Source organism: Zea mays, chromosome 6 (genome assembly GCF_902167145.1).
Source record: "Zea mays cultivar B73 chromosome 6, Zm-B73-REFERENCE-NAM-5.0, whole genome shotgun sequence".
Lineage (NCBI taxonomy): Eukaryota > Viridiplantae > Streptophyta > Magnoliopsida > Poales > Poaceae > Zea > Zea mays.
In genome coordinates, this window is record NC_050101.1 from 164,375,432 (window position 1) to 164,445,520 (window position 70,089).

General features: G+C 45.9%; 10 protein-coding genes across 12 annotated transcripts in view; 7 read left to right on the forward strand and 3 right to left on the reverse strand.

Moving 5' to 3' along the window:
- Nucleotides 1–8,209: 8,209 nt before the first annotated feature.
- Nucleotides 8,210–9,490, reverse strand: LOC100502216 (putative protein of unknown function (DUF640) domain family protein). The gene has a single exon (NM_001196693.1). It carries the CDS (start codon nt 9,336–9,338, stop codon nt 8,595–8,597), a length of 744 nt encoding a protein of 247 aa, NP_001183622.1. The 5' UTR covers nt 9,339–9,490; the 3' UTR covers nt 8,210–8,594.
- Nucleotides 9,491–21,482: 11,992 nt separating this feature from the next.
- LOC103631562 (replication protein A 70 kDa DNA-binding subunit B) lies at nt 21,483–34,761 on the forward strand. The gene is made up of 10 exons (XM_020540150.1): nt 21,483–21,503; nt 27,815–27,958; nt 28,117–28,390; nt 28,468–28,570; nt 28,691–28,821; nt 28,887–28,968; nt 29,062–29,185; nt 29,972–30,126; nt 30,385–30,833; nt 34,511–34,761. Exons 2-10 carry the CDS (start codon nt 27,815–27,817, stop codon nt 34,759–34,761), a joined length of 1,713 nt encoding a protein of 570 aa, XP_020395739.1. The 5' UTR covers nt 21,483–21,503.
- A 3,466-nt stretch (nt 34,762–38,227) lies between these two features.
- LOC109940223 (mitogen-activated protein kinase sty1-like) lies at nt 38,228–39,621 on the forward strand. The gene has a single exon (XM_020539587.3). The coding sequence runs from the start codon at nt 38,723–38,725 to the stop codon at nt 39,149–39,151; it is 429 nt and encodes a 142-aa protein (XP_020395176.1). The 5' UTR covers nt 38,228–38,722; the 3' UTR covers nt 39,152–39,621.
- Nucleotides 39,622–40,844: 1,223 nt separating this feature from the next.
- LOC100502152 (uncharacterized) lies at nt 40,845–42,604 on the reverse strand. Its single transcript, NM_001196630.1, has one exon. It carries the CDS (start codon nt 42,454–42,456, stop codon nt 41,161–41,163), a length of 1,296 nt encoding a protein of 431 aa, NP_001183559.1. The 5' UTR covers nt 42,457–42,604; the 3' UTR covers nt 40,845–41,160.
- Nucleotides 42,605–43,547: 943 nt separating this feature from the next.
- LOC103631564 (uncharacterized protein At5g39865) lies at nt 43,548–44,497 on the forward strand (the record flags this gene model as incomplete). The annotated part of the gene is made up of 1 exon (XM_008652446.2): nt 43,548–44,497. A coding segment is annotated over one exon (732 nt), but the record flags the coding sequence as incomplete, so codon positions are not given.
- Nucleotides 44,498–48,705: 4,208 nt separating this feature from the next.
- LOC115066725 (uncharacterized) lies at nt 48,706–49,250 on the forward strand. The gene is made up of 2 exons (NM_001371007.1): nt 48,706–48,811; nt 48,942–49,250. The coding sequence occupies exons 1-2, from the start codon at nt 48,748–48,750 to the stop codon at nt 49,166–49,168; spliced, it is 291 nt and encodes a 96-aa protein (NP_001357936.1). The 5' UTR covers nt 48,706–48,747; the 3' UTR covers nt 49,169–49,250.
- A 356-nt stretch (nt 49,251–49,606) lies between these two features.
- On the forward strand, nt 49,607–52,282 carry LOC103630470 (dehydration-responsive element-binding protein 2D). Its single transcript, XM_008651520.3, has 2 exons — nt 49,607–49,945; nt 51,379–52,282. The coding sequence occupies exons 1-2, from the start codon at nt 49,878–49,880 to the stop codon at nt 51,926–51,928; spliced, it is 618 nt and encodes a 205-aa protein (XP_008649742.1). The 5' UTR covers nt 49,607–49,877; the 3' UTR covers nt 51,929–52,282.
- A 3,174-nt stretch (nt 52,283–55,456) lies between these two features.
- Nucleotides 55,457–58,173, reverse strand: LOC100382298 (uncharacterized). The gene has a single exon (XM_020539588.2). It carries the CDS (start codon nt 57,545–57,547, stop codon nt 55,802–55,804), a length of 1,746 nt encoding a protein of 581 aa, XP_020395177.1. The 5' UTR covers nt 57,548–58,173; the 3' UTR covers nt 55,457–55,801.
- A 258-nt stretch (nt 58,174–58,431) lies between these two features.
- LOC100273220 (uncharacterized) lies at nt 58,432–59,618 on the forward strand. The gene is made up of 2 exons (NM_001147662.1): nt 58,432–59,144; nt 59,251–59,618. Exon 1 carries the CDS (start codon nt 58,470–58,472, stop codon nt 59,121–59,123), a length of 654 nt encoding a protein of 217 aa, NP_001141134.1. The 5' UTR covers nt 58,432–58,469; the 3' UTR covers nt 59,124–59,144; nt 59,251–59,618.
- Nucleotides 59,619–68,126: 8,508 nt separating this feature from the next.
- Nucleotides 68,127–70,089, forward strand: part of LOC100277081 (uncharacterized) — a 3,899-nt gene continuing 1,936 nt past the window's right edge. The window contains exons 1-4 of one of the 3 annotated variants that reach the window (XM_008649448.4): nt 68,127–69,201; nt 69,350–69,559; nt 69,649–69,909; nt 70,088–70,089. The exon at nt 70,088–70,089 is cut by the window's right edge and continues 81 nt beyond it. In XM_008649448.4, the coding sequence (XP_008647670.1) occupies nt 68,311–69,201; nt 69,350–69,559; nt 69,649–69,909; nt 70,088–70,089 (1,364 nt within the window). In that variant the 5' untranslated portion in view covers nt 68,127–68,310. The remainder of the gene's footprint in view (nt 69,202–69,349; nt 69,560–69,648; nt 69,910–70,087) is intronic. The other 2 variants (NR_176296.1, NM_001150747.2) reach the window with 2 other exon arrangements.

The window sequence follows — 70,089 nt, forward strand, 5'->3', positions numbered from 1 at the left end:
AGTAGCAGCTAGCAGAGTGGTTCACAGCCAGCCGGCGGCCGGTCATCCAGCATGCCATGGCCATGCGCGCGCATGGCGCACGCACCTACATCCGACGATGCACGACATGTCGTCCGTTCGTGCACTCCGTACTACGTATGATCACCAGCTGCATGCGCCCCAGCTAGCAGGCAGCAGGTTATTACCGTGGACCGTACTGCGCTTCATCAAGTGTTTCCGAATCGTCCGTCTCATATCGACCGGGCCGGTGGCCGTGTATAGGTTGGCTGGTACTAAGGGCGTGTTTGGCATGACTCTGCTCCACCCCAGAGTAGCTCTATTCCAAAACTCCAGGTGGAGCAGCTCTGCTCCAGAGTTTAGATTGTTTCTTATAACCGGTGGCAGTGGTGCGTAAATAAGTCTAAACTCCATGACTAGGTTTCTTTTTTGGAGTTTTCAGAGCAGCAAAAGAGGTACTCCAAAAAATTGTACTGCAGCTCCAAAAACTCCATAGAGTTTACAACTCTGAAGTTAGGGTGTTTGGCATATGCCCTGGATAGCTCCACCTTAGAGTTTTGCTCTGGAGCCATGCCAAACACACCCTAAATAATCATCCATCTCTCGCGTGCACGGTACGAGCGAGAGCCGACCGACCATAGTGAATAACTAGTAATTTGGGCGCGCCCTGCGCGCATAGTAAACAGTTAGTAATAAGTAATAACGATGGTGGATTCAGAATCTAATACAGTTCCAGGACCGTTTTAACAAAATAAAAATATAATATCAAGCATCAGTTTGTATAAAACCTTTAGAATCACAAAACTTTTGCAATGCATTTGCCAAGAGCTTTTATCTATTTACCAAATTTCAATAGGATTTTATATATGTGTTATCAGCAGGATGAGGATGTAGGAAGCACAATGCAGTGTGTTATATGGAGGAGCTCTTGATTTGTTGAAGGGTCTTGAATGGAGATCCTGGAGAAGTGGCGTGAGAATCGATCGTTTTTGGCATGCAAATATGCAGCAAAATACTCAACTATCTAGATGCAGCCTACAACCAAAGCAATGGCATCACCTTCCGCAAAAGGTGTGAGGAGCACTCGAAAATTCACATTTCTAGCCTCATCCAATTTGCGTTTTGGTTTAAATATCATACGTCAAGTTTAATATTATAGCCAATAGATGCTGCTCATGGAAAGTCTTCGCAAAGCAGTGTCAAACCTTACATTCGATGACCTCAAAGTTGATACCGGGCAATAGCAAAGTCAAAGCAAAGTCATTCTCTTCTTGTGTATTTATGGTTGACATCACCATTTTGATTTTTAGCTTCTTCATAAACCTATAAAATGAAATCGCAGTGCCCAAGTGCAATTTCAATGTAAACTAAGCATGTAACGAAAGAATGTCAAACAAACTATGTGTACTATAGTTACTCAACTATTGGAGTAAATCTAGGATGGCTCAATGAATTTGAGCACCATATAAGATTTGAGTCAGAGACAATATCTTTATAATTAATCTATCAAGATATTTACCTAAAAATTAAATAGCATATATGTACGGTAGACAAAATTATATAATGAACTCATTTTTTTGTTTTTTTCATTGATGTTGTTCACCTTTGTTAAAATTAAAATAATCCAACTGATTTTGTAGAAAAAATAGCACCATATGCACCAGGAAACGCTTCTTCTCAAAGTGAATCAGTTGCAACTGTAGCTGCAGAGTCAAACCTAGCCGCTGCCTCAACCGGCAGCTCGCGGGCGCACGAGGAAGGAAGTATGGTGGGGTTCTAGAAGTCGCTCGTCCTTCGATGGCAGCTGTAGTCCGTTGCCGTTGTCGTCGGATCGAACGGCCAGTGAAAAAGATGATGACGTGGACCTTCCAGGAGCGATCTTTGCTCTCACGGTTAATATATATTAATCGTACGTACGTGTGTCCTTTAATTTAATTAATTCAGAACTGATGGGTACTTATTACTGGATGCACCAGAGAACGAACTATTATACCTGCAAATTAATATATGAACGACACGCATGCATGGTCGTCTTTCACACCATCGTGAAATCGATCTAGAGCATCATGCACATCATCCCAGTATTCTGCGCACTACTGATGAGAGCAGCAAAGTAACACAATAATGTATAACGTTCGGTGCATTACTACATATTCTCTTTGATAAAAGAGCAAAATTCCTCGAACTTAGCAAGCTCTATCACTCGTACTTAGATCGAAACCAGAAAAAAAAACGGTCCTATAACTTGGCCAATCTGTATAAAACCATTCAAAACCGGGTACCGACATGACGTGGTTTTAGATGGACCGCTAAGCTCTAGCACCCTTTTCTAGTTGAGACTTCAAGGACCCAAATAATACATCATGTCGAGTTTAACAAGTGCAAGCAAGTGGGAGAGACACACGTTCTCACACACTCAGCGAAATATATATAAAAAAAGGCGCATCCGCTAGGATTTGAACCATGGTCTTTAGTTAGAAAAGAAAAGAAGCAACATAATCATCTCTAACAATTACAACTTATATTGGTTTATGTTATACAAATAAACTATATGATATAGAAATCGTAGCGATATACGACAACTAACTAGTATATGTTTAATTCGCTAGCTAGCGTCGCTTTTCGTTACAAACGACAAATTCCTTTTCATTTCATGTTTGTTCTTATTATGCAGGGAACAACGCCAAAGCACATAGCCTATATATGTGTCGCGCTAATGCTGACACATATATATATTCTTCTAGAATAGAGAGTTGTTCCTATTTGTATAACATATAACTCATAAAGCGTCCGTACCATGTTATCATACCGCATAATTTCAGAAAAATAATTAGAAATGATCTTGGTGACATGGTCGGACCCCACAATTAAATTCGCCCCTGCTGAAATATTGAGTGCTCGCTGCGCTGGAGAAAGAATCATTCTGCCTCAACCCTGATAAACTTTGGGGCCTATGGCTATTCTGTATCTTATATGTACGTATCTACGTCGGATAGAAACCTATTGGCTATTATACGTGCACAGTACAGTACTTTCAAATATAAAACGAATAAACAATAAAAAAATAGTACACACAACATGCATTATCCCTGTACTACTGTTTCCTACAATTGCAAGAAAAGTGTGTGACAGTACACAAGTCTATTAGTTTGGAAGGACAGTAATGGACGATCAACCAGTACCACTAATAAATTCCTACTCGCCTATAGTTTATTGGATTACACATCTCTGTCAAATCTTAGGGGAAAACAACAGAGCAAATGAACCACTAGACAGATTGAATAAGCAGGAACCAGAAGCCTAATGGAATGAACGCATATAAGCGTTATTATTACTAGTTGGATTTGCACATATTTGTGCGGCGTGGTTTGTTGTAATAATAAAAAAAAGCATTGTTGCTAGAATGGCTTATCTGTCATCAAGAAAAATAGTGGAAAATGTAACTAAATAAACATTTTCTTGATTGATTTTTCCAAGCGGGGAAAGCCATTATTGCACTAACGTCAGAATCCATTTTCTTGATTTATTTTCCATGCATATTCCTTTTTTCTAACACATACTTGATTGATCGGCACCAGCAAATTTTGTTAATGGTAAATAAACATGGTGTTTATGATGAAATCGTTTGTTCTTGTCAAGCGCATATCAAAATACCTATTACATACTCCAAGGCCGCCTTCTTTAATTTGTGTGTGCACATATATACATACATACATATGTATATACATGTATATACGTACGTACATACATTTGAAAGACAAATCATATATTACGTCAGTAGTCATATTTCGGCGGCAAAGACTTTATTTTCGGCGGCAAAGGCCGCCGAAAGTGACTGTACCTGCTGTAGTGCGATAGCACATATTTTAGTTCATTAGAGCAACAATAGATAAAGGAATACTGATATTCTACTCGTACTTAGGGCTGACAATGGGCTGTAAATTTTGCACTGTAAGATTTAAGGATCAAGTCGGATTAGGATCGGGCTTTATTTCTAGTCATTTTTGAACTATAATTTATTTAGGGCCTTGACATTTTGTGAAGAACCATATGGATCACAATCCATTACCACCCTTACTCGTACTATGGTTTGATGGTATCTATAAATCTATCTTATAATAAGGTCTTGTCTTATATGTATTATAATAAGCGTAATATAGCTACGCACCCACCTGCATGGCTGCATCTATGTCCAATGCAAGCAACAGCGCAGAATGAATAAACTAACAAAAAAGCAATAATCTAGCTACCAACAATATCCATTCAGCTAAGGGATCAAGCTAACGGATGCAATATTACCATAGGGCTTCAAATCACAGTTCCTAATACTGCCTGATATGTAGCAAACTATTTCAACTGATCTCAACTCATTTACTGACGAATAAGCATCATATGCATGCATATGACGATATAAAGGATCAGCAGACTGCTGTCAGCCTCGAATTCGTGAAGACCCCCCAGTCATCTAGCATGCACGTACTACAGTGGTTGGGGTATACCTTCGTCTACCATATGCATGTCATGCTAGCTCCAATACACAGTACCTCGATCTGTACTGTTTGAACCACAAGCTGCCCGCAGGTTCTGGAAAAGAAGACGGCTCGAAGCTTTGCGCAGTTCCCAACCCATTCACTATTGCAACGCTCAAACCCAAACCCCGCAAGAGACGGTGCGCAGCAGTTTGGAACCCAACCCATTCACCGTCGCCGCGCCGGTACGTTGCACAAGCGCTCAAGGGGGAAAAGAAGATGGAGGGCAAGAGAGAGATGAAGCCGGCGCGGCGCACAACATCGAACTTGGATTGGAGCATAGGATCAGTCCACTCCCGGCCGGGTTGCTGCGCGTCGATGGAGGCCGAATGCAAAGCGATTCGTGGCACTTCTCCCACTACGCCACAATCGCCTGCGGCCGGTCGGCCGCGGACGCCGCGACAGGACGACCTCGCGTCGCGGCAAGAGGTAAAATGCAGGCTCCCCGGCGGCGGCCTCTCACCTTTCTTGGTCTGCACTGCAGTAGGCTTCAGAGAAGCGGATGCATGTTCGGCGGAGAACGATGAAGATGGTTGGATTGGGTTCCAACCAGACCATGTACATTGTACAGTACAGGGCCGCTGACCGTAGTAGTCTCCCCTCTCCCGCCGCCCGTCGCACAAGAGGAATGAAGAAACCTATATGATACTACTCATATAGTATCTAGCTAGCTGCAACCACGGTCCACGGCTAGCTATAGTGCATACCTACTGATCGATATAATCCAAACACCAGCAGCACCATCCATGGACATTGCACATATATGTATATGACATGGCTAGGCAACCATGCATGAAGATAGCACAAACTATATAAATAGGGCATGTAAAGGCGTCTACTAATATACTATATACAATAGATGGTCAAATAGGACATGCTAGATGGGCCGACACTACGCACGGCATGTGCGCGCGATTCATATAGTGTCAGTGCCGGCAATGATGCGAGTCTAGTGTCGTGCTTTGGTCACCACCCAGGCACGATGGGCTTGCACGAGCATGGCACGATTAAGTGACCGGCACGGTTAGGCACGATTTAGACCAACCGGTGGTATATATACGATGTGATTGTGATATGTGCATGTGATTGTAAATTGTTATTTGTTATGATTTTAAACATAATGAAATCACTTTGTAATGGTATAAATATTCAAGTTTTAAAACTATATATATAATCATAAACATTTTCTATATTTTTTGAGCTTTTAAAATGAAATAGTGTCTGGGGTAGCACGAGCATTGTTAGGTGTTAGTGCCATATAGTGTCGGCACGGCACGATTAGGCACTATAGTGTAGTGTCTGGGCCGCTGGTTAGGCATTAGTGCCGGCATGGCATGACGCGATTACTAATAGTGTCGTGTCTAATAATGCTAGTGTCAGTGCCGTGTCGGACGGCTTGTTTGGCCATCTATACTATATACTAGTATGTTGCTTCATTAAACATGCAACCTTAAAAATTCGACTAGAACTAGTACTTCACTAGATAGCTAGCTAATAATCACTTGGCAAGTAGTAATCAGTTTATGAAAAAAAAATACTATATACGTATATACAAAAGAGATGAAGGACAGGAAAGAACAAAGCGACGAGCTAGTGAGGTGTGTGGCTTGTACATATGTAGAGCGAATTGTACGGGCGCAGATTTTCATGTCACGGCCCCGGCGGGGCCCGGCCCAATCATCACAGATCGAGAATCCAATGATGCCAGCCATCACTGCCTCAGCTCCCTCCGAGAACAATTCCTCTTGCTTAGACAAGGCTCTACTCTAGTGTCCGTACGCTTCCTCCACTGTGCCTTATATATACTAGTAACAAAAAGATCTGCTACTATATATATTCTCAGTCGAACGTTGCTGCCACACGGGCAGGATCGATCAAAGGAAACAAAAGCACACAGGCTACCTAACCTTGTTGCCACTCCTTATATAAGTATATATCCAGCTATACCTATATATATAGGCTATAGCTAGCTGCTTTACACTTTTAATTATTGGGTGGATTAATAATAATATAATAATAATAATAGGTACGCAATGGAAGAATTTAAAACCTTGTCGATCGATGGACGATCAAGCACAGGTCGAGTGTGGTCTACCACGCATGCATTGATTCCCGGACAAGACTCGGCATGCATGCGAGAATTGAGAGCAGTGACACGGGGAGCTGTGCTTCTTCTGTGTTCTGTGTGAGCATATAGCAGCAGGCAATTAAGAGAGATGTTTGTTTCGTGAGAGAGAGAGAGAGAGAGAGAGAGAGAGAGAGAGAGAGAGAGAGAGAGAGAGAGAGAGAGAGAGAATGGGACGGCCGGAGGGAACCAAGTGCAAGCACAGTGCTCAGCCACACAGTGGTGACCATGCGTTTGTGCAAAAGACAACAAGGGGCAACGTTTCATTAGCTTCCCTTTTCCTCGCGTCAGGCAGGGCTAGCATAGCGTGGGGCCCGGCGGCGGTGCTGCTGTGCTGACTGCTAGCACCCCCCGCGCGCGCGTCCCGTCGCGTGAGAAAGTCACAGGGGTCAGGGGGAGTCAGGGACGGAAAAAGGCTAGCTACTGTTCTTCTTCCTCTCGCAGCTTCAGCTAGCTAGCTTTGTCACTCTCTCTTTCTCCTCGAAAAAGAAACATGGCTGTACCAGACTGGGGAGGGGAATAAAAATAATAAGGTTAAGTTTAGGAACCTAATTTTTTGTTAAGGGATTTCCATTTTTTTTCCTTGGGTAAAGTAGTAGTCGAGAAACGGCCAAGCGGAAAAGGAGTAGCAGCAGGGATGGGATAGATCGGGCATGCGATCGGCCTTCAGGTTCAGGGAAGGGAGATAGAAGATGCACATATATACACACACCTTCAGGTCCAGTAGTGGGACGGAGTGAGATCTTGCAGAGAGAGATAGCGGGTGGACGTGCGCACGTGTGGTCAGCGCAGCGACATGGGCCTGACTCGGCAGCTAGCCAACAGTACGTCCAATCTCGGGCGGGCGGGGGACCAGGCAGATCGAGTGAGCGCAGCAGAGATCTTCTTCCTCCGATCCATCATCCGAGCTCGCGCCGTTTTATTTAAGACCACCGCTCCTCTCATGCACGTACAACACCGCCGCCAGGAGCAGACACACTACCCCCCACGGTCCACCCCGGGCGGCCAGCCAGCGTGCAGATAACTACTACTGAACCCTGCGTGCATGGCCACTTGGTAGCGCGCGAGCTCCGTACTTATGGCCATGGCGACGACGTACTCGGCCTTATCCCTACTTACTGACCCAACTGTGTCAAAGCGTCAACTGAGCTGAGCATGTGTTAACATGCATGCAGATGCAGGCTAATGAGAGGCGATCGAGAGGGCCGCACATTTTTGGGATAGAATTAATTGCTGGCAGTTTGGATAGAGTCAGCAGTGTTGGTACCTATAGAGCTATTGCAACTGAGGGCACACGCCATTGATGCAAGCCTTAAATCTGCACCTGCTGTTCGCACAGTGTAAGCACAAAGCGGAGTTAAGTACTAATTAAGATGCATGGGTGAGTACTTTGCACTGCATCTCGACACTGCATAATGCGTGTTTACAGTACATCTGCTCCATAGGTATGTAGCAAAAGTACTATAGACTACTAGTCGATCCAAGAAGCTAGATGGATATCTAGATCCTGTATGCTCAAACATATATATAGTACATGAAGATCTCAAAATTTGCAATTAGCCTCGAATAAGTCTTGCTCTTTTTTTATCTCACCATGGCCCATGGGCAAGCAACAAGCAGTGTACAATAAGACCTATTGATTAACTCACTTCCTCCCATCCTGGATACTACAATTTTTTTGCCAATTGCCATGTAGTATATTATTATTACTGACTGACCTAGTAGCTGGCTAATTCAGCAAACAAAAAGGAAAAACAAAAGATGCAAGAGGAGAGAGAGAGAGAGAGAGAGATCGAGGCGGTTTGTAAAGAGCAAGAACGATGCCGAAACCAAATGGCAGAAGAAATAATATACTAGCTCGAATGTTGCAAATTGAAGCTCGACGTTATATAGCGCGAGACGTGCAGAAGCTAGCAGATAGACATGATTTTCAAAAGTTGGTTCTACTGTACTCGGGACGTGCTGGTCGGTGCAGGAGCGGCTGTAGTAGTGGCGCTTCCCTGGCCGCCGCCGGTGGTCGGTGCAGCTTTCGCCGCCACGCTGCCACTGCTGGACCCGTCCCCGGCGCTCGCGGCGGCAGCGGCCTCCCGCGCTGCCGCGGCCGAGGACGAAGACGACGACGCTTCTCCTGTGGCCGCCGCCGGCGGCTGCTTGCGCTTGCGGCTCTTCTTCTCGTAGGGTATGCCCCGCGCCTTGGCGTGCGCGTCGCGGACGTCGCGGAGGTAGATCCGCACGGCGCGCGCCGCGAAGGGGTTGGACTCCGGCGCGTGGCCGCTCTCCTCGTACGCGGCGCGCAGGCGGCCGATGAGCGCGTCGAGGGACCCCCAGGCCTGGCGCAGCGGGCACGGGCAGGGCGCCGGCGGGTTAGGCTGGCCGAAGTAGGCGCACCCGGCGGCGTGCACCTTGGTCTTGCCGAACTGGTCCAGGTACTTGAGGAACTCGATGACGTGCGCGCCGCTGCACCGCGCCAGCGTGAGCGGCGGCCGGTGGTTCCGCAGGTACTGCAGGAACGTGTTCCAGTCCCGCCGCTTCTGCGATTCGTACCTGCTGAGCTGCGGAGGCGGAGCGGCCTGCTGCGGCTGCGGCTGCGCCTGAGCCAGCGGCTGGACCTGATGCTGCGGCGGCGCGAGCGCGTCGTCGCCGCTCCCCGCCGCCGAGGACGGCCCGGCTGGCCCCGAGGGATCCATGCACGCAGACGCAGCTCCAGCTACTGCTCACCCGGCCGGCCGCCGGGGCCGGGGCGCGGGCGAGCGCGCGATCGTGCGGATCAGTGGAGACGCGCACCGTATCCGGGGCGGGCGCCGGGTTGGGTCGCGATGGGATGCGGGGGAGAGCGACGGGCAGGGGGGAGTGGAGAAAGGGAGGTGAACTGAACGCTACTACCTGCTGCTGCTGGCCTGCTATACGAGTCGATCGAGTGAAGTGAAGGGGGCGGGACGGAGGCGTGATGGCGATAGGCGGAGGCGCGTGGAGGGTGGGGGCCGGTCGCCATTCACGTGGTGGACCCGTGCGGCCCCCCCTGCCAAGAACACAATTCCGTTCCTTCCGCCTCTCTCATCCTCCACGGAGGGAGACCTGGCCACCTGGGTACGTACGCGGACGCGGCGTTAGGTTGACGGATCACTCGCATACGGCCGCACGTATGTATGAGCAGTGCCGGCTATATATAGGCCAAACGGCCCAGCTGGCACCATAGGTCGGTACGGGCCCCGGCCCAAAAAAAAAAGCACAACACTATCATCATTGCTTAGATACGGAGTTCATGGTGGCAGTGCTGGCAAGTGGCAACTGGCATATGGATCATATATTTGGTCAGGCACAGATACACACCATGAAATTATATCGGCACCACGTAGCAGTTTGATCGTTTTCAAGCGTTGGATTGTCCTAGATGAACCATATATAGTCGATGAATCGTAAGGAACAAAATATATAAAGACCAAACTCTAACTTCATATCTCCCTGTTATATATATAGTTATCATTTCTCCTATATTTTTTCTTTCTCCCATGATGGCTGCCATAGACCAGTCCGAGGGTGGCTCATGTAACTCTATTTTTTTCAGCTCAAAATAGTCAAGATAAAAAGCAAAAGAGCGAAATCCAATAGGTTATATAAGACCGATGATACAAGAAGATTCTAGATTCGCTCCTCAAGGCGCACTGCTCGTCTTCCCGTCTTCCATCTCCCTTTTCGTGCTCGTCTTTGTTAGCAAATAATGCAAATATAAATGAAACATGAGACACTAAATTTGACATGAAAGACTCTTGTAGGAAAAAAAAGTATAACATCAACCGGCGATCTTCGCTAGGTGAGAAGAGTTTACGGGACGGAAGTAATGCAATGAGTTATCTGTCTTTTTGTGTGACTTATATATATAGGGCGGATCAACCTCAATCCAATATGGAAATAAATCCATATTATGAGCGACTGTTAGCAACTGTTGCTACTGGCCTTGCCTGATTATGAGCGACATTCGCCTCAATGCCTTTGTCAGTACCGACCACTTAAGCCTACCGCTCGTCGTTGACTTCGTCGAGATCGGTACTTACTGTTGACCGTGCCACGCCTGGTATCGGTACCAACTCCACTAGAACATGTCTTAGATCGATACGACACGACGAGAAGTTGAAGTGTCATGTTTGAATCGAAATTTTATCATAGCGATACGGTATGACCCAACAAAATCTCAAAGTTTTATCGAAACATCAGTACCTAAATGTACTGCGTCTAGGCCTTGGGTGGTAATGTGGTCTAAATTTTATACAATAAAATTTAACAATCAGATTAGATTAGAATTAGGCTATATTTCTATCCATTTTAACTAAAATTTATTAAGTGTTCAAATGAATCGTGAAGAAACATTTGTATTGTGATCTATTACCACTCCTTACAACATATGTGTACCATACCAACGACAGATATGTATCGAGTACCGCTTGTTTGGCCAACTACAATATTAGCTATTTCGTGACTTTTCCACATGTATATAACGCGTGCGATAGCCTCTCCCGAAACGGATCCTCTACTGTCACTGCAGAGACCTTATAACGGCAAGTGGGCTTTGGTACCCACCAGCCCCACCTGACATCCCCAATTTGCCACCCCAAATGGCCGAGGGTTTTTGTTTTGTCACTTGGCAATGAGCTAAATTTCAATAACGATGGTATCATTTCGTAGCGTCGTCAGATGTGGTTAGCATATAGGTGTCGGGCCGGTGTACCATGTCATCCATATGGCTTGTCGGACGAGAAAACTTTGATGATGAGCCTGTACTATTCCTAGCTTCGGCAACATGCGCGGTCTTCTAAAACTTTTTCCTCTTTTATAGACTACAACAAGGACGCTGTTTTGCGTAAATTGAATTTTTCGCCCAAACGACCAACAATTTTTTTTATGTGTGTGTGGGTGTGGGAAGGGGGGTTACAGAGACGTTAGCTGCGCTCACGCACTAATATCCTTTTGTTTTATCTCCCCGATATGATCCATCTAATCTTTTGCGTGTCTCTGTTTATCAAACATCTTCACCTAGACTTCAGGTGTCACTTTCGAACTATGTTTCTCCAATTTGATATGTGAGCACGGATCTATAGCTGTTAAAATATATAAAGGCTCGTGACAGTCACAGAACTATAGTATACCTCTGCACGATACATGTTGATTTCTTTTGATAGGAACTACGACTCAAAAAAGATCAAGATATCAAGAAGGAGATGAATTGGTCTAATCTAAAATTTTCTCAAAAATTAAAATCTACCTCTTAGCCTACTTTACCATTTTATATCTAAGCGTATTTTCTATCCATATAACAAATAAAAGTTTCGCATCCTAAATTTTAACCCTATTAATTCTACCATGTCAATTCTAACAATGTAAAAACAATAATTGAATTGCTTAAATATAATTGTTCAAAATAAATAAAAGTTAAGAACGCGCTGATGTTTTTTTAAAGTATCAAAGATGAGTTGACACTCCTCACGATCTAGTCCCTGTTGGAGCATTAACGCTAGAGTGTCGCTCTCTCCTTTGATCCGCATAAGGATCAAGTGCTCTCGGAGTCTCGGTTAACACTTTTAGCGGAGGCGGTTGCTTTAACGTGACCGCGTCCGTTAATATTTTATCCGAGACGGTTGTGTTACGATATTTACCTTCGAAAATGTTTTGCCACCGTCATACAAAATCATTTGTCCTTTTAAAATTATAGAGACAGCCCTCGGTATAAGTTGACTGCTAACCTTTTTTAAGATAAATTAATAGACGACGTACTCGAGTATACAACCCACTGTAATTCCAGCCATCAATAGCAAATTGTACTGCTCTACGAAGTAGAAGTACTTCGGCTAATTAATCTGGATCTAGTTAATAACCTTGCATTGGAGAACTAACCTCCCTGAGAAAGAAAACGATGTACTAGCTATATTACCAGCTGGGAGAGAAAAAGGTTGCTGAAACACAGACATTTTGTCAAATGCATTCACCGTGTGAGCGTGTGCCGTACCATCTCAGCAGCTTAGCAGCCTCGACCCCAGATTAATTCAGCAGCATGTTCACAAGAAAGCAGAGACGTGCGGTTTTGCTTTGTTTCCATGGCAGCCAACAAACCATGGTTTTAAACAGGGGGGGATGAGAATTTGTTGGCGGCAGATCTGGACACAGTGTGCTGTTCTCTCCCTCCTTTCTCATAGGATGAAAGTGACGACTGCGTTGGATTATTAGTGGAACACTGCCAACTCGATCGGTGGCGTCCTTTCTTCCTGCGTAAAGTAGTCAAACAGTTGAAATATTAGGTGAGACGTCCATATCTGCATGCATTTTAATTCAGTCCGTGACATTCTCGATCCGTGCACTTCCATGAGCTTCAGTTCCCCAGGCGCACACGTACGGACGTGTCTCGCTACTGAAACCTCTTGCTTCGTCACCTTTTGGGGCTAGTTAGACGAGGGACGGACAAGAGCGTAGATGTTGCTCATTCATCACTACGTACTCCAATTAAGAGCAGATCGATCGATTGATCACATGAAAGCTCACGATATCGCGCGCAAGATCCCATCAGCAGCATATGGGTGCGTATGCATGTACATGCATGCATCTCGATCCTAGGCCAATATATAAGTGCCCTTTTACTTTGCGGCGCGCCAACAAATTAAGCGCTTCTGTGTTCGACGAAACGTGAACCATGCGTCGTCGTGCGTGGTCCTAAGGAACAGTACTCAGTGCTTTTGCTTGGCGGAGCCGTCAAATACCTACGACGATTCCCCCTAGCTAGCTAGCTAGGTTAACCTCACCTTAATTTTTTTCCATCCTGAGGCGACGAGGCGGCGGCGCGACCAGCGAGGACGTACGACGACGACGAGTCGTCGACGGCGATGGAAATGGAAAAGGCTAATATGCTGGCTGGCTAGTGCAGTCCGGATTGCGATTTCCGCGTACGTCATATATAGATCCTCCGAGATCAGTAGCTAGCTTTAATAATCTGCTTTCGCTGAGCACTAGCAGCAGCTTGATTTGTGCTTATTTTACTTGGCAAAATCGATGCGGCTTCTTAACCCATCTGGACAAGTGAGGGGCGGCGAAAAACCGGGCAACGCAACGCCGATGGGCAGGTTTGCTTTCTCTCCCCCACCCCCTGATTGCGACCGCGCGCGCGTGGCAGGAGTGCCCGTTTTTGTTCAGGTGCCGTTCGAGAGGCTGGGGGGGGGGGGGGGGGGGGGGGGGTGCGGCGCCGGCGCGGGCGCGACACACCGGCCGCCGCGCGCCGTCGGGTTCAGGAACCGGAAGAGATTTGAATTTGACCGTCAGCAGTGTCAGAGCTAGCTACCTGCGTCCTAGACTCCTAGTAGCTACAGACTACCTGACGGCTAACGCTATGCACATGCACACCGACACCTGACGTCAGTCAGTCATCAGATGCGGAGCGTTGAACGCGCGTCTGGCTGATGTAAAGGCAGCAGCTTATCTTACTCATCCCCACCCCATATTTCAAACAATTGCAAAACACATATGTAGCCATATTGCCTAGCACAAAACACACACACACATATATATATATATGGTAGGTATAACGGGAGCCCTGGGCTTCCAATAGTTAAAGGAAGCCCAGGTCGATCATCCCTGCAACCTGGTTCAACCTAGCGCACCGACTGGACCAGGCTGTCGGTTGCACCACCCGCGCCCACGTCTCTGCGCGCAAAAAAGGAATGCATGCATGCGTCAAACACATCCCTTTGCATGCGCATAAATTTAGGAAAGATACGTGTGACGATTTCTATTTTTAAATGCTTTATTTCCTCCATAAATTTAGGATCTCTGCAACAGCCATGCAACTAGGCTCGTAAGGACCATTTTATGATATGTACTGCTATTAAATATGCTATCTTGTGTAGATAATTATGCAATTCAGTATACTACGTAAAAATCTGTTACCAGCTGCATGCACACGAATTTATGATAAAAATAATGTGCAACGAAAGGAAATAAATTGCACGCATAGAAACAAAAAATCGTATTTAATGTTTTATTTCTTTCATAAATATAGGATCCCTCCAACAGCCATGCAGCTAAACACATTAGATCTAGTTTATGATATATATTGATACAAATTATTCTATTTATGCAATTCGTTACACTGCGTAAAGAATCTGGCATGTTATTCACTGGTGGACGCATCTCCGGGTTGGAGCGTAATAACCTTAAGTTTTGAGCATAAGATCCTTCAATTATAAGCGTAAGTACCGAGCCAATGTGAGAGGTTGATAGCTCTAGTAGGTTGTTATTACGATCCTATTTTTATGGCAGATCCGAAAAATATGGCAGCCGCATGCATGCGGTTATACAGATCCAAAAATTATGGCAAGATGCATGCATGAGTCAAACATGTTCCCTTGCATGGGCGTAAATTTAGGAAAGATATGTGTGGCGGTTTCTACTTTAAATGCTTTATTTCCTCCATAAATTTAGGATCGCTCCAACAGCCATGCAGATAGATCGTAATAATCATTTTATGATATATACTCATACTAAATATGCCACACTGTGTAGGTATTTATGCAATTCGTCACACTGCGTAAAAAATCTGGCATGTTGTTCACTGGTGGACGCATCCCCGGATGGAGCGTAAAAACCTTAAGTTTTGAGCATAAAATCACTAAATTATAAGCGTAAATACCGAATCAATGTGCGAGGTTGATAGCTCTAGTAGGTTGTTATTACTATCCTATTTTTATGACAGATCCGAAAATATGGCAGCCGCATGCATGCGGTTTCTATTTTTATACAGATCCAAAAATTATGCCAAAAATCGTGGGAGTTTCCATTGCATGCGCGCAAATTACGAACAGCATAAATCAAGGAATTGCCTTTCCAATGTGCATGCAGTAAACTGATATACGAACTCTGTGTTTAAGCATAAAATCGTACAGTTTTTGGCGTAAATAATACATGTGATAGGCATAAAACACAATAATCGAAAAGAAAACTGCGCCGGATTAGAGGATGTCACACGCGATCATCGCTGCGCGCATCTCGGGCCTTCCGTGACGCCGCTCGCTCGAAGATCGCGCCTCATGCGTCGCCGTCGCTACTCGCACGTCGACGGGCGTCGCTTGCTCGCCGGCCTTGGAAGTGCCGCCTCCTCGGGACCTCGGGGACGCCGCCGCTTGCCCGCACAAGGGCCCCGCTGTCTCTCGCCCTCTGGATCGGGGAGCCGCCGCCACCGACCTGGGAACTGCCGCCACTACTCCGGATCGAGGAACCTCCACCACCGTGCGTCGAGGTCATAGAGTTGCGGCCACCGGCTGGGGATCCACCGTCGCGCACGCTCTAGGGCAACCGCCGTCGTCGCACGCGGCATCGCTAATGAATCGGGGTGGAGCGTAAAAAACTGAACCCTAGTACTCCGGGTCTTGTTTTATAGACGTCTGGATGTGGTCCGACTCGACCGGATTGCACCGTCCGACCTGGGCTTCCTCTAGTTATTGGAAGCCCAGGGCTCCTAATATATAAACTATATATATATATATATATATATATATATATATATATATGTATATATATGATAAAAATATTACGAACATGCTCCTATAGTTCGAGTTTGTGATAATTGATTGTTAGCGGAGTAATGCCTTGGCTGAGTCGTAGTAGGGTGTACTAATGGGGGCACGATGGATGTGCATGCAACATGTCTTTTAAATTTAGGGTGCACAGGCGTGGATTTCTAAATCGGTGCTCGACAAAAAAAAATGTGAAGGTCGCGAGGGTTCTTGCCGATGGATCGGAAGCGGTAAAGGACAAGTACTAGGATTGAATAAGACAAGTGACTGGTTACGATCGCTGACATATTGTGCCGATGAACCAGAAAGCGATGAAGGATGACTTGACCGAGGGACGGGATAAAACAAGTGACATATATAAGTATCATAGAGGTTGTGTCAAGGCATCATAGAGGTTGTGTCAAAGCAGAGCAAATCTACAAAAAAAAACAGTGTGGTCGTTAGATCTACTGTTTGAGGGTTGGGGTATTATGCCTCTAGCTAAATGTTTTAGCTCTAAAGTATCAAATGGTACGTTGCATTGAGAATGTGTAATAGTCTCTGCAACTAAGAGTGCTGCCCTAACCATATTTTATTCGCAAAGACTAGTTTATAAATCTTTTTTTCTATAAAGATCACTTGCACCGTACTATATAGATAGCAGACAAAAAAAAGGCAATGTAAACTATGTATAAGGGAATGCTTTTAGACACATTGTTGGTGCCCTAATGGCGGTGACCAGATATTCGGAGTCTATATATATTGTTCGTGAATCTTCAACGAAACACTGCACAGCAAGAAGCAAAGTATTGAGGACCATGAATCGTCCGCTCCTGCAGGAGTGATGAAACTGGTGGTCCTCTCTGCACTGCAGTTGTGGCCTGCGGCCGTGAGACCACCAGACGCGAGACGAAACGCGTCTCTCTGCTCAGAAGAGGGCAGAGCCTGGAAGTCGAAGCCGAAGTCGAAACGTGGACGTACGATGGATCGGCGCTGGCGTGGGCCACCGGGCGGCGGACGGGCCTGCCGACCGAACTGACACGAGCTGCTCCTCGAGCCGACGAGCCCTCGCGCGTTTTCTCTCGTTCGACGGGGACGTCCCGGCTACCGTACGTGCCGTCCCAGGTGGGCAGTGCTAGCTACAGGCTAGCTACTGAGCTGCTCACGTCCCGTACGTGTCGTTGTTCGTGCATGCGATTGCGATCGACCTCACCGCCGGCGCCGGGTGCTGGCAGTGGAAGGTTTTCAGTTCTCTGCTCGGCTCGCGCCGCGTGCGTTCGATGTAGAGACAGGCGTTCCTGATGATCAGAGTTGTTGGTGTAAGGCGGCGTGTAGTCGTGCGAGGTTTCGCGCGCTTTTCATGGCAATGCGTAGGCGTTGTATACCTATATATATCGTCGTACAGCTAGATATATAGCGGGGATGCGTCATCATGCGTGCTGTCGGTGCACGCTGATGGTACACCTAGAGACATGCACTTGTGTGACGAACCAAAACATGCTGATGGAGTGATGGTGCGCGTCCGTACAGCCACAAGCTGTGCGTAGTGTTGTCTCTCGTCTCTATGTAGAGACAGAATACGACAGGCTATCTGAAATCTGATGGCGGGCGCGTGACATATTCTGCTCCACTTGACATAGTTATTGCAGCGATTATGCTAAGCTATATTCCTAGATTCCCGGTGCATGCAGCTTGTGTTTGGTCGCTGTCCTACTACATCCATTGTTGGCCGTCTCCAGGCATATAGCCGTGCCCCGTGCAAAATATTATGTTGACTGTGCTGTTTGCAGCGTGTGTAGCTAGCATGAATATTAGGATATATATATATATATATATATATAGATATAGATAAGTTGACGGGGATAGTCTTGTGATTCACAGACAGAAAAGGCTGACGACAGACATTGCCAGGCTATAGCCTATAGGACCTAGTATGTTAGAATCAGCGCTAATTATGCTTGGCTATATAGGATTTTCACAACTTATTAGTTTAACCATTTCTTAGAATGAACTAAAAGCAGGTAATAAGCAGAAGCCGTTTTTCACGAGCTTCTCAGATAAACTACTTTTTCAATAAATTGCAGTAGTTGTGTCAAACAGAGTCGTAGAGAAAAATGAGAAATCTGTCGGCCGTAATTAAGAGCTAAGACCAGGGTTATGGCTCTGGTGTGCCAGCCAGGCCCGTCACTGAAATTAAAGCAAGGGTGACCTTTCTTTTTATTTCTCTAAAAAAATACATTACCAAGTTTTAACTTAGTGCTGGAATTAAAGCACCCTGGGGGCCGGTACGGTACGGCCGCAGCTATATAGCCAATCCTATAACAACAGCGCTAGCTCCATTCTGGTCGTCAATCGCACAGTTGCGAGACAGCTAGCACCACATTCAACACTGACGAGATACAAACAGATAGTACGCGCGTACAACTTAACCATCTGTTGCAGATTTGCAGTCGCATGCATGCTGTCTTGTGTGTGAATGAAAAGCTTCACTCGATGATCGATCGATCGATCGAGATATTATTATTCGTCTAGTGGTCCCTACCCTACCGTTTATTTTCCTTCAGAAAAGGACATACTTGCATATGCATAATTGCATATATATTTACTAAGGATCTGTTTAGAATCAATCTAATTTTTTAAGAAACCAGTTTTTATTTTTTAACCATAAGAGATCAGCTTCTTGGTTTTTTTTAAGAATGTGAGAATCTAATTTCTATAAATCGAGTCATAAATTGGTATGTTTAGAACCAACTCAATTTCTATAAATCGGTTTTTTAAAAAACTGGGTGATTCTAAAAAAACAGGGCCTAACTTCTCTTACAAATAGAAATACATCACCTCAAAAAGGATTGATGAGGAGGTTAACGAAAAAAATAAAGATACGGGAGAGGGAGGCTTTTTAGGCGAATAGGAACTTCGAGCCAAGCTCATCGGCATGCATGCTGGCGGTGGCATTGGGATGGATGATGATGCATGGATGGCTTTGGGCACTGGCCTCATCAAAACATCGTCTCGTCCCAACGCAACGAAGAATCTAGCTAGGTACGACACAAACTGCCACTGCTCTATCGGTCTCGGCTTCAATTCTTCAGCGGCGGAAGCCAAGCTACTCTAGCTAGCTAGCTAGGCGCTTAGGCTGTCTCCAACAAGAACTAGCCAAAACGGGCAGACATTCAGGCCGTTGGCTTGCCACAGTAATTTAGCTGGCTATCCATACGTCCGTCGTATCCAATGGAGCAGCTAAAATAGCTGGTTCCCAGGGCGAGTGGCCAGAAGCCTCAGAAGTGGGTCCGGATTGTCAGAGACGAAGGGGAGAAAATGGCTGCCGGCTCTGAACCAGACAATCTAGCTTTTCTCTCTCATCCTCTCTAAAATAGCTGCTCCTTTTGGCTGTGTTGTTGGAACCTGTTTTAGACGCTACAGTAGCACCACGGCAGCCATATTGGCTTTGGCTGGCCGTTTGGCTGCTCCGTTGGAGTTAGTCTTAGGCCAATCATAACACCTGGGTTTTAGGTTGAGTGATGACGTACAGGTCGATCGTCGTTAACACGTACCCAGTTCCAGTTGGCCCTCGATCTGGCATATATCAGGTTCCTTAAAACTTGAACGCATTTGGGCTCACGCCCGCACTTCGCGCGATGCCGGACGTGGCCAGAGGGTCCCACCGTGACATGGTTTGACGACAGTTTTGTGAAACAGGAAGCGATGCGTCTGCCTGAAACAGGAAGCAGCATGAAACAGGAAGCAGCCGGACGCATCGCTGTTTGCAGTGGATTCTCTATCTCATAGCGCGTGAAACAGGAAGCAGCGAGGACGCAGGCAGGGCAGAGGGTCCCACCGTTACAGTACAGCCAAAAAAAATACGAAGCAGCGAAGAATCAGGCGATGCGTCTGCCTGCCGCGCGCCTGCGCGACGCGCTGCCCTTCGTCTGCGCTCCGCTCCAGATCTGGAGCCGTCGCCTCCTCGCGCCGTCGCCTCCTCGCGCCGTCGCCTGCCGCGCGGCCGCGTGGAACTCGCCTCCAGATCTCGCCGTGGATTTAGTCGTCAACGCGTCGGACGAGGTACGTGCTCACGGACGCTTCCTCCATCCATTGGATCTGTCGTCCCCAAAAATCCGCGGCAGATTTGTCCTTCCGTCTCAGACCTCCCTCTCTCATGGAGTCTATGCAGGTCACCATGACACCGAGCGTCCCATCGGTCGAAGCGTGCGGTGGACGCCCCTCACCATCCCTCTACAGCTACAGCGCGCCCTACTTCGCCCGCTGTGTGCCCATGTCGTCCTCTAGGTCGGCCCCACGCGCATAAGCCCTCCGCCCAACTGGTCCGCGCGGACCCACGAGCAGCTGCAGCGAGCATAGGAAGCGGCCCGCTGCGTGGACATCGTCGCCGAAACCATCGCCACACGGACCACAGTTCCATGGCATGGGCAGCGACCCTGTTCTCGGTACCTTCTCCTATACGCCCATCTTCTACTCGCTTTTTAGAGAACACATCTGCCATTGTCCTCAGCCCGACTCTTTTTCTTTCGGTTGTAGCCAAACACCGTGCTTAGGACTCCCCCGCTTTGACGCTGATGGCGTTCGGCGAGTTCTTCTGAAATCCCTCCGTGCGTCCAGGTCTGCCCCAATGGTGTATGCATCCTTATTACTGTGTACCCAGTTTGTTCTCTAAAGTTGTTTGCCTAGAAGAGGTTCTATTTCCAGAAACAAAATACAGGTAGTCATCGTTTGTAGCGAGTTTTTTTAACGGCTAATTCAGCTTAACACTGAACTCTGATGAAGAGTACATTTACCCTTGCATCTTATTCGTTGCATGCTTTGAATGCTTTCTTGCTACACACATTGCACTGAGACTATGTCAGTAATATACTTTTTTCAGTGGAATAGTATTTTATTTATGTTATTCTACACAGATGAATCGAGTTTTTTTTTCTAGACTCATAAAGGAACAGCGTTGTATAACGGGTAATTTTCAGATCTGTCATTTATAATTAACTGCAAACAAATCTAATGGTTGTGAGGCATCACCAGGAAATAATCTATATTTCAGACGCCTGAAATATTGCAGAACCCTTATTCTTTAGTTGCTACTACTGCTGCTGCTTTCTTGGGTTTATGTCTTACCATCGCAAAACTATTTTTAGTGAAGTGAACTCTGCTACCCAAATGTTGTCTTCTACCATCTAATTGATTCGGTGCCTTTGTTCCTTCTTGCGTAGATAGCTTTTGACGGAGTTTGCAGAAGGCTACTCGTCGCTGATTCCATTTGGGAGGTTAGTTCCTTACCGTGCTTTTACACTTCTCGTCGCTGATTCCTTTTGGGAGGTTAATTCCTTGTCGTGCTTTTACACACTAAGCTTAGGTTATGTCAGTGATATACTTGTTTTCAGTGGCATAGTATTTTGTTTATGTTGTTCTACACGCTGAACACGCTACCGTGACTTCTTTCTTGCTACACACACTGCGCTAGGACTATGTCAGTGATATACATGTTTTCAGTGGCATGGTATTTTGTTTATGTTGTTCTACACGATGCACATAGGGTGTGTTGGTGTTATGCTTGTGTCATTCCGGTGCAGTATTCTGTTCTCGTTGAAATAGCTTCTGTTTCGGCCAACTGCTACAACGACAGGGATCTGTGATCTTGGCACGCACACATTGACAGACACAACAAGGCAAATCAATCAGAGGCCAGCCAAGGTTATTAGTTGTAATGTATGGGATTGCATCATGGACTGGCTGCAATGCTCCAACTGCTAAGACTGAAAGATCTAGCCTGAAATCAGGTGCTGTACGCAATCATGGCTTAGTATTTGCCATATGCTTGATAGATGTCCTTTTTGACTTGCGGTCTTGGCCGAACTTTTTTTAGTTGGTGTGTGGATCATGCCCACCTCTGATTGGATAGGGTGACCTTAAACCTACATCAGACCTCCTTTATAATTCCCCATGGCCAGCTGTTGGGGTCTCTGAGTATTTGCCATTGTTAATGTGGGGGCATTCAGGGATCATGCAAGAAATCATCTAAGCATTAGAACACGGTCCACCACCAAGTTGCTGATTGGTTCTCATACACCAAGATATTAGATGTATACATCATCATCATGTGTCACATTGAGGACTGCCTGCAACCACACATGCATGTTTCACATGAAATGGAGATCCCAGCCAATGTCGTTGCCACTTGCAAATAACATAATATTTGTCATAATCAATGGAAATCCAAATTGATTATGGCCATATAATTACAGTAGAGCAAATCAATTTTTATAGCAAACAAGATGAGATCACGAGAACAGGGTATATGAGCGAGCAAATTCCAGTTAGAATACATAGTGTTCTCAAAATCTGTACCCCCGTTGCCAATTACTTGGCATTTTTTGCATGTTTTTGCTTCGGGAATTTTATGCGTATGTGCCTAATTGTTTGCCTAAGTTTGCTATATGTTTTAGTATCTATATGCTACAATTAACCATTGATTTAGTTTCCTTGCGTTTGTTTGAAAGGCATATTCAGTTTCCTTGCGTTTGTTTGAAAGGTGTATGGTACATGTTTTTTTATTTGGGGGCCTCTCTATTAAAGTTCACGTGCGTGCTGTTCATGTTCTACAAGTGCTAGGTGTGTGTGTCACGTGGTACATATCACGGTGTACACATGGCTGATGCTCCATATGCACGTGTTGCCCGTTCGTATGAAACAAGGCGACGCAGGCGCCTTGCAAGCGCACGCGGTATGTCGTCTTAATTGTGTTACGTTATTTAGTCGACTTGCCGACACACGCTGACCGGAATTGCGTTGCTGCATGAAAATATATATATTAGTAATAATACTCGTCCCAAAGCAGGCGACAGATCCATAATGGACTTCCCTTCATCGTTCGCCGCATCGAATAGACACCGCCTCCGCAGTAGGCTGCACTACAGACGCTTTGCGCAACACACACATATCACAATTCCTCTCGAAAAAACGTACATTGATGCCCTAAGAGGTCTGTGCTTCCCTTCCTTGCTTGGTTGTTTCTTGTGTTTCACTGCTTAGTATCCATCATTCTTATCTGTTCCTGGTTCTGTAGACGCCTACCCGAATAGATCGTACTATGGTGGCCCCGAGCACACATGCCCATACTGTGGCGCGATTTTTTGGTTCCAGGAGCGTGTAAAAAGCGATTCATCTATAACACAACGTAGACTTGCATACAATATCTATTGCAAGGGGGGGAAGATCAATTTGGAGCCTTACCAAAGGCCGCCATCTGTACTTGCTGATCTCTTGTCATTTGATGGCGATGCGCACTCGAAAAGATTTTTGAGGCTTATTCGCGCGTACAATTCACTCTTTGCCTTCACCTCCTTTGGTGCCGCTATAGACAAAGCGATAAACAATGGTACTGTGCCTTATGTTTTTAAGATAAATGGAATAGTACATCATCGTATCGGCACCTTGCTTCCACGCCGTGGAGCGATGCCTAAATTTGCCCAATTGTATATTCATGATACAGACCACGAGACACAGAACAGGCTGAACATGTTCGAGGTCGATGATGGTGTCGCTGAACAACCTGAACGTGAAATAACTATGGCTTTGTTGGCCATGTTAAATGACAATAACAAACTTGTCAAAGCGTTTCAATATGCAAGGGAGCGATTGGAACAAGCGGGTAACCAGAGAATAACACTCAGGTTGTTAGGTTGCGATGCAAGACAAGACGTCCAATACAATCTTCCCTCCGGCGGTGAAGTCGCTGCCATCGTTGTGGGCGACTACACCGCTGATGAATACACATATGATGTCCTTGTGCACGATAGAAATTGCGGGCTACGACGTGTCTCATGCTTGCATCCATCCTACATGGCTTTGCAGTACCCTCTGTTGTTTCCTTATGGTGAAAATGGTTACCATCTTGGCATTCGGTACTGCGATGACGAAGATAGTGTTGGGACCAAACGAAAATATGTAACAATGCTTGAATTTGTAAGAAGACATTTACATTACAGATTACACGAGTCAAACCCGTACACATGTTATGGTAGGTTAAGTGCTCAGGTCATTGTCGACGCATATTCAACTATCGAGGGCTCCAGGTTACAGTTCATAGCTGACCATCAAAAAGACCTGCGGTCTGAATCAGTGCAGGGGATAGCTGATGCCATTGATAGAGGACTAATTAGTGCGGACGCTGTTGGCGGTAAAGTAATCGTGCCTGCGAGTTTCACTGGCAGTAGGCGATACCATGTTATGAATTACCAAGACGCGATGGCTATTTGCAGAGTGTACGGCCCACCAGATCTTTTTTTGACTTTCACATGCAACCCCAAATGGAGGGAAATTGCGGATGCGTTGCGCTTCGAACCGGGTCAGCAACCGTGCGATCGTTCAGACTTAGTTGTACGGATCTTCCATATGAAAGTCGATGAGTTCATAGCTGATATAAGGTAGGGCGTGACATTCGGACCAGTTCTCGCTGTCTTGTATACTGTTGAGTTCCAAAAACGAGGCTTGCCACATATACATTGCCTTGTGTGGTTGGCTGCTGGCGCAAAGGAGTTTGATGCTTCTGTTGTCGACAGTTTTATATGCGCTGAGATTCCGGATCTGAACACTGACCCGCTTGGTTATGCTTTAGTCGATGAATTCATGATACACGGGCCATGTGGTGAAAGCAACAGACATTGCCCATGTATGAAAAACAACAAATGCTCAAAAAAAATTCCAAAAGATTTTCAGGATGAGACCACCATAGACGACTTTGGTTTTGCGCTCTACATGCGTAGAAACAATGACAGACATGTTGTCAAACGTGGCGTTCGACTAAACAATAGAAGTGTTGTACCGTACAACATGCATCTTCTAAAGAAATACAATGCACACATAAACGTCGAATGGTGCAACAAGTCTAACATGATCAAGTATCTATTCAAATATGTTACAAAGGGAATTGATAGAGCAAAAGTATATTTTGAGTCCACTGCACAAACACAAAACCGTTCACCCGGTTCTCATCTTGCCCCGCCAAATGAGATCCAAGAATACATTGATGCAAGATACCTATCTACGTGTGAGGCTCTGTGGCGTGCATTTGAGTACGACATTCACTTTAGAGTTCCTTCTGTTGAACGATTAGCTGTACACCTTCCTGGCCTAAACCATGTGCGCTATGAACCTGGAACAGATTTAGAGGAGCTAATATCCAGCCCTTTAGCGAAAAGTACGATGTTAACTGAATGGTTCGAGGCTAATTTGAGACATGAAGAGGCCAGACACCTCACATACTGCGATTTCCCCAAAGAGTGGACATGGGATGCCTCAAACCGATTATGGAGAAAAAGGTCACGTTGCGCTAAGATTGGCCGTATGTACTACGTGCACCCTGCATCGGGAGAACTGTATTACCTGCGCATGCTCCTGATGATTGTTAAGGGGGCCACAAACTATGCTGAAGTCAGGACATTTAACGGACATGTGTATTGTACATTTCGTGCTGCATGTGAGGCTCGTGGTTTACTTGAAGGTGATAATGAATGGATCCTTTTGTTTGACGAGGCGATTGTGTCCGCATCTGCGTACCAACTTAGACAGTTGTTCGTCACTGTGGTTTTGTACTGTTCCGTTGGGAACGTACGTGCACTGTTCGACAAATACTGGCATTACTTTACGGATGACATGAGCCGTAGACTTAGAGACGCGACTGGAAACCCCAACTACAATATCCCTGAAGAACAACTCATGTCTTTACTTATACAAAACCTTACGGACGTTTTCGCGAACAGTGGCGGGAACATAAATGATTACGACCTACCAAGATTCGCTAATCATTGCCATTATATGGGTGAAAATAGATTGATTAATGACGAGATGGATCCTGATCCTTTGATGTTGTCCATGCATGCTTCATCTTTAGTTGCGCAATTGAATGATGACCAACGGAGAGTGTATGACACTATAATAGGACGTGTTCACAGTAGATCCCCAGGTTTCTTCTTTGTTTGCGGCCATGGTGGCACAGGCAAAACATTCCTATGGACCACTTTAATTGCGAGTTTACGTTCCGAGAAGAAAATAGTGCTAGCTGTCGCATCGTCAGGCGTTGCATCTCTTCTACTACCTAGAGGACGCACTGCACATTCAAGGTTTAAAATACCGTTTGACATAAACGATGCTAGCACATGTAACGTAAATCGGGGGACCATGCTTGCTGAGCTTATACAAATTGCCACTCTGATTATATGGGATGAAGCGCCAATGACACATCGTCGTTGCTTTGAGGCTCTGGATAGAACTATGCAAGATATTCTTTCTGAGCAAACACCTTCAAATGCAATCCTCCCATTTGGTGGCAAGATTGTTGTTCTTGGTGGCGATTTCCGTCAAATTTTACCTGTCGTACGAAAGGGCTCACGGTCTTCCATAGTTAATGCATCAATTACGAATTCGAAGTTGTGGCAGCACGTTGTCCTCCTCAAATTATGCACAAACATGCGCCTTCTTGGGCCCTCCTTGGAAGAAAACGATCGTAACGACCTCATATCTTTTGGTAAATGGGTTCTATCTATAGGTGACGGTACACTTCCTGCCGAAAAAAGGACTGGTGATCGTGAACCCACATGGATCACAATTCCGGATGACTTGCTTGTCCAAACAAACAATGATAAAATAGCTGCGATTGTATCTGAAGTATACCCAGACTTCTTTACGAATTACGATAAACCAACATATCTAGCCTCGCGTGCCATTATATGTCCAAACAATGCTACGGTCGATGATATTAATAACTACGTTGTTTCGCTTGTGCCTGGGGAAACCGTGTGCTACCTTAGTTGTGACACTATATCAAAATCATCAGAAAGAATACCAGATTTCGATGTGTTGTATCCTACTGAATTCTTAAATTCGATTAATGCAAACAATTTCCCATCTCACGAGCTTATGCTGAAAAAGGGTGTCATAATTATGTTGTTAAGAAACCTTAATCAAAGCATGGGCCTTTGCAATGGTACACGACTACTCGTTACCGAGCCTGGACAGCGTATATTGAGATGCATTGCTCTCACAGGCTCTAATGTGGGTGCTGCAGTTTTAATACCAAGAATAACCCTCAATACTACTGATGTAAAATGGCCGTTCACACTCCAGAGAAGGCAGTTCCCAGTACGAGTATGCTACGCAATGACAATTAATAAGAGCCAAGGACAAACCCTGTCCAAGGTTGGGCTTTACCTCAAGAAACCGGTCTTCACTCATGGACAACTTTATGTGGCCGTATCTAGGACTACATCCAGAGGTGGCCTTAGAATCCTTATTGAGAATGAGGATGGTTCGTGCGGGGTACAGACTCGAAATGTGGTGTACCACGAAGTCCTCGTTGTCGCTGAAGCGGCTGCCATCCTAGCCACCTAATTTTTTATCCATCTTTTGTGTTGTACATAGCAATGATATGTAAATACTCCAGCGCTGCTGCTACTCAGACGATTTTGTCTCTTTTCATGCTTGTTATCTTCGTTTTTTCTTGCTGCGTGTACAATAACTTTTGCTTTGAGGTAAAATTGTTCTACTAATGCGCAATACGTACACCATCCTTATCTACTTCCATGCTGCTGTATTCTCTAATGTTTATGCCATTTTTGGGGTCAACACTGCAGATGGGAGACGTGTTGATTCCAAGCCTACGGTGTGGGAACTTATCTGTGACGATATGCGTCCGTGTTTCTCGGTTTTGGGACTTTTCTGATCCTCAGGATGATGCAAGGCTGTTACACTGTGATATGGTGTTGCTCGACGAAGAGGTAAAGTACCAACAAACTCTACCAACTTATTGTTGCATCTCACCAGTTTGCTTCAGCAGTGTTTTCCCCTTAATATGATAATAGAAAGCCTGCCTTCTTTTACTAACTGAATTGTTTCTGCTCTTACTAAAGTTGAATCTACATCTTTCTATATGCAGGGAAATAGCATACATGCTACGATATACCCACCCTTCATAGAGAAATTCAGGCCACTCATAAAAGAAGGTAGCGTGTACAACATGACATACTTTCGAGTTCGAGCATCAAACAACTTGTACAAGCCAGTTCCAAATGATATCATGATTACCTTCACGAATTGGAAAAAGTTAGAGCAAGTTATTGAGATTCCTCCTGCATTTCCTACACTTACATACTCCCTCACTCACATAGACCAGATCCATTCGCGCATCGACCATAAAGACTACTATACAGGTAAACGTTGTTACCTACATACTTAAGACGCCTATTTTTCTTTGCTAATATTGTATATATTGTTTGTTTCAAAGCAGATGCCATTGGGATAGTTACTTCAGTCTCGAATGTTTCGCCACATCGCTCAAAAGGACAGCAAGCTTCCAGCTTGAAGAGGAACATTTCCATATGCAGTGCAAGGTTTGGACTACATGGTTGTTCTTACCTTATGTTCTGCTAGATGTATGGTATGTATTTTGGTGTTGTCTTACATATACAGTGTTTGTGCCTCATGTTCCATGTTCGAACTGAAAACAGCAGAGGTGCTTCGGTCAATGTCGTGTTGTGGGGTGCCCAAGCCACCCTATTCCCAGGAGAGCGCATATACGAGAATGGGCAGAATTCCCCACAGATTGTGCTATTTGTTGGCACGCTCGTCAAAAAATATGCAGGTATATTCACGTAACACTTAATCTTTTTCCAACTCCCGTACATTTATACCTTCTGCCCTTTTTAGATGGTCTTTGTCTGACTGGAAGCTCACCATGTAAGTGGTACATCAATCCATCCATTCCTGAGGCAGAAACCCTTATGTCCAGGTAATGGTATCCTCTTGTTATAAAATATATGCACCTGTTGCCTGCTCTTGCCTTTTTCTAACGGAATGCTTCTACAAATACAATGCAAACCAGCGCACGCGGTGATCATAAACCAGTGAAGTGGAATGCAACTGTCACTTCGAGCCAGCTTATATCTCCTGTTGCTGAGGAGCAAAAGGTGTCGTATATCAAGTATCTCCATCCCTTTGAAAACAAGGTACATGGCATACCCAGTACCTATTCTATTCTGTTGTCACCAACTTTTAGATAGAAAAAGGCAGCAGTGCACCAACTCCTCAATTGCTTATAACCCAAGAATTTTCAATTTAAGTAAAGCGTCAATAGTTAGCTACAAATTGAAGCAGCTCTTTGTTAGATCAACTCCTACCAGTGAGTCCTCCAAGTTTTGGTCGTCTCTAGCTATATATCCTCTCAGACCAGAGTGCCTCTCGTCCAAGTGCCATCGTCTCACACTTCTCGGCGCATTATAACAGATGGAATCTCCTTGAAATCTTTTCTACTGTACACTGTATTGTCATGAGCCGTACTCATCGGCCCCACTTATTACACAACTATACGTGTTAAAAAGATAGTAATTATTGGACTGCTCCGCTGCTGTTACGTCATCGTCGTCCTAGCTCGTTCACGTGTGTCAGTGTGTGTGTGAGCCAGGCTGTGAGCCCACCTCAGCTCCATCCATGTCATTGTCCGCGGGGCCCACCCACCCAGGACCGTGTCTCATATTTCAAGGGTACTAGACGTACGAAAGCCTGTATGATGGCTCCACAATGGTCTATGTTAAATGTTCCTGAATATATAGTTTCGTTAGAATGCTCGCTGCTCCGCCAAATATATTTTTTCGCCATCAGTATATCGTTCATAACAAAATCAGTATATAGTTTTCTATTAGAGCCAGACTAGGGGCAGACTGGAGTTACAACCATTTAGGTTTCAGCATAACATATTTATTTGACATTGCCTTTCTTTCTTATTTTCCCTGCAGGGAAAGGAGTTCTTGGTTACTGTCACTATAAGGAAAATTGACAACAAGTGGTGGTATAACTCATGCAGAAAATGTGCCTGCACAGCTGTCACTCACGGAGACTCTTACAAATGCACAAACCGTGATTGCGCTAACATTGCTATGCCCGTCCAAAGGTTAGATGACATGCCCTCGAGTTGAGCAGCACTCTTCCCTTCGTAAACTTACTGTACCAGTTTCCTGTGCATCAAACATGACATGAATCTGTACAACAAATTCAGATACTGGATTCTCTATCACCCCTCAGCCCCCCAGAGACACACAAACGTTGTACCTTCTTTACGTCAATGTTTTCCTGTTTACATATTGGTTTCTTTAGGACTTACAAGCCTACTATGTTAACCACACTAAGTCGTTGACACCTCTTATTTCAGGTATAAAATACTTGTCATCGCAGGAGACGAGACAGCTGACACAGACTTCATTCTCTTTGGGCGCGTGGCTCAAAGAATTGTCAAAAGACCTTGCGATATGCTCATAGCGAACACTCCATCAGGCTTCATTCCAGATGCAATCACGAAGCTGCTTGAAAGGACGTTCGTTTGGAACGTTAGCTTCTCTGGGCACACAATTAACTCTGGAAACGTCTGCTTCCAGGTCAATGCTACCATAAAGGAACTAGGCAATCAGAATGTTGACATTTCAACGTCAACCGCAGGGACACAACAGTCTTCGTTTATGTTCTCACAGGGTGCAAGCAGCAGCATGAAAGACACTCCTCACAAGACAGACACCTTGTCTTCACCTCTGACACCTTTGACGCCTCAGGGTAGCATCGCCACTACAAAGTATTTGGTACGTGTTCCAACCGCTTACATAAATGGTATGTTGCATCATGTGTAGTTTATTCTCTACCTTGATGCACGAAACCGTTGACGCTGGAGACGCAGAGCGTGTGACTACTCAGACCTCGACAACTAGGAAGAGGCAAGTCTCGATAGCAAAAGTTGTGCTTCCTTCTAGCGCATATTGTGTGCTACTACAGCTTTGATTGAATCCACTAAAACTTCTAGATCATGCTCTTCGCCTGGCAAATCAGTAGCGAAAAAGTTATTCGTTGCTGACGATGAGGAAGAAAGCATCAGTCAATCCAGTGGAGGTGGTGTTGGTGGACCCAGGTCAGGCTGTTTGAGCTCTAATTATCGCAACTCATGAGTTTCCATTAGATGGTATGCTTCGTTACATCTTGTTTGAAATCCATGAGCTTTCAGCTAGGCTAAAATAGCCTCTAAAAATATAGTGTTGATAGCTGCTGCAGACAGGTGTAGTTCTTTCTCAGGATCGAAGATACCTGCAATAGCAAATGACTATTCTGACTCATATCATCGTAGTACACTAAGTTTTGGACTGCGCATATACTATTTCTAGCCGTGGCTAATGGCACTGAATTCGTCTTGTTTGTCTAGACTCTACATGTATTGTAACCTCTCAAGTTGGGGGTCAAGGTTTTCCATTTTTTTATAATTTGATGTATCAAACATATATGCATGCTGCTGTTTGACTACAATTGTGTATGCTCCCTTTTCAGTGATGACAAAGATAATTAGGTGCTGGTGTACGAACGTGGATCTTTTGCCTTCACAGTTGCAGCTATGTGTAATTCAGGGTTATCATCTATTTCTACTCTTCTCAAGTTGTTGTACATGTTAGCTCGATGGGGGAGATGTGGTACATACTTTTGTCCGCAACAAGCTAACGATTTGCCTACACAAACCTGCCAAGGTACATGTCTTTTATCTCATATCAAAACAGTTATGGACTGATGCCCACTACTATTTCATTCTCTTTTTTTAACAAAAGATGTTTCAGAATGCCCACTGCTGTTTCATTCTCTTTTTTTACAAAAGATGTTGTCCAACTGTATCAGTATTTTATCAGTATTTTGTATAGTTTTTTACTCTGTGCATTCTTTTGGTAATATTGTCCAACTGTATTTCAGGTTAACTTTGATCATGATGCTACGCTTATCACGCTTTTGATAGACTGTTGACCAACGTGAATGCATCGCACTTAGAATCGTGCCTGTTACCTTTCCTCCCCTGATGTTCATCCTTAGCGACTTGTACTATGTAGTGGCAGAAGAAAAACCTACTCTTTTGTATATATCGACTGCCCGTTGTTAAACCTTTTACTACATCGCATAGCTGCAAACTGTGTTCTACTTATTTGTATGGCTAAAGTCTTTTGCCAACCCAGAAATGCATTTTATTCCGTGACTCACTTATATGTTGCCAGTGTCGATTTATTGCCTGTTGCTACATTTTACAACTCATATGCCTCCCGTTCTACCTGTTGTGCTTCAGTGCTCAGCACGAGCACTTGTTTTCTTTGCAGTGCTTCTGTTCTTGTGCTAGATATTTATTTTATAGAGTAGCTCTGGTTGACAAGTGCCAGTCAATGCCTTCCTGTTTTCTGATTGGTGCACATTAACTTTCTAATCAGTCATAATCTCTATTCACATGGTTGCTTTAATTTGTTCTGCTGAATAACTTCAAATTGTGTGAGGCTGATTTTGGTCCAGGCCATGCTGTGTTTAAAGAGGAAGGAATAATAACTGTTGTTCGCTTTAATGTCGGCATGTCAGATCGTAGTGAGATGCAGAAATGTACGACCTGATCACTGTCTTATCACTTTTACATAAGGTTTATGCAAACGATAGCTTAAGCATTTTCCATTAACTCATTGTGAAACTTGTGCCGCACAAGGAATTTGTATGGCGCCCGATAGGGCGCTGCTGGTTCTAGTATAATATATAACCACCCACTGTCCCGCTCGCTCGTAGGCTCGTAGCTAGCGTAACGAACCAGTTACTCTAAAACTAGCGACTAGCTTCATTCTGCAATGACTAGACCGGAGCAGACAGCAAAAGAGCTAGCCACACCTGAGATCATAAAGAGCACTAGCTAGCTATAGTAAGTACTACAGCAACAATTGCATGCATTTGACGGTTATACTCCGTCCTGTTATTAATGATGTGCGTGCAATTGAGCACAGCACACTCTTGGAGTTTCATGATGATGGAGCTCCGTGCGTGCACGGATCCAGCCGTGCCAAAACCATGCATCCATTCCATGTATGCATGCAGATTATGATTCGCGGCAACAGCCAGTATTACTCCCCTCCTACTAGGGATAATTAAAAACAAATGGAAACGGGTCAAAAAAAAACCCTCTTTCGCACGTTCAATTTTTGTTTTACATTTTCTTGCGAACACGGAATTAAGTTCGAAAAATCCAGATTCAAATTAAAACAGAACCGGCGGGGTAGGCAGGTGATATATACAGGGAAAAAAATTGTTGTACACAAGTCTGTAAAAGACAGGAATAAAATACCCATACAGGTGGTGATATATACGGTTGGACCTAGTGGTGTTTGAATGCAATAAAACTAATAGTTAGTGGCTAAAATTAGTTGAGATATTCAAACACTCTAGTTCAACTATTAATTATTTTTGATAAATTAGTTAATAGTTAGGTATCTAATTGTTAGCTAGCTAATTTCACTAACAATTTTAACCAACTAACTATTAGTTTTAAGACATTCAAACAACCCCTGATATGCGCGCGGATCGGAGCAGGGAAACAGGGGGGACAATCGTGCTGGGGATGGACACTGGTCGGGTGTACGTACATCGTCGGCACGGGCACCATTTTCTCAGGCGATCTCTGACCGGACAGGCGTGCGCTGCACCGCATGCGACCAGTAGAGAGGACACGCGCGCGGACATGTTGGTACGGTGCAGGGAGTACTACGCTGTTGTATTGTAGTCCGTCCGACGTCGTCCGGCCGTACGTGTGGTAGTGTCTGCACACCTACAGACATGAGCCATGCATGCACAGGTCAGTACTGCTAGTGGCGACCCCGTCCAACCACGGATCGATGTGCCATCATGAACAAGCATCATCAGAGTAGTACCTGTCGGCAGCCTGTGTGGTTCAGATCACTTTGATCAAGACGACGACGCCCGGAAGCAATGCAAGTTGGTCGTCGAGCTAGCTAGGTTTGGAAAGGCCAAGTCTTCTTCTATTCGCACAAGAACGTACGTGTGGGTATTCGAATCAGCTGGTGCGCCTGCAGCTGCAGCTGTGCTATGTATACACACACTGCTCCATGGTTGGATTTTTTTTTTATGATCTAACGATGAATGGAAATTCGAGAATAATATTTGAGAAAAAGATGAAACATCCATGGTTGGATTTTATAACGATCTAACGGTAAAACTAAATAGATTTTAGGATGATCTAACGACCAAGAATAAGTAGACAAGTAGTAGTATAAAAAAGGATGATATAAATCGTTTGGGTTTTTACGATTTTATGGCATACAGTACAGCAGAAACAGGGTCCTGGGTGTGTTGGAGGAACGGCACTTGCCACTTGGTGGTGCGCCATCTTCTGCAGAACTGCGACGGGTGACAGTTCGTCCAACCAATCGATTGCGGGTATTAGCCAGGTGATTGCTTTAACGTACGACTACTAGTATTAATTATTTGTTATTCAGAGAAGATGTTCCTGTTTCCGCATGCACCCACGGTTTCAGCAGAAAGCCAGAAACCACCGACCCAAGCTCAGCGCTCAGGTGATGCTAGATTGCTAGTGGACTACGGAATTGGAATCACGCGGGCCCTGGGATGGTGGGGCGTGCTTGCCGGCGGGACGACTGGCGGATCGACGTGCAACGGCCGGCGTCGGGGCATCTCCGTGCTGTGCAGTGCAGTGCAGGGCCCCTCGAATGAACAACCGATTGATTGAGAGCGAGTGAGAGGGGAAGCCAAAGATGCATGCATGGGAATGGGATGGGAGGAGGGGCCTGGAAGAGTGGTGTCAACAGTTTCCATTCGAGGGCAGGCTACACCGCTCGCTGAACGAAAAGCCCAAGTACATACAGGAAAGCACAGTGCGGAGGGGGAATTTCTTTTGGGGGCCGGCAGGTTTCTTTTCCAACAGTGAAAGCCTACTACGCTTATCCTCAAAAGCTGCGTGCTTTCAGCAATCCTATTTCTACCCTGTCTGCCTGCCTGCTTTTGCTTCTGCTGGCATCTGTGTAAAGAAGCGATCCTAAAGCCAGGACGCTACTGCTTCTACTACTACGTACTACTATACTACTCAGCGAAAAGAAACCTAATCGTCCCAGAACGCCAATCCACGCAATCTTATCTTATCTTAACTATTAAGAGAGGACTGTAGACTGCCCCCGCTTCCTAATCCCGTCCGCCCGCTCGTCTGCCACGATCCGCCTGCCGCCATCCCCGCCGCGAACACCGGCCGCCCTGTGCCATCGCGCGATTCCTCCTCCATCCCGATTCCTCCTCCATACCGTGCAGGCGGCAAGATCCGCGGACGCATGCCCCCGCCAGCGATTCCCCTCCCCGCGCCCGCAGCCCCCGCCGCCGTCCTCGCGACCACAGACGAGGACAGCCGCCACGCCCGCACACGGTTCCTTTCCATATCCTCACGTTCTCCATTGTGGTCGAGTTCCCGCGTGAGCTGGAAGATCCGCGCGGCGCAGAGCGCGGGCATCCAGATCCGCCGGCCCCTGCCGTCGACCTTGGTGTGTCGGTCCTTGTTGGAGCTCCGCTTGGGCGCGAGCGGCTGCTGCCTCCTCTCCCCGGGCTGCGCCACCACCTGCAGCTGCTCCTCCTCCTTCCCTCTGCCGCCCCCGTCCTGCTGCGGCGACTGGTGGATTTGGATTTGCAGGTGCTGCGCCGGCTGCTGCTGCTGGTGGTAGTCCTTAGGATCCAGCTGCTGCTGCTGCGCGGTCGAGGTGGTGGTGGTCGTCGCGGTGGTGGGCTCCGTTTTGTTTAGCGGTGGGGGTGGGGGAACTTGGGGTCCATCTCCACACACAGAGACACAGAGGCACCAACTCCCTCCGAGTCTGGGCAACAAAAAGCAAACCAAATCAGGCTTCGTGCTCTCGCTTCCCTTCTTCTGCTTGGTGACCGGCGCCCCTGCCTGCCCTGAGGAGGGAGAAGACTGAGGGTGGCAAAGGGGATGGGGAGAGATGGTGACTGGGCCGAGCCGAGACAGAGGCGCCTGCCCCTTGCGATCGCGCGACCCGCCAGGTGGTCGGCCACCGGAACACCGACCCACCCGTCCAGCCGTTCGCCCCGGGCGATGGGTGGAACACCGACCATGCGATTCCCCGCCCCGTCGGTGCTCGCGGTAGGTGAACGAGACGATGAGAGACCTGCGATGCCCGCAGGCGCACCACCGCCCGCTACACGTCTGCGTGACTCGCTCTGACGCGCGGCACAAGGCCGCGATCTCGGCGGTGCTGACGCTCGTGTGCGGCCACCAGCCCTTTCGCTCTGCCTCTACGGATGAGTAAAAAGCTGTTATCAGCTTGATTGACAGAATCACTTCTTCAGAAATTATCCGTTCACTTTTATATATACACAATCATGGATTATATGATAATATTTTTTTTCATTCTTAAGCCCTGTTTGAAACTTTTAAAGATAATAGTTAGCTATTAAAATTGTGCGGTTGAGTTTTTCTTTTTTGAATTCAGAAGTAGGCTGTTTCTATGTTTCTGTTGTAGCAGAAACTCTCCCTCTTTCCTTCCTTATCCTGCTTGGCTGTCAAAATAGTCTAGCCATACTTCCTCAACCTACCTTTGTGTCAGTTGGCAAATGGGAATGATGCAACACAGTCATTTTGTTGTAGTTGCATCTTTTGTTCTTATTTTACCAGCATCTTAGATCTGTAAATCTATCCACTTTTCCATTGCACGTGCTCATGTTTTCGATATATAGCAACATGGGCTTCTCAAATTACAATTGGCCGACAAATCATGTTGCTATCTGCATACCAACTTATGTGGAGATCTTTTATACACATACCAAATATTCTGAAACTCATTTATTTTTGCAGCTAATATGTAATGTTTTACTGTTGTTTATTCAGATGTGTGTTCTTATCTATGTTGGGACCAACGGTGAGACATTCTTCAACACAACCGCACTTGTTACATGCATACAGAACTTCCCCAAGAGCAGAGGTCAGACAGTGACTCGAAATATGACCACTGCATACCAGGTTCGGTTAGGAAATCATGTTGCAGTGTTTCTTGTTACAACCTGGTAATGTGGATGCTACATTTTAAATCTGAATTCACAGTAATAAACTTAATCATATGCTTTTGAGTCCTAGAAAAAGATAATGGCACCAGGTTCGGATAGTAAGTTAGTTCATTTTTATTTTAGAATTGGTCTCTCTTATTTTTGGTCAAATTCTAGAATGATCAGATGCTCGACAAAGTCATGGTGGTGATGGGAGCTCCTCAAGGCCAACAAAATGGTTTCAAGGAGGCAGCCAACTCGGTGGAGTTCCTAGGTAGGGAGATGCTGGGAATGCAACTGAGGGCTGCCAAGCCTGATACCGATGATTTATATGTTCTGATATTTCTTTTCCTGTGGCAAGAGTAAAATTTTCAGTGTTCAATGCTCTTGGTGACCTAAATTTAAATGCAACCAATTTCATCATTCACACACCTAATCATCACTCTGATGCTTGCTATTTGTTTATTAGGCTACAACTACAGCCAAAATCATGAAACTCTTTTATCTTTGAGAGGTTGATATAAGCTTTTACTGTAGTACACAATCAGTTAGTGACCTAAATAATGATCTCATTCAACTAACTTTATCTTATTTTGTAGCCTTGTGCTTCTTTCTACTGAGTTGTCTTGTACCAACTAAAAATAGAGGTATTTTATCTCAGGTTCTCTACTATGTGTAATCTCATATCAAGATTAATGAGTATCGTGATCGTATAATTTTGGTGAGTATCCATGGAATGCCCAGGTTATCCTCTAAATGCATGAGCTTTTACTTTCCTTAATTTTATAGATGATATCATGATTCTAATAATTTTTCTAAACCATCGTAGAATCCTATCAACCCATATGGCAAGGCAAAGAAAATGACAGTGGATATCATCCTAGATTTTTCAAAATCAAAGGAGCAACCAGACATGGCTGTCATGATCTAAGGTTTGTTTTCAATAACCTATATTAAATTATAACCCATGGAATAGTTCTAACATGTTTACCGCTCTTTATAAATTAGATACTTCAACGCGATTGGATCGAACCCAGACATATGACTGTTTCTATATTCTGCATATCAATAATCACCGCTACTGATTTTTACACTAATGTTGGATTTGTATACTTTCCTTGTGGTAGAAGATAGAAACAACAGTTAACCAGTTACAGCGTGCATGCCAGGCTTCGGAGGAAAGAAGATTTTATCTACACCACGAACTGTTATTGTTGTTTGAGGTATATGAAACCAATCCCCCTTTTCTCATGTCTCATAATTCCTGATGTTTGCGATATGTATGCTACTCGTGCTATGGATTTGGAAAATAGGTTTGGTAATTAGTATGGCTACCTACTAAGTCAATGATATATTCGGTGATAAAAATTGCATGCATTTGATTTTTGTCTAAGGCATTAATGCTTGTTCCTAATTGTCCTATGCTGCTATCTGAGAAATACTCCATTGTGTTACATATTTTTTTCTATTTAAATCAGCGGCGGTGCCTTGGTACCTTAAACAGATCGCTACACCCATGTTGGTAGAAGTACAGTGATATGATCATCCTTTTTTTGTGTGTTGCTAAGGTCTGATGTTACTTGGTTCGTCTGCTTGGCCATGGAAATCGACGAGAGCCATGGAAGCAGCCTTTGCTCAAGAAGGGTGACATCATGGTCGTGGAGATCTCCAACCTCTATCAGGTGGCTATGCTGGTCAACGATCTATGCAGGTCGAAGAGCGTGAACGACCTATCCTCCCCATCATGCCAAACCCACAAGGATGACGACAACAACAACCTAGAGGACGAGGATGAGTGGCAGGACGGGAAGAAGTTCGATGCGGTGGCCACCTTCAAGATCCTCAGCGAGGTTGAATTTTCTCTTTCTGTATCCTCTATTCCTCTCCAATGGCACAACCAAACCCTGTGCACGACAAGGTGTTTGTGTGGATGTGTTACCCGTGTCTACATGACTCAATTGATGGACTTGGTGCGTCTGCAGATCCTGATGTACCAGCTGTGCAAGGGCGTGGGTTTTGTTCACAGCAGCGGGGTGCTCCACCGTGATCTGAAACCGCACAACCTGCTCATGGACCGCTAGACCATGGCGCTCAAGATCACTGACCTCGGACTCAGCCGTGCCATCATCGTCCCTGTAAAGAAGTACACGCACGAGGTCTGCTTCCCACTGCCACTGGTCTTCATCATCAGCCGTGCATCTTGCGTCTGATTAAATAGTGGAGTCTGAATTGTTTGTGCAGATTCTGACGCTGTGGTACAGGGCGCCCGAGGTTCTTCTTGGCGCCACACACTAATCCACGCTGGTTGACATTTGGTCCGCGGGCTGCATATTTGGTACCATTTCGATGAGCACATATTCTTGTCAAAGCAAACTGCTTCAGAATTCAAACCGACATATACGATTTCTAATTTGGTTGTAAATGGCAGCTGAGTTGGTTACTAATCAGCCGCTTTTCCCTGGCGACTCCGAGTTACAGCGGCTCCTCCACATCTTCAAGTAATGCCTCCAGTGCTTTAGTTCGTTGTTTGCATTCTGAATTCTTGGTGGGTGTCTAATGCTCCATCTTGTTCTTTGGGTGAAAGGTTGCTGGGCACCCCAAATGAGGAGATGTGGCCAGGAGTAGGCAAGCTGCCGAACTGGCACGTGTACCCCCAGTGGAAGCCCACTAAGCTGTCCACTCTTGTCCCTGGTCTTGACTCCGATGGCTATGATTTACTTGAGGTCAGTGAAAAGTTACACCTTGTGCAAGTTTACCAAACATTGCAGAATATGAGGGAAGAAGAGGTTAGAGATTGTGAGGATTGCGTTCTGACTTAATTTGCTGCGGTTGGTGCAGAAAATGCTTGCGTATGAGCCAGGGAAGCGGGTCTCGGCGAAGAAGGCCCTGGAGCACCCGTACTTCAATGATGTTAACAAGGAGGTGTACTGAACAATTAATAGGAATCTGATTTTCTTTATTTTGATCTTGTATTATCAACTTAGGATTTTCTTATTTCGATTAATAGTGTCATTGAACTAAATTTTGATTGTTCGAAATGGCAGACTTCGACATTTGTTATGATTGTTAAGTTGATTCTTGATAGCAACACTAAATAATGATCTATACGTGCACAAGTGCCATCCGTTGCAACGCACGGATATATACCTAGTATATATATATAAACAAACCTGTGCTCGACTCCCGCCAAACGCTTTCTTCGGTTTTTGCTAGCCCGGCCCGTTTCCATTTTGTTGAGGGGACTCCAAGGCTCCGAGCGCGCTCGATGGGCCTGCGTGCCACGGCCCACGGGCGAGGGCTGCAAGACGTATCTATCAACTGGGCCAGAGCCAGTATTCGGGCTGGCTTTCAGCGTCGGCTAGACTGGCCTGCCCAACCTGGCAAGCTGAGACCCCAACCTAGCTAGGCCGGCTTACTGCATGGCCCGCACAACACGGCTGGCCTTCCACCTCGGCCTAGCCAGGCCTAGCCGGTTTTGCCTGGGAACTTCGCCTCTCTGACCAAATTTCTTCACCCGCTTTGCATGTTCCACTGCGTCCGCTTTCAACTTGTCCCGCTACCGTTCTCTGAATTTTCTTGAGTACGTACGTATAGGCATAGCCACCGGTTGACGCGTATGTCTGTACTTGTTCGGGCCCTTGATTGGGAGGACCCACCACCTTGTTGGAGCCTCCGGTCAGAAGAGATGAAGCGGCGAGGACGGACGACGGAGTGTGGAGCGCCGGCTGCCGGGGACTGGGGAGGCCGCAGCGAAGCGGCGGTGGGGACTGGGGAAGCGACCGCGAATAAATGAGTCCAATGGATAACAACTGTTTCAGTGGGCTGGCCCGCTGGGGCTTGGTTGGACGAAAGCTCGTCCCATACTCCCATCTCATAAAACCCACTCCCCAGTCCTCGCCGCGCGAGAAGACACAAAGCTGAAGGCGAGCGAAGCAAAGTAGTAGTAGCAGTGCCGTTCCCGTCCGCGACGCGCCTCCCGCCTGAGCCCGCACAACCGCGCCGCGTCAATCCTCATGTGGGCGTCCTGGGTGAAGGCGCACAGCTCTGACACCGCCGCCGCCTTGTAATACCCGTGGCTACACCGGCGAGATCAATCCGGGAGCGTGAGTAATTGCAGGGGAAATCGAGAGGGGGATAGGATCTCACAGCCAGAGGAGGAAGACGAGCTTCCTGTGTTCCTCGGTCTTTCTTCTTTCTGAATAATTTCCTGTCCTCTGCATCGATGCCTCAGCTCCTCTTTGTCCTCGTGGTCTTTGGCTTCAGCAATTGGGTTGGATAGAGTGGGCTTCGGCCTTGGCAAATGGGCAGGTAGGCTGGGCTTCTTCTGGGCCACACTTGGGTCATGACATTTACCGGCCCCTCGAAACACAGCTTGTCCCCAAGCTGTGGCCGTACTGATGCCCGGATCCCATTGCATCCGAACTGATGGATCAGATGGTAAATTGATACCCAGCTCCAGAGCGACCTTATGTGCAGCAGAATCAATTTGATGTAGCTGCTCAACTTGTCCAGGACTGAAAGCATTTCTTGCCCATGGTTGCAACACAGCTTGTCCCCATGCAACATGAGTCCTTGCAAAGCATACTCCTCTCTGCTCATTGTCTCCTTTTCTTGTACCACCAAAATGGTGATCAGTTTGAATCATATATTGACAGGTCAAAACAATGGGTTGTCCTCCATGGTACTGCTCACAAATTTTCAGAATAAGATCTTGTTCTGGCACCCTCACAAGTGATTGAATATCCCACTCCTCTTGAATACTGACAGCAAAACTGAGATCAAAGTCAGGCTCAACAATAGGGTCCATCTTATCATCATACACATACTCTCTACCACTTGCTCGCTCCTGTGATAGGCCATCTTGCAAATTGATGTTGACAGGCATCTCATTCACGTGATCTATAGCAACCCCAAAGAGAAAAGGAGTGTTTATCTCAAGAGTTAGCTCATCACTCATGCTTGCCTTGCAAACTGCTTTGCTATCTTCATCGAGCCCTTCCACAAAAACATGGTCTGCATCGACCAATCCAAACTCTTTGAAATCCGAGGAGTCATCCACAACCTGCTCATCAACTGGGTACTCCCCGCCAGAAACCAGCAGTCCCAATAAGTCATTGTCCATGTCAAGCTCGGATGACATTTCCTCGTCCCATACAACCTTGCCAAGTATTTCATCATACACCTGTGCCTCGCTCTCAGACAACACTGTGCAGACCTTCTTGTACTGGGTCTGGTCCTCCACCTCAGCTAGCTGCTGCAATAAGCCATCATGTGTGTTGCCATCTGATGCTAGTTCCTCATCCCATACGATGTTATCGAAAGGCATTTTCTCACGAAATTTCTCTGCATCTTTGTTCTCTACCATCTCATTTTCAAGAGGCACCATAGAAGCAGCATTCACGTGAAGCTCTAAAGCAAACTGAGTGCTATTAACATGAGGTAACTCATCATGGATGTCTGGATCGGCAACTCGCTTGGTTTCCTTATCAACTATGGACTCTTCACCACGAGCTAGCAGATCCAATAAGCCTTCAGACCACCTCAGACAAGCCTCACACTCTACACCGCTGATGTAGCAGCCACGACCATGGTGATCTGACCGCGCCCTCGATGTGCATGTCGACTGGAAGTCGAGCTCAACTCGACCCATGCTGCGGATCGACGTCTCTGATGGGAATCTGCGCTGCGTGCCTGCAGGAGTCGAGCGCCGCCGTCGCTCACTGCCTGTCGTACTCGCGAACCCGCCACCGGAGGAAGCGCCGACAGGAGTCACTGCAGCACCGGGGAGTCGTTGCCGCGGAACGAAACGGCGCCCGAGCCGAACCGGACCTCTGGAACCGCCGCATGCGCCTCCAATCGCCGCGAGGAGGGCCGATCCGCGCGCGCCCGCGTCGGATCCGTGTGCGGGGAGGCCGGAGAAGATGCACCGCCGGCCGAATCGAGGCCGGAGAGATGCGTCGCCGGCGAGTGGGGCCCGCAGCGCCGCCGACTAGGGTTGGGCTTGCTGGAGCACGGGAAGAAGGGAGCAGATGGGGCAGGGCGGGTCGGGGCTGGATCAGGGCACCGCGCGTCGGAACGGCGCTCGAGCAACCCGTGCCCAGGAACACCAGCGAAGACGAGGTGGAGAGCACCGCCGCCGCTGCAACAGCACCGCTGCAACACCCACGCCGAGGATAACTGGCTCTGATACCACTGTAATACCCGTGGCTACACCGGCGAGATCAATCCGGGAGCGTGAGTAATTGCAGGGGAAATCGAGAGGGGGATAGGATCTCACAGCCAGAGGAGGAAGACGAGCTTCCTGTGTTCCTCGGTCTTTCTTCTTTCTGAATAATTTCCTGTCCTCTGCATCGATGCCTCAGCTCCTCTTTGTCCTCGTGGTCTTTGGCTTCAGCAATTGGGTTGGATAGAGTGGGCTTCGGCCTTGGCAAATGGGCAGGTAGGCTGGGCTTCTTCTGGGCCACACTTGGGTCATGACACGCCTCCACCTCCACAGCCCTCGTCCCCGCCGCAGGCGCCGGCGCGTCCTCGCGCCTCTCCATCCCCAACCCGTCTCTCAAGGACCTCCGGTCGCTGCTGGCGCCGGACTCCGCCGCCACAGCCCCGCCCTCCGCCTCCCCGTCGCCGCGCGTCTTGCACCGCATCCGCGTCGCCGCCTCCGCGCTCCGGGCCCTCCGCACGCTCCACCAGCCCCCGTCCCGGCCTCCGGCGGCGCCCGTTGGCAAGGACAAGGAGCCGGTGCCGGGCGGCGGGCGGGTGGTGCTGTACTTCACGTCCCTCCGCGTCGTCCGCGGCACCTACGAGGACTGCCGCGCGGTGCGCGCCATCCTGCGCGGGCTCCGCGCGGCCGTCGACGAGCGCGACCTCTCCATGGACCCCGGCCACCTGCCCGAGCTCGCCGCGCTCCTCCCCCGCGTGGCGCTGCCCCAGGTCTTCGTCGGCGGCCGCCACCTCGGCGGCGCCGACGAGGTCCGGCGCCTCCACGAGTCCGGGGAGCTCCGCCGCATCGTCGCCCCCGCTCCCGGGCCCGCGTTCTCCGGCAGCTGCGCCCGCTGCGGCGGCGAGCGCTACCTGCTTTGCGGCGCCTGCGACGGCAGCCACAAGCGGTACAGCCTCAAGGGCGGCGGCGGGTTCCGCGCCTGTGCCGAGTGCAACGAGAACGGGCTCGTCCGGTGCCCCGCCTGCTGCGTACCCGTTCCCGTCGCCTGATCTAGATCCACGATCCACCTGGTACTGGTTTTCTGTTTAATTATTATTCAAACTCTACTAGCTGTACTCTGTACACAGACTGCTATGGAGCTTGATGAGGAGGAGAAAGCTGTCACTCAGTACACAAATGTTGGTCATGTTTGGAAGAGTCAAACATTTTTAACTTTGACTGTATTTATATAAAAAGTATTTATATTTATATTACATATTGAATATCATTAGATAAATCTTTAATCTATTTGTAGTAAAACATTTTAAGATATAATTGTTGCTAATATAATTTATAAATCTAGTCAAACTTTATGAATACCGACAAACATTTGTGGACGAATAGTGATCGGTGTTCTTGTACCGATTCAGTAAAACTTACTAGTGATTAGTGTCATCTGGAGTTATTTTCCTCCGACCTTGGATTAGAGTATAGCAGTATAACTAGAACAGTCCTTGCAGTTCCAGTACTAGTAGGACTATAGGAGTCAGATCACGGTTCCGGTTCTTGTTCGTTTTGTTGGGAACGGATCCTTTGGAACTGTTTCACGTGGAATGTTAGTTTTATTAGGCCTTATTCGTTTCCGTCGGATTGCACCCGGAATCGTTCCAGCTAATCAAAGTTTATATAAATTAGAGAAGCAATCCGGTCAGAAATTGTTTCGACCCACCAATCCGGCAGAAACGAACAAGGCCTTAGTATTAAAATTGATGAGCAGAAATAGTTTCAGGTCTTAATCCGAGCCAACCGAATAGACACTAAAAGTTCTGGTTGTTGTATGCATCTACACGTACGTTTATTATTAGAAGGTTATTGTCAGTGGAAGCTTCATTGCAGTGTTTCAAAAATAACACATCAGTTTTTGTCTATAAAACTTTATTTTCGTCCTTGAAACTCTCAATCTCTCACATCATAAATATCGAGTCATGTCATCAAATACGTTTACATGTCATCTAATTTAATGAAAATGAAATTAGATGAGAATGGAACTATGATGAATGAGAAACTTCCGATGGGAAGGCCCTAAGGTATGAATTAGTACAAGACGTGAACTCCCTGGTGCCTCCGCTTCTTTCCATAATTCCATTCCATTGCGTGTGTGGTTACTGCTGGTCGACGGATTGTTTTCGCGTCCATAATAATACAGCGGTTGGTTGGTCGTTGCAACCTGCAAAGCGCCCTGCACGATACGCGGCGTCGCGAGGAGCCGTCATCATCCGGGGGGTGTCTGCTGCATTTACGATTGATTGCTCCTCCTTGCTACGCTGTGTTCCGCGGAAGCGATTGCGGACAGGTGTATCCGTCACGTCACAGAATCCGCTTGTGCGATCTGCAAAACTTGTTCCAACTGCTGCCTGCTGGTGGAGTGCTGGCCAATCATGTGATGCTCATTCCCGCCAAGTCAGAGCGAAGCGGCAGATGAACGCGTCCCGCCGTCGACCGGGTAGCACGGAGATCGCCTCCAATGCTGCCTGCACTGGTGGTGCCTGGTGCGATTGGGACTGGGTTCTGCTAAACTATCTTTTAAAAGAAATCAAGACTCCGTTACATTTTTAAAAAATTTAGCTGCGCGCACATGGTGGTCTGGTCTTGTGCCGTGCCGTGACATCGGGTTCGCCATGCGGCCCGCGCAACCCGGTGGGCCGGCAGTGGAAGATGATTCATGGAGGCGAGAGCGATCACTGGCGATGGCAGTGGCGACTGTCCAGGCCTCCGCTTTTTCAATTTACCTTTTCCTCGTGATCTCGTCGCTTCGTGACCCGGTCCCCATACATCGACCGCCGTGCTCCAGCCGTGGCTTTGATCACGGTTCAAACAAAGTGAATTTCCTGGCGGGAATCGGAGGACTAATATGAGTTTGGGTGGATAAAAGCCCTGTTTGGTTAATACGAGTTTGGGTGGATAAAGGCCCCTATTTGGTTGGTCTTTTTTTAGATTCTGTCCACCAAAAACTGTTGTAGACTCACAAATGCCTCAGCTTTTTAGCCCGCTTCTACAAGAATTGTTTTTTTGGTAAAAACTGTCCAAAATCAACATGAACATAAAATCGAACGAATCGTCATGATAGCCATCACTTTTTAGATCATGGATCTTTTGGAACACTTCATCTTCTTTCACATGTAATCCCTATGATATTCAGATTATTACCACAACCAGATTCTAATGTAAAACAACAACACAGGTCTTCGATTCAGGTACAGGTTTACCAACAAATGAAGTAGCATACTGTAAAGATTGAAACCTACAACTTCGTAGTGGCCTCGTAAATCATAATACTATCTTTCGTCATCTCATCTTCTTCTAGGAGCACATGTGCATTTAAAAATGACATGTTGCATACTGTACCAAACAAATGAATGAACCGATGCATCGGCAGGAAGGAGCGAATATGGTGCTTCGTACCCAGGGTTCAATTTTTTGTTTTTTTACTTCTCCGAAATTTCGCTTTGACAAAAAAAAATGCCTTTTGTACTTTCGGAATTGGAACCGAACTAGCACAGAAACCGAAGCAGGAAATGTGACCCGGACGTGAGCGAGAGAACGACAAATTTAGCGGCTCCTCACCCTTTCCCGCTCGAGAAATGCATCCATGTCTGTACCTCACAAGAACTGGTCATCAACTTAAATCGCCGTCGTCATAAATGGATGTCCATAGTTCTATCACATACATTATAAATATGGCAAACCAAAAGGCAACAGAAGGAAATAAAAAAATTCATCGCCGACATATAGGATCACATAGTAGGCAAGGCCAAGAAAAACCAAATCAATGGTAAGAAAGACGGTGGATGTGAAGAATAAAATAAGAACCACAAGGCATTCAAGAGAAAGGATATCAAGAGAAGGCAATTCCATAAAAAGAATAAAGGTGGAAATGCATACATTGTTGATGATTGGGTCACATATATTGACTCTGCAAGCGGCTCATCGTCATGCAATAGTGATTGATAAAGAACAAGACAAGATGGTTGTTCTTGCTATGGGATTTTCTTATCCACCATCACCGCCATCATCTTCTACACACCTATGTCTTGTGGCCAACATTGCCCGAAAGTTACATAGTGGTAAAAAATTTATGCTCCTTTAAATTTATATGATGAATTAGTTGTTTGTATTAAAAAATACACTCAAATCATTAGAAAGACATGCAACCAGGACTAAGTACTAAGGCCTTTAATCCCGATTGCGTGGTACCATTTAATAATCCGGTATCGCAGACGGTTCCCAACTAAGGTACTAACGTCTATTTAGTTAATAATGGAACTTGGGACGGACACTTAAAAGATTTATGGGTTCGAAAAATAACTTTTTGAAGTTGATGGACATACTTAAAATACTAAAATAAGCTTATAGACCTCTAGTGAATTTAATTGCTAGTTGTATAAACTTGTTAAACATCAAACTTATATATATAACGAAGGTAAATGTGCTTATATTTTGCATCGGAAGCAGTTTTGTCAATCTAGTGGTATCAAGGAAAAATCCCCTATATGTCATCGGTTTTATACTCATCCTTTGTGTGTCATTGAATGGCATATATGGGGTATTTTTTGTGTGTATGACATGTAGCCCATTGACACACTAGGGATTAGTATAATTTCTGATAGCATACAGAGGATTGTCTCTAGTTCTAGTATCAAACGGACGATTCAGGTAAGATATAAGATGTGGTAGTCTATGAGAGCCCACGACCCACATGAGGAATGCTCTATTTCTCGCCAGCATCGTGTTCTCAATGGTGCGGCCCACGGTGTCCAATGCAACCCATACATCAAGGTAAGGTAAATGCAGTGGATACGGTTCCCGCGTAGTTTGGATATACGTTGCATCGATTTTTAAGTACTCCGTGTTCAGCAATAAATTTAGCGCGTAGATACGCATGGCATGGGGCCTACAATATGGATGTGCTAGCACTCCATCTATACTAAAAAAAGTGATATAACAAAATATGTGTTCATTAATTTTTTGTTAAATTCGACTAATTTTATAAAAGATATTATCTTCAAAAATAAATTATTATAGATGAATATTAAATAATGTATCCAATGATACTAGTTACGTACTATAAATACGCGTTGTTTTTAATATATGTAGTCAAAGGAAACAATATTTGGTTTCTCGAAAAGCGAGAAACATAACAATTATTTTCTGACAAAATATATAGAGGCCAGAGTGAAAATGTTGTATTCTATTTTATGACAAAACAGAGTATGCTTTTATTATTTGAATAACCACTTAGAAAAAAACTATTGGAGAGTATTTTTTTCTATATCAAGATCTTTGTTGTTAATAATTAGAAATGTTATATAGTAGTCTCTTAAAGTTGCTGTGATCAAGCTGAGTAATAAAGTTTGACTCGCACAGAACCTGAAACGTCACGTACTGAGTATTTTAGGACGGAGTGAGTACTCTCGAGCAGTCGATCGTCGTGTGCGTCGTGCTCCTGCAGCAGCTAGGACAGCAAGGAGAGAGACGGCAATGGAAGTGCCGAGGAAGGCGATGGCTTCCAGTCTCGTCGTATGGCTACTACTCGTGCACTCATGTAAGCATATAAGCTAAGCATCGTTGTACCCTTGGACGCAACAGGAACACGAGGATGTATATCTGTTCGTGCGACTTCCTCCTCCTGGTCAAGCTACTGCAGGCTCACGCATTGTTGGTGCACGTCGCAGGCCGCCTGCAGGTGCCGTGCGCGCTCGGAGCCGACGACTGCTGGGTCCTGGACCGCGACCGCTACCGCTTCTGCTTCAGGACGGCCAAGTGCAGGGCGGCGTGCGCGGAGGACCGCTTCGTCGACGGGCGCTGCAAGCACGGGTTCCCCTACCTGCTGCCCCTCTGCGAGTGTCTGCGCCCGCAGTGCGCAGCGCCCGGACCGAGCAGCCATTCGGAACTCGGATAGTGATGTGACTTGTGAGCGAGGGGGAAAACGGTTGCAGCAACCTTGTGAATCAATCGATTGTAATCGCGATAACCAATATGTCAGAATAAAATCAATTATTTGTTTTCTTTTTTTGCCTTTTACAAGTTACAGCCGCACATTGAAGCACGTGATGATGACGGTGGATGGGTGGGGGATGTTAGAACTGTTTTGGATTAGAAATACAAGCGGTTTTTGACAAAGAGCAACCCCACAATCCGAGTAGCAAATGTTTACGGTAACTAATCATGAAGTAATTAGGTCTAATAAGTTTTTATAATCGTTTATTCTGTGTTTATGTAATTAGATTATATTTAATACTATAGTGATATCCAACCATTTGATGGCTAACGTTTCAGCAACCAAAGACGGAAACACCCCCCTAATCCCCTATGGCTTCGTTGCCTTGGGCACCAAGTAGGCAACTGGCCGCCGCCCTCCCCATTGATTACTAGCGCATCCTAGGCGTGCCCCTACTTTGCATTGCCACCTGCTGACCCTTGGTCCACCCAGATTTCCGTCTTCCAGCGTAAGCCACTGACAAACCAGGATTTCCGTCTTCTAACGCAAGCCACTGACAAACCAGGATTTCAGTGAGAGCATAATAAGCACAAGGGGCCGGGCGCGGGGAGGGAAGCGAAGTGGTCGGTCGGTCGACGATTCCACGGTCCTCCCGCTGGAAGGAGGAGCCATGGGAGTGGGACTGAACAGGCAGGAAATGGGGCGGGCGGCGGCGACGGCGGCGGCTCCAACGGCGAGGTAAGGAGAACGGTTCCCGGCCGTTGTTGCGTTGCGCGTCTATGGTTCACGATCTCTTTTTCGCTGCTGCTGCTGCTGCTTGCCGTTGCCGATCGGCCTGCCGCTGGACTCCTGCCTGTTGCGCTTCGATTTGGCGTCGATCGGCTGCTCCTGCGTTTTGCTGTCCAATTGTCCATCCGAGGGTGGCCTTTCTGACCTGATCAAAAGGCTGTCGCTGCTTGTTGTGCGCATTGTGCCGTTCTGTTTTCGCTCTGGGTATTCGGTATTCCTCTCTGATGATGGAAGTGGAAGGACCTTAGCCTAGTCTAATCTGGGCCATGTTTGCTGTGGTGCATATCTGGAGAAAGAGCGAAAGACATATATTTCTCTGAAGCAATTTTTACTGAGGAACGGGACATCTTTTGGCTGGCGATCCATATTCTTCTGTGTTCTGGCAGTGAATGTTAGAGTCCTGATTTATTTTAACCCATTGTTAGTTAAATTTATATGAAGGACAGGCTTGGTACACGTGATAGCTGTTTACCGGTTTAAAACAGACTCTCCGGGGAGAAGACTTGCCTTCGTCGGACCTCACTAGTGTGGGAGCCTTCGACATTGTATCTGTCATTGTCAAATTTCTAAAAATCAAGAGAGGGAAGCAACATCGTTGGATCCTATGTTCTAAAGTTTCATTTAAAGTTTGGTTGATTAAAGGTAAATGGAAAAAAAACTTAGACCATTTTAGCTCACTTTTGTGGTCTTTTTTGAGGTTGGATAAATTTAGACAGCACTTTAAACCAGCCTCCAGAATTGAAGTGCTCTAAAATTTAGAGTCTAAATTTTAGACTGTAGGGTTCAAACAGACTCAGTGCTCTTCTACCAATATCTAAAACGAAGTTAGGAACGATGTAGCAACCCCCCCCCCCCCCCCCCCCCCCCCCGAACTTTGATCAATTCTTCACCGGGTAGTAGCATCTGTGTCGCTTGCAGAATATATTCTGTGATCAACATTTTTTTTTCATGATTCTGTTGCATCAGTGTTACTAGAAGTTACGTTCTGTTGAGATATATTTTTGGTTAGTTAACATGGAAGCTTCGGACTCAACTCAAGATTAAGAACTCTGCTTTCTTTTGCAATCCTACTGACCCCTGATGGTTAAACACGAAAACAGAGCGGTTGGTAAATTATGCCTCACCTAGGCCATATGACTTCGCATTGTAAGAATCCTTCAGTTTCTTGAAGCAACAAGTAAGAATACGCGGCAGGGTTCAGTTGAACCTTGATATAATACAGTACATTCCTGCTGTTAATGTTCCATTTATCCAAATAATCATCATGTAACAGTGCCATCCTTAACTCAAACATTAAATCTTTTACTTGTTCGAGATAAAAGGTGACATCGTTAAATCTTCTTGGTTTGCACTGTCGTTCTGAGATGTGTATTGTCGTGCAGCGCAGCAGGAAGGCAGCAAGCCCTGGCCAGCAGGAGTGCCACTGCCAAGCCGTTCGCCGAAAGGTCTCGGCCGGCGCAGCGAGGGATGGGTGGCCCAGACAACACGCGCCACAACTACCGCGGTGTCCGGCAGCGCCGGTGGGGCAAGTGGGTGGCCGAGATCCGCGAGCCCAACCGCGGCAAGCGCCACTGGCTGGGCACCTTCGACAATCCCGTCGACGCGGCCGTCGCCTACGACCGGGCGGCCGTGTCCATCCACGGCGCCCACGCGCACCTCAACTTCCCCTGCTCTGCCGCCACCACTGCCGACGCATCCCTCGAGCATGAGGCAAAGCCGATGGTTGCTGCTGCTGCGCTTGGCGGCGGTGGCGCAGAAGCCGTAAGTCAGCGGCAGGAGGACGACGACCCTCATGACATCGCCATGTACATCGATTTCGATGCGGTGTTCGACATGGTGCCCTTTTGTCATGGCATCAAGAGAGAGGATTGCCAGCATGAGGGGTTCGATGGCGACGCCGTTCACTCGCCGCTGTGGGCACTGGGTGACTGAAATGGGTATCTGAGCGAGGCAGGGTGAGATGGCAACTTGGCTGACTTCAGTAGCGTTGTTGTTCTGATGGTTCTGGCATGATTAGGAATGGAAGTTAGCTTTGCTGGTAGTCCCTTCAGAATTCAGATCGTTTAGCTAAGCTTTACATACTAGTACTAGTAGTAATGAGTAGTGGTCATAATATTTTGTTCGGTTAGCTGGAAGCTGTGGACTATAAGGATCTGCAGGTGGAATGCTGTATAGGATTAGGCTTAGAGATCCATAGTGACCTTTTGTTCCTGGTTACTATGGAATTTACTGATGCACCGAGTCGTCAAATGCTAATTGGGTAATCGGTACTCCATTCCTTTGAAATTGTCAGTCGCTGTGATTTCGTAGATATGTTAGTTTAACCATTTCATCACCCGGTTTGCACCCAGTGATTAGTTTATACATTCTCATTTATATATGATACTAACTCAGTAGTAATGAGTAGTGGTCATAATAACGGAGGAAGTACATATCTAGATGTGTAATATAAATTATATAGCTAAAACAGGACTTATAATTAGAAATGGAGTTTCAAAATGCTAGCTACTCTGAGTTTTTTTAGATATATTGTTTTATCACATATCTAAAAATAATATATATATCTAGATACATAACAAAAATTGTATACATAACAAATTAGAAGAATTTAAGTTCGAAATAGAAGACATACCTATGAGCCTTTTTAATGGCATTACCGCGTTAGAGCATCTACAACAGTGCCTTAGGTCATTGTTCTATATTAACATATAGAGATCAACTCATAAAAAACAACTCCAACAGTGTCATATTTTACATTTTTTATTAAAAAATATAGGACACTTCATGAAGTGACCTAAATATACTACACCTCCCTATCTTTGTTTTCTACTTCATTCTTAATATTTTTCCTAATAATATAATTCACTTCTAAAAATGCATGATTCTGTTGGATCACAATTTGTTTTTATTACTCTAAACACTTTGAATAAACACTTTGAATAATGTAGTATTTAACTTTTGGGACATTACTTTTGAGTCACATTGCTGGAGATGCTTTTAGCATTGGCTCAAAAAAAATTACAGTTGCTCCAAAGCGTGTTTCAAATCTATATACTTAAACAACATGGCACGCAACGCTCGAATCCTACCTTCAATTTGTTCCCCCATCCAATTTTAAATTTACAATTATCGCAAAAAAAATCCGATACAAGTAGTATAAATATCTATTTTTGATACAGATTCGAATACTTTTATATTCAGGACGGGTATGAATAGTACCAAGATAGTACAACTTTGTATTCAGATCAAGAACTACCAATAGATCAAATACAAGTACTCATGTTTCGAGCACTCGCTTTTCTTTTTCTTGTGTAATATTTTTATAAAACAATAATGTTTACATATGAACTCAGATGAAGATAAAGTTTATATAAAAGTCATATAGCACGAAGAGATCTAAAACTTTGTAGCACATCGCATATTTGTTTGAACACATTTTCATATCAAAATTATTGAAATAATATCAAATTTATATGCAAGTAACAAATCATACTCATGTGTAACTTCAATACTCCATAACTTATTAACAGAATATGTCACATGTGTTAGGCTATCTTGTGTTGTATTAAACTATCTTATGTTATTTGAAAACTATTGTATGTTGTATTAGATTATTGTGTTATTCGAATCTTGTCATTACATTCAAACTATTGTGTTAGACTATTATATTATCCTAACTTATTGCTATATTGTTATGTTGATCTATGGTCTATACAATACTCGTCGTATAACTGTCTTACATGCAAACTAAATCCTAGTGAACAATAAACAATTCATGCATTATTTGACAAGTACCTACCTAGTATTCGGCGAAATAGTATCTGTATCTATCATTTATCCATCCAAATAAATATTTGGTCCATGTATCAATATTTGTCATATTTCTAATTATTCATATCTGATCCTGAATTCGATTGAAATACATTAGGATAAGATACAAGATGACCTACTATTTGTCTGTATCCTTCTCATCACCCCAAATGAGAACGGTGGAACCATGTGCGATAAAGATTAAAAAAACGATAAAAAAACATGTATACACCTTAAAAGCCTGTTTCTGGTGGAGCCATGTTTGATCTTTCTAAAGAGATCAAAACCCATGTACTGCTTCAAAACATTTCGTCCCTAATCATTATATATACACCATTCGATTGCATATCAACAAGAAAGTACCATGGACTGGGGGCTGGGGCTACGCCTATTGATGGCCAATAAGCACGAGGTCCGCGAGTCTGGCACGAAGCCCACTGTTTGAGCCCGGTCCGAGTCCGGCACGACCCGACACGAATAAGTGGGCCAGGCTCGGACAGGAAACTAGGCACGGTGGGCTAGCCCGACACGGCCCGTTTACCTCTAAACCCGTTAAGCCCGTTTTTTACACTAAAACGTGCTTACCGGCCCGCTTTCGACCCGTTTTTCGTGCTAAACGGGCCGGGCCGGCCTGTTTAGGCCCGCTGCGGGCCGGGCTCGGACAGGAAATCAAGCCCGCGTGCTTAGACGGCTCGGTCCGGTTTTATAACCGTGCCTAAAATGGACCGGGCTTCACCGGGCCCGGGCCGGGCGGCCCGTTTGGCCATCTCTAGCTACGCCTAAAAACCATGGTCAGAGGTAAGTACTAAAAAGTTGGGAGATCTAGAATATTGTCAACTTCTGTATCAGGGGAACATTACTCAATTTCCAGAGTTTGCAGTGCTCTAGTGATTCAAATATCAACTAACCACTATTGATGCTAGACAAAACTAGGTTGTTTCTTTTCAACACAACCGAGGAAGCACATAGATTGAACAGAAGAGCTTCATTTAAACAAGAAAATGTGATCCTATAGGGAGGTAACACCAAGCTAACTTCATCAGGCAGCATGAAAGTTTAGCTGTATTTCTATGACCTAACCTTCTTGGTCTAATTCTAAGCCATTCGAAGACAAACACTGAAATGTAATAACTGAACTACACATATATTCATTCATTAATTGGTAGGTTACTCATAATTTCAGTACTGTGGTAAAAGTTGCAGATTATTAAACATACAAAATGAAATGGCATGTTTTCTCCTGCTCTTCCAGAATGAAGGAAAGAGCAATGCCAAATAGCAGTCAATTGTGCAGGATATTTGTGATTTATAACAGCACCAGATGCTTGCCTAAAAATCAACCTATCATGACCGCAGTTAACATGACTGGACACTAATGCATAATCTATTCACTGTGAAGCTTTAACTTTTATTGCATATAGCTAGCAGTGATGGGTTTTCAAAAGATACAATGGGTAACAACCTTTCTCCAGCCGAACCTGGTGATACAGCAATACATCACTTCTTCCATATAGCTAATGGATGAAAATGTTGTGGCCTGCGACGCGGTTTCAAAGTTTGATGTCCATTTTGAGCTGCAAATACTCTAGCTGTCATAAGAGTTAGATCATCTACAAAGTTATCTTATGAAAAACTTAGAATTTCAAAAACTTGAGCACAAACTACTTAAAATAAATATTGATCTCCACACATAACATAATGGGGGTTAGATTAAAGTAGTGCTTGAAACAGAGATGGAATCCTAATACTGTTACAAAATAATCATGCTACTCATTGATACAGATACACCTACACACATATACAACATTTGCCGAACTGCATAACTTCCTCATGGATGACAAAAACAGCAATGCACAGTTGTAATTTGAGACAACAGCATCACCTTACGTGAGTACAAGAAATTAACCACGAATAGGAGAATCCATGACAGCATCTTCACAAGTTCAGAAGAGCAGAAGCTGCAGTATAGCAGGCTACAAGGCTACATATCCTTTATCACTTTGCTGGTCCTTCAAACAAGTGCTGGATATGGGCTACAACATCCTCTGGAGTGTATTTGATGTACAAATCCCGCCCAGTTTCAGGAGAAGACTTCAACTTGGCAATTAAAGAGGCGTAAACTGGCATCACTGTCTCCTCCACTGCTGCCCTAATGTCCACCCTTAGCTGGTCATCTGCTATCACCCATTCTGACTGCGCTGCGTAGATCTCCTCAAAGTACGTATTAAACATTCGCATTTTCTGCAGCATTGCCTTTGCTGGGAGTCCACCAATGCCTGGACTACCAGTCTGCAGCACAGTTGTAACCTTGCCCCATGTTGTCCGCTGATAATCCATGCTCCACCGGCGAACTTTAGTTGTCATCTGCTTGATCCACTCATTACCGAGAAAAACACCCAACTCACTGTCATTCACCTTCTGTATGATGTACTTGCCATTATTCATCAAGAAGATACAAGCAAGAGATGGATCACGGTATATCCTAGACTTTGTATCCAAATTCTTTTGAAGAACATCCATGATCCATGCGATGTGCACGGCAAGGGATGATGTGGGGCGGTCAGGGTCAACAGCCACAGGCGCAGCTCTATTAACACCAAAGTCACCTTCCATCACCTCTTCCAATGTCTGCCGCGACCCACACGCAGCACGGAGATAGTTCATAACATACCGAGTGATAGGATGTATGGCACCACCTTGGGCAGCAACTCGGGCAGGGTCACGGCGGATGAGATTTTCCAACTCCATAAATATACCTTTGATAGAGGACCCCAGTGTGTTGCACATGGCGGAGACCTCCGCATGGAGTGCAGCAGAGTATGGGTCAGAGAACACAGGATCAAGGTCAGGGAGAATGTCACGCACAGCCTCGTACATGTCAACGACGCGGAAGAGGCGCTCCGGCGAGCGGCTTGAGGAAGAGATAGCGTCACCGAACGATATGAGCTGCAGAGCCTGGGTACGCACGGCGGCGATGAAGGCGAGATCGCCGAAGGGGGCGAGGCCGTCGAAAACGCGGTCACATAGGCGGCGCTCACTGGGGATCAGGATGCGAAACATCATGTTGAAGGCCGGGATCCAGCGGGCGATGTCGAACTCAAGCACCTCCCAGGGTGAGGCGTGAACCTCCTCGGCGGTGCGGGAGCGGACGCCGAGGCGCGCAACGCTTTCGTCGACAAAGCCGCGCCGCGCCGCGGCGTAGGCCTCAGCGCACTCGCGGCCAAAGCCGGCGTCCACCATCCTCCTGGCAATCTGGTGGACGTTGGCGATGGACCCCGGCGAGAGAGCATCGATCACGACGTCATAGTCCGTCACCGGCTTGGCGATGGGGATCGGCTCGTCGCCGTAGCCGTCCCCGGCCCCGAAGTCATCGTCGTCGTCGTCGCTCCCGTCCGACCCGAACCCGCCCGGCACCGCGGGGGCGGCGTCGTCGGGGCGCTCTATGAGCGCCCTGAACTCGTCCTCCAGCCGCGCCATGCACCGGCTGAGCAACTCGTCGGCGCGGTCGAGCAGGGCGCGGTTGGTCCCCGCGGCGTCCAGCTCCTGCACGGTGCCGATGAGATCGTCGACCGCCTCCAGGAACGCGTCCGCGTCGGCGGAGTCCGCCCAAATCAGCCGGTCCATGGCCACGAACTGCGAGATCTGGCGGTCCAGCGCGCGCACGGTCCGCTCCATCGACGTGACCGGTGGCCTCGGCCCCGTGGCCGGCACCGCCGCCGCCGCGGCCGGCGACGTCGGCATCGAGCGCTCTGCTACAATTCCTCCTCCCCCTCCTCATCCGCCACCACCGGACGCAGCGGCCGCGGCGGCGGCGCGCGCGGCGTAGAGCTTGTCGAGCGAGAGGCGGCCGTCGTAGTTGGAGAACACCTTGAGGATGTCCTCTGTCATGGTGTCGCTGCTCCCCAGCGTCTGCACGATGCGCTGCACCGTCGCGAGCAGCTTCTCCTCGCCATCCTCCGCCATGGCTCCTGGGCCGGGGGCAAGACAGCTACTCCCACGGCCGGAACGGCATCACACGGCGCGCTGGCTCCGATCTGGATGAGGGCTCCACGCGGCTTGGGGAGGTGGTTGAGACTTGACTACTAGGGGAGGAGACGAGACGGCGAGGCCGGAGGACTTTTCGCTCGGGACGGGACTCGGCCACTCGGGAAGTCGGGAGGGGAACGAGGACGCGGTGGCGTCTAGCCGAGAGCGACCCCGCGTGGACCAGCACTGATCAGGGGTCACTGGTCCGGCACGAGTAGCGGGAACTGCAGTGCAGGGTCGGCCGCGCGGCGTCGCGTGTTGCGGCGGGCGTCGAATGAGCCTGATGTCACGCTGAAACGGCGTGGCCTCGGGGGGTGCGAAAGGCAATGGTTGCCGTGTCCGTCTTGCGGTGACATCGTCGGCACGGCAATGGCACACAGGACTGGGCTGCTTCTCTAACAGGTGGGTTTCGGACAGAAAAGGCGGGAAGCAATCATGAAAGTTCAATGTGACAGCGGACAGCCCAACCCTGCAACCACGGAAACAGAATTCAAAACCGCAAAAACAACACCGCAACAGCCAGGCAGCCACCAGGCACCAGCAAACAGCAGCGAGCCAGCAAGGATCCCCACCCCCCACGCACAACAAATTCCCCATCTCCCCGTCCCCGTAGCACGCGCGTCCTTCTGCCTTCGCCATGGCCTCTGCACCCACTCCGCCGCCCCTCCTCCCGGTGACAAACCCCGCCCCCGGATCGTCCCCGGCCGCCGCCGGAGGCTCCGACGCGCCGATCGCTACGCCGGCATTCCGGCTCTTACTGAGCCGGCTCTCCGACACGGCGCGGCGCTCGCTGTCCGATCGCCGGCCGTGGGGAGAGCTCCTCGACCGTTCGGCGTTCTCGAAGCCGGACTCTCTCTCCGACGCCACCTCCCGTCTGCGCCGCAACCTCGCCTACTTCCGCGTCAACTACGCCGCCGTGGTCGCCTTCGCGCTGGGGGCCTCGCTGCTGGCGCACCCTTTCTCGCTCCTCATCCTCCTGGGCCTCCTCGCCGCCTGGTGCTTCCTCTACCTCTTCCGCGCGTCCGACCAGCCTGTCGCCCTCTTCGGCCGAGCCTTCTCCGACCGCGAGACGCTGCTGGGGCTCGTCGGCGCGTCCTTCGTCCTGCTGTTCTTCACCTCCGTCGCGTCGCTCATCATCTCCGGGCTGCTCGTCGGCGGGGCCCTCGTCGCGGCGCACGGCGCGTTCCGCGTGCCCGAGGACCTCTTCCTCGACGAGCCCAACGCGGCCCCCGGCAACAGCGCGGCCCAAGGGCTGCTTTCATTCCTTGGCGCACCCGGATCTGGGGTTTGAGGCGGCGGACGGCAAGATCTGGTAGGGTCCTTGGGCTCGACTAGTTCGTATTAAGCTGGAAATTTTGTGGATCTAGTCTTGTAGCTGTAGCTTATTGCTTGCCCTGTTCCTCTTCATGTGCCTACAGATCTACTGGCTTAGTGCTGGTTTCGATTGATGCACCGGCTTCTGCGAAGATCAGCAAATTCATCGAGATTTTAACATATGGTTGAGTTTAGTGCCAAGTATACGAGTTTGTGGTGTCAGACTTTCAATATGGATTGTATCTTCATTCGCAAGCATTGATGATACGTTAATATGCTTCATTCGTTCAATGTTCGATTAGTATTTCTTTTTGCTATACTTGGTATATGTTTGTGGAAACTCATGATAATTTCTGACCATGAGTTCTGAGGGGTGGCTTGCGATGATGCATTGATTTTACCTCATACATGTTGTTAGATGGTGTATGTCTTCTCTTTAAAATCATACTGGAGTATGATAAATTGTTTGATCATCTACTATTGCTTCAACTTTGCCTTGTTAACTGCTGATGTTGTCTGAAATAAGATTTTAAGCAAGAATGGACAATCAGTTCTAACAGATCTCAATCGGTTTTCGTCCAAGTTAGAGCTGGTCGTTAATCTAATGAGCTGGCTCGGTTCAGCATGTTAAATTAACGAGCTACAAAATTAGCTCGCTCATTTACGAGTTCGAGCCGGCTCGTTTAATTCGAGGAACAGAGCATAAAAAACAATATATATATATATATATATATATATATATATATATATATATATATATATATATATATATATAACTTTTAGTTAATTTTAAAATTATTGTTAAATAATTTAAGAATAGAAAATCTCTACTACTTATTAAGACGGTAAGGGGTAGACTGCCATTCTCATTCCCGGTTATCACTGTCTTTCTCATTCCTCCTTCCCGCAAATCTTATTCTCATTCTCACGTGCATCCCACGCCTAGTTAAAATTAAATTAAAAAAAACACAAATATGGCTCTAATAGGATTTGAACCTGCGACCTCTTAAGCAAATGTGCTCGTAACTACCACTACACCACATGTGTGTTTATGTCAATATTTGTTACAGTAAAAATATCTACTACATCTTTCCCAAAGTCTACCTGCTACTTTTGCACAATATGTAGTAGTAGATAATTATCAACGAGATTCCTAAATTATATTTTTGGATGGAGGGAGTAGTATTTTAAAAAGAGTCTTGCATGCAATTTTTTTGTTTGAATAATGTTTTCAACTTAAATTATTTTTTATATGTGTGACATTTATTCTCCGTAATATTTTTCCATGGATTTAACTTGTGAGTCATTTTCATAAACCAACGCTAAATATGAATTCATGTTTCTTACTTGGAAACCCCGAACAAATACCACTGGCAGGAGGCGCTAGCGTTGGCATCATTCATCGACGACGAGAAGAAGCTTGGCGACCGCCAGTTCGACCTCTGGAAGCAGTACTACGTGGCCACATGCGTCGCTGTGTTCGGCAAGCTCCGCCGCAGCCGTCGCTTGGACGCGGTCTAGAGCGGCTGCACCGCGTTGTCCATCTCAAACAGGGGGACCTCATGGTCGTCACCAATACCGGCGACTCTTGGGTTGTTCTAGGCACCGTATCCGACAACGGTGTCGTCACACCGTCCAGCTCATCATCACCTGAAGCTCAACTTGCCACGTAAGTCACTACTGAGCGGCCATGAGTTCTTGTGCGTTGGGACGACAGCCGTTGCTGACATTGTGTGAGTGTCCTCGAACAAGATGTATGTAGAGGAGTAGCACATCCGGTGGTGCAACGGCTAGGTGTATTACCTCGCTGATGAGTCTGGGGTGCACTTCGTTTGGCAGCCCAACCAAGAGTCATCGGTACTCGTCATGTCGTGCGCGTTCGACGACTACTATATCAAGGACTATGGCGTCATCTTGGCGCCAGAGGTGACGCAGCGGAGGACCGACAGCAATGACCACTCGTCATCGTCGGGGTAGCTTTTGTGCCGGCGTGCCTTTAATTCTCTTCGCAAACACATACACTTGCTTTTTTTGTTTAAGCAAGCGTGTATGGTGGTGCCTACCTGATGACTGATAATGTACGAGGGAACTTCTACCGGCAGGTGTGGCACGTGCTCTTCAATGATGAGACCATGCAAATCGTGGCATATATCGAAGTCTGCATGATACTGATGGTTGTAATGTAGTAGTGAAACAGCTAATTAAAATAACAAAATTTATGTATGGCTAGGATTGCAAATGGATTATGAAACGTTTTCTTATAACAATATAGACACATTTTGTATATAAGTTATTATATTATTATATGTCCCCGTTGCAACGCACAGGTACTCACCTAGTAATAATAATACATCTAGTTTCACGGACCACGTCAATATAGCATCAAATTAACATAACTCATCAATTCACAATTCACACATATGTTCATCGGTTTAACTCAGTTATATTCGTATAGACCAATTTAACATATAGATATAGTTTATCAATCATTAGTTTAACTCATAGTCTATAAATATTACACATACATATAACATGTCCATCAATTATTACGTAAATGATATGTGTATAGTTTTGTTTTGCATAAATGTGGTAGCTCATGAGCTAGCTCGTTAACGAACCGAGCTAGAATGTGACCTCAACTCGTGAAAAAAATTCAAATGATTGGAGCTAAACCGAACTGACTCATTTTTTCAAAGATTCCTATTTTTCCAAGAGAAAATAAATTAATTTTCCTTAGAAAATTAAATATCTTTGAAAAATGGGTTCCAAACTAGTTCTATTCTAGCCAAAAGACTAGGAAAGGGATGATTTGAAAAAAAAGGAGTCTGACTCTTTTTATAGCTCATTCGGTTGCACGTCCTACTTTAGCTATCGAGATGATACTATATGAAGCGTTGTGATGCGTGTAACTTGCTGTTGTGTTGGGATTGGACTATTTTTCATGGTCCAACTATAGCGTAACAACATATTAAATCCATTGTTAGACGAGAAACGAAAGAGAGGCACAGAACTACGCGCTTCACATATGACACGCGACACATATCCACAAAATTGGTGCTTTGTTATTTTAAATAGTAGGAATAGAGATTTTTATATAAATTTAATCAAACTAAAATTACTTTGGTTTGTGAAAAAACGTATAGCTTAGTGGGTATAGAGCTCGAGTAGTATTTGAGTCTTAGATTAGATTCTAAAATATTTAACAACATGTTTTTAGTGGTAGACTTGGTCTTTCTAGGGACTAATTTTTAGTCTCTATATTTTATTCTATTTTAATTCCTTACTAAATACAGGAACTGAAATATAGTTTTAGTTTCCGTATTTAGCAATTTAAGGTCTAAAATAGAATAAAATTGAGAGACTAAAAATTAGTCTCTAAAAACCAAACACGCTCTATATATTGTTAGTAATTTTGTTGTTAAATATATTTGCTCCATGTTTGAATATGCTCGTAAAGGTTATCTTTACATGCATACTCCCTCCGGTTTACTATTAGTTGTCGTTTTGGATAAGGTTCGAGTCAAACTTATAAAATTTTGACTACAAATAACTATTTTGTTATTTAGTTTTGGAACCTAATATTTATATGCGTCAATTTGTCATAAAAAGTACTTTTATAAAAGTATAAATATAGTAAGAGTTCATTTGTATTTTAACAAAAAATATTGGTAAAAGTTATATTTTGGAGACCGTGTCGTTGTCCTAAGAGCATCTCCAACAAAGACCCTAAGTGAGGTCCTATTTTAAAATATAGGACCTAACAAAATAAAATGACTTCCAACAGTGATCTTAATTTACAAAATTTGATTAAATTGATATAGGACCTGTGGGCTTGACTCCTAAATATAGCACCTAGCCAGAAGGCCCTATTCTGTCTCACGCCAACAAATTATTCCGAGGAAACTTTCGTCCGACTCCCTGTCGCCGATCTACACTTCAACCTCGCCGCCTCAACGCTCTGGCAATCTCTTCCTCCACTGTTGTCTAGTGCCTAGTTGGAGCCTCTTCCCTGCCGTCGTCCAGTGCCAGGCTTCAACCTCCCCGTCGCTGTCAACTCTCTTCCTACACGGTTGTCCAGTGCCTGAACCTGTTTCTCGCTGTCGTGCAGTGCCTAGGACTTGGTCCGTGCTGTTGTCCAGGAGATTCAACCTCCACCCCCACCGGTAATCAAGGCAACTTATGGTGAGTGCTTCTCGGAATATCTTCTAAATCCCATTCTCATGTGCTCCGTGGAGAATAGAAACAACAGCCATATACTTGCTTTGATGGATAGATAGAGACACGATCATGTGGGATTAGAAATAGTATCTTTGGAGTGAAAGGGGAAAATGGCAGAGTGCTTTGTTTATGTTTTAAATTTATAAGAAAACTCCCCCACATAAATTCCCAGCTCGACTAATTTCTTGACAATGAATTAGTTTGCAAGTCTCATTTTCCAATCCATAACCTGCCCCTCTGTATCCCATATATGTGAAATCCATGAGCTCTCTATTGCTTGTTATAACAAAGGAACATGGATTTTATGGTTCGATGTTCTTAATCCTTAAATTAACAATGATCTTATTTGTTGGCAACATCAAGGCACCTCATGGATCCCAGGCAGCCATCAACAAGAGGCCACAGGTCTTTGTTGCATGCTGCCATAGGTGCCATTGGAGGAGTCCGACCTGCACTTCGCCAAGAATCTAGAAGAAGCCCAATGGATTTTAGTACTGCTGCAACCCCACCAACGTGCACACAACATCTATCTCAACATGAGTCGACGGTCGGCGGTGAGAATCCCTCCTGGATGTCTGATTATAGGTACACAATCTAGGTTCACCAGACAATCAAGTTGGTTCATGTCTTGTTGGTTACTTCATGCATATATTCAACCATTTTTAAGCTGAACTCAGTGTACCTGACTGATGATATCAATGAGACTTAGATTACTGTGCGAACTCATTTTTTTGTAGCACTACCACCTCCCAGGGGGGTTATTACACTTCTGTACTCAACCAGGAGGATGCAAATGTTTTCAGATCTGATGTTGTTGAGGACCTTGATAATGAAGTGGCAGAGTTGCCAGGGCTGAATGAAATAAACTCGCAGCCGATTAAGAGGGGCCGATCCAAGAATTTCAGTGAAGAGGAGGACCTAATGTTGGTTTCTGCTTATCTTAATGTAAGCAAAGATCCCATTACTGGTAGAGATCAAAAAGAAGGCACATTTTGGGAGAGAGTATGGAAATATTTTAACAAGAACAGGAAATTCAAGTCCGATCGTAATTGGTCATCATTGAAACATCGATGGCTTGCTATTCAGAAGGAAGTGAATATTTTTCAAGGTTACTATGATGCCATAGAAAGGAAAAATCAAAGTGGCAAGACGAGTGATGACAAGGTGAATCGTACATATGCTACCATTTTTTATTCTTCTTACTATGCCATGTACAGTTGGTCATATGTGTTAATCATGTGTTCTTTTCTAGCTTGCTGAAGCAAAGGCAGAATTTCGGGAAACACAACATGAGAGGGCATTCTCTGTCTTCCATGTGTGGATGATTCTTAGGCATGAGCCAAAGTGGCCATTCAAAGAATCAAAGCTAAAAGACCCACAAGAAACAAATAATGCTAGTAGTGATGCTCCTATCAACATTGATAGACCACCAGGGAGGAAAGCTGAGAAGGAAAAGGCACGGGCTAGAAAGCATGGTGTCTGTGATGTTGATGGTGATCCTTTCTTTGAAGAATTAAAAAAGACGAGAGAATCACGAGAAGAAAATGACAAAGACCGAAAGGCCCTTGATGAGAAGTTCTATGAGTTGGAAAAGATTAAGGTTGAAGCAGAGCGAGATCGTCAGGACAAAGAGATAATGCAAACTGACACAAGCACAATGGATGACGAATCAAAACAATAATTCAAGTTGATGAAAAAAAAGATTTTGAGTCGTCGTTTCGGGAGTAGTCAGCCATAGGTGATTTAGTTTTTAGAATTTTAGTTCATTATTGCCATAAGTCTGCATGTAAGTACTTGAACAATCTGAGATTGACAATGTTCAAAACTCATAAAAATAATGAAGTGCATTTGCTAAGTTTAGCATTACATTCTTTTGTTACCAAAGAAAGCAGACCGTGAGGTCCAACCATTCTTTTATTGTCTCAACATTGTAACACTAAAGAAACAAAACAAACGAGTTTAACCAATACTAAACTATTAGTGCTCTATTTGGTGCCCTTGCCGCTCCCACAGGTGCTCAACTAGATCTTCCTTAAGTTCATGGTGCATGAGAGAATCTTCAATTCTGTCCTGATGAACAAAGGATGAAAAATTTGATGTCCCTGCTCGTGACACAACTCGTTGCGTGTCAGCAGCAGTCTTGTCATATGGCACATCAAAACCAACAACATCACGTTCATCTTCAATTACCATGTTGTGTATTATTATGCATGCCATCATAATATCTCGAAGTGTTGCTTCATCCCAGAATCGAGCTGGATTTCTAATGATAGCAAAGCGAGCCTGCAACACACCAAAAGCACGCTCTACATCTTTCCTCTGAGACTCTTGAGCAGCAGCAAAATTTTTGTCCTTCAGATTTGCCGGGGCCTTGATTGTTTTCACAAATGTTGACCAAGGAGGATAAATCCCATCAGCAAGGTAGTAACCCATATCATAATTATGCCCGTTAACTGTATAAGTAACGTATGGAGCTTCACCTTTCACAAGTCTATCAAATAGAGGAGATCTACGCAAAACATTAATATCATTATGTGAACCGGGAAGACCAAAGAAGGCGTGCCAGATCCATAGATCCGTAAACGCAACTGCCTCAAGTATGATAGTTGGTTCTTTCACATGACCACAATACATACCGTGATGAGCTGTAGGGCAGTTTTTCCACTTCCAGTGCATACAATTGATACTGCCAAGCATGCCAGGAAATCCACATTTTTCAGCAATATGAAGCAATCTAGTTGTGTCATCTTCATTTGGAGCCCTCAGGTATTCATTGCCAAACACTTCACAAATTGCTGCCACAAATTTTCTTAGACTCTCAATAGCAGTGCTTTCACCCATCCGAATATACTCATCAACATAATCTGCTGGAACACCATAAGCTAGTTGTCGAAAAGCTGCAGTAACCTTTTGCAAGCAGGTGAAACCATAATGACCGGCGGCATTAACTTTCTGAACAAAATATTTATCATGTTTTTCAACAGCTTCAGCTATCCTTTTGAACAAACGGGAACTCATCCGAAAGCGTCGTCGAAAAATCTTCTCGAGATATGTTGGATTCTCAGCAAAGTAGTCAAGATATAATTTTATAGCGTGTTCTCCTCTACTTCGATTGTAAACCTTATGTCCAAAAACTGAACCACGATGCTTTTTCCGCTGCTTCAATTTTGTCTTCCAGTATTTACCCATCAAAAGAACAATGGAATAGTCAAGTTCATCTGCTAAATATTTATCTTGTTGATGTATCTTATACCTCCTAAAACCGGACATGTTTCTGAAACGTATTGAAAAAATCGAATAAGAAATCAATTAATAGTGTATCAACATAGATGAAAATTATTTATGAACTCTCCTTCATTTCATATTGACTAATCTTAAAACATCTATCCAATAATTGGAGCATCACGTCAACTTGAATTAGAGGAGAAGGGAGTAATAGCATCACGTCCAATTCAATTAGAGGAAGAGAGTAACATGAATGTGTGGATGAAGTACTCCTAGGCCGCTAGGCGTGAATAGCATACCAGACGTGATGAAAAGCAAAGCATACCAGGCGTGATGAAAAGCAAAGCATACCAGGCGTGATGAAAGTTGCAGTATTCTCTCTGGCCGTCAGCCTGTCCCTGCGAATAGAGATGGCAACGGGTACAAACCCGTTGGGTTTTGCCGTCCCAAACCCGTACCCGTGAAAAATTTCTATGCTCATTAAAAAACCCGTACCCATGACGGGTTTGAGATTTTGCCCAAACCCATACCCATCGGGTTAGCGGGTACCCATGGGTTACCCGCGGGTTTGATCTCCAATATACTTGTTCTTCTCATAATCAATAAGTATCGTAATGATTAATGATATCATGATCCAAAATCTATGTAATGAACAACGAGTTCATGATTTGGTATAAAAATTATTAGTAAAGAGAATGAAATATAAATAATAAGTTGTATAATTAAGTAACCTTGCACTAAGTCATCTATCCACCACATATATAACGCTAGTAAAAACTATAATAGCAAGCAAGTAACACTCTCACCGACTACTGATACATTCACCGACTGATAAAAATTACGAAGTAAATAAGGAATAACAACTTTATTGTTTGTTTATAAAATAAAATGATAATATGCACTAGGTTTGGTCGGGTTTAAAAAACCCACGGGTTCACGGGTTTGGGTACTATAGGAACAAACACGTACCCATAAACCCGTCGGGTATAGATTTATGCCCATTAACAAACCCATGGGTATGAAAATTGACCCAAACCCGTACCCTAATGGGGTAAAAACCCATCGGGTTTCGGGTTTCGGGTACCCATTGCCATCTCTACCTGCGAACGCACGTGATGAAAGCTGCGCCAACCTCCTGCGTCTACAGGGTGAAGGAAGATGTGTTGCCAAATACCTAGGTCTCCGGTCGTCCAACGAAGCATAGCAACCGGCGCGCAAAACAAGTACGGCGTGACGGGAAATCTTCCGCCAAAACCAATAGATAAAACCAGATTTAACTAAATGACGCTGTATAGGAGTCACTGTTGGAGCTAACACAATTGTTGGGCCCTAAACACATTTCTATCCGGCCTTATTTTATTTTTAAGGCCCAATTTTAGGTCTTACCCTTGGAGATGCTCTAAACGACAACTAATAGGAAACCGGAGGGAGTACATCATAAAATGTCTGCGTTATATGGGCAATTAAAAAAAACGTTGACTTTGAGACGAGACAGTAGTACAACTAACTCGAGGTCCCACCTCTTAAAAAGTCTGCCCCACTTGCTTACGCGAGACGCGACACCAATACGCCATCCACTGATCCACCTCGCCTTCTGCTTCCTTCAGCGGTTCCGCCCATCGACTCGACAGATCCTTGTTCACGACCTCACCCTATTCAGATCCCAAGCGGCCACGCCCAAGCCCAAACCCTACCCACCCATCTCAAGTTCTCAACCAGCGATGATGGCAGCGGAGCCCTCGCCGTCGGTTCCCTCCACCGCCGCTGAAGACATGGAAACCCTCGCCCTCGACTCATCCTCGTCGTCCGCCGCCGCTACGGCCTCCGCCTCCGACCCCCTCCTTCGGCCACCTACCTCCCCGACCGCCGCCGCGAGCGACGACCCCTTCGTCATCGACGACTTCCTCGACGAGGACGACTTCACCGCCCCGCCGCCCAGCGTCGCCGGCCCGCCGCCCGCCGTGCTTGGCGATGCGGCGTCCCCAGTGTTCCCCAAGATCACCGTATCCGATCCCAAGAAGCACGCCGAGCCTAGCGGCGGGGGTGCTGCCGGTGTGATCCCAGGGTCCGGCAGCTACTTTTCTTACCTCATCACCACACGTTTTGCGGGCGGCGGTGGGGAAGTCCGCGTGCGGCGGCGCTTCCGCGACGTGGTGGCCCTCGCGGACGGCCTTGCCGCAGCTCACCGCGGCCTATTTGTCCCGGCCCGGCCCGACAAAAGCGTCCTCGAGGGGCAGGTCTTGCAACGCCACAACTTCGTGAGCCAGCGGTGCGCTGCGCTCCAGCGTTACCTCTGCCGCCTTGCCGCGCACCCCATCGTCGGCCAGAGCCCTGGTCTCCGCACGTTCCTCACGGAGCCTGGTGCCATCCCCGCCTTCCAGAGTGAGGCACCGCGGTACTGGACAACCACGGTGAATGCTGCTGCTCCGATGGTTCAGATGAAAGCTGGGAGGGACTTGTTTGGGATGTTTAAGGGTCTCAAGCAGACGATGGTGAATGGGATGGTTGCAACAAAGCCTCCACCTGTGGAGCAGGAGACAGATACAGAGTTCCTGGCGCACAAGGCCAGGTTCGAGGACTTACAACAGCAGCTTACCACAACATCACAGCAGGTATTGGTCCACTCACAGATCTTGTGAAATAGCTCAGTTGCATGTATTGGCCCTCACGATGCTTCATCTTTTACAAACATTATTATGCGAAGAAAACAAAATTGCTCTGGCTGGTCCTTATAACTTTGTATTCTATATATATATGCAGGCTGAAGCGCTCGTTAAAGCCCAAGATGGTTATAGAGAAACTACAGGTCACTTGGGAATGACATTGATTAAGCTGGCAAAATTTGAAAGAGAGCAGGCAACATGTAACTCCCTAAGAAGACGGTCTGGTGAAATCCATAACTTTGCAAATTCTGTTTTGAAGATGAGCAGGTCACAGATAAAATTGAACTCTGAAATTGTGAAACACCTGGTATGTTGATATATTGTGGACTCCGTACTGGGAAAATGTTTGTATATTTTACTAGAATTATCTGACTCATTAACCTTATGGCTTTGCAGGGTAGTATCCATGAATATTTGGAGATGATGATATCAGTTCATCATGCATTTACAGATCGCTCTAATGCTTTACATTACGTGCAAATTCTGTCAGCAGATTTGTTTTCCTTGCATATCAGGGCAAGGAGACTTGAATCGTCGTCAGCAAGAGATATGGGGCACGAGTGGTCAACATATCAGAAAGTAGAGGGGTTGAAAGAAACAATAAGATCAGCGGAAGCAGCCAAAAGTGATGCAGTTAGAGAATATGAAAGTATTAAGGTTAGTTGCCTGAAACAATGTAATAATAATGTTCCATAAAAAACTAAGGAGCTTGAACTTACCTAGGAAAATTACGTAAACATACACCGAATGGTATTAGGTGCCGAAAAAGAAGTGTGCACCTCTTACCTTCTATTGTTGTTGTGCCATGATTTTAATCTTTACATCAAATTAGCAGAT

Bases quoted from the DNA above. Each gene is read 5' to 3' on its own strand.
- LOC100382298 (XM_020539588.2), bottom strand. From the start codon at position 57,547: ATGCCGACGTCGCCGGCCGCGGCGGCGGCGGTGCCGGCCACGGGGCCG.
- LOC103630470 (XM_008651520.3), top strand. From the start codon at position 49,878: ATGGGAGTGGGACTGAACAGGCAGGAAATGGGGCGGGCGGCGGCGACG. The intron at 49,946-51,378 runs GTAAGGAGAACG...ATTGTCGTGCAG, and splicing joins GCGGCGGCTCCAACGGCGAG to CGCAGCAGGAAGGCAGCAAG.
- LOC109940223 (XM_020539587.3), top strand. From the start codon at position 38,723: ATGGTCGTGGAGATCTCCAACCTCTATCAGGTGGCTATGCTGGTCAAC.
- LOC100502216 (NM_001196693.1), bottom strand. From the start codon at position 9,338: ATGGATCCCTCGGGGCCAGCCGGGCCGTCCTCGGCGGCGGGGAGCGGC.
- LOC100502152 (NM_001196630.1), bottom strand. From the start codon at position 42,456: ATGGTGCCTCTTGAAAATGAGATGGTAGAGAACAAAGATGCAGAGAAA.
- LOC100273220 (NM_001147662.1), top strand. From the start codon at position 58,470: ATGGCCTCTGCACCCACTCCGCCGCCCCTCCTCCCGGTGACAAACCCC.
- LOC115066725 (NM_001371007.1), top strand. From the start codon at position 48,748: ATGGAAGTGCCGAGGAAGGCGATGGCTTCCAGTCTCGTCGTATGGCTA. The intron at 48,812-48,941 runs GTAAGCATATAA...TGCACGTCGCAG, and splicing joins GCTACTACTCGTGCACTCAT to GCCGCCTGCAGGTGCCGTGC.
- LOC103631562 (XM_020540150.1), top strand. From the start codon at position 27,815: ATGGGAGACGTGTTGATTCCAAGCCTACGGTGTGGGAACTTATCTGTG. The intron at 30,127-30,384 runs GTTAGATGACAT...CTCTTATTTCAG, and splicing joins ATTGCTATGCCCGTCCAAAG to GTATAAAATACTTGTCATCG. The intron at 30,834-34,510 runs GTATGTTGCATC...TTTGTTATTCAG, and splicing joins TCCAACCGCTTACATAAATG to AGAAGATGTTCCTGTTTCCG.